A 60731-nucleotide genomic window follows, 5' to 3' on the forward strand; every position below is an offset into this window, starting at 1 on the left:
TGAAGTTTCATATACCAAACGATAATATGCGATTGCGTATATCTATCTCAATTTTCTATGTTTTGTGATATTCTTCTTTTAGTAGGTATACGGATAATTAAACAAGTTTATGAACGGTCGTGGATTCACTAATGACGGATATCGATTTGAAGGTGTTTTACCGGAATCCATATGACATAAGGGACATAAGGCCCAGACACAATGCAAACGGATTTTACAACGTTTCGGACATTTGACAGAAAACCCATAGACAAACTGACAAATTGCCGCAACGTACTTAAATTCGTAGGCATTGTGTCTGGGCCTATCCAGCTTTTTACGAGCCATAATGGCGGACGTGTTCGTGATATTTGAATAGCATTTTTGACATTTCCCTAATACATCGCACGTTTTCTTTCCGCGCGTTCACGGTAAAACTAAAGGAATATACGGAAAGAAAACGTGCGATGTATTAGGGAAATGTCAAAAATGCTGTTCAAATATTACGAACACGTCCGCCATTATGGCTCGTAAAAAGCTGGATATCCGCAGTGCTATATCCGACTTTTGAATCAATTTTCTCATCCCGTCTAATCAATTTTACTTTTTTTATGTTAATCGCTTTCAACAAATGCTTAAATGGAGACTTTTACTCGTTCAAATCAGTTATCCGCATTAGAGTGACTATATACAAAGTGGCGACATGTCATCCCAAATGTATGCAATACGAATTTTCTTTCTCTTTCCCGCATACGCGTTGGATAGGTCGTCTGCTCGATTGGAATGACACTGACAGATATTTGTCATTCCAATTTTGACATTGTCACCACTCTATCCAGCTTTTTACGAGCCATAATGGCGGACGTGATCGTAATATTTGTACAGCATTTTTGACACTTCCCTAATACATCGCACGTTTTCTTTCCGCGCGTTCACGATAAAACAAAAGGAATGTACGAAAAGAAAACGTGCGATGTATTAGGGAAATGTTAAAAATGCTGTTAAAATATTACGAACACGTCCGCCATTATGGCTCGTAAAAAGCTGGATATCCAGCTTTTTATGAGCCATAATGGCGGACGTGTTCGTAATATTTGAACGGCATTTTTGACAATTCCCTAATACATCGCACGTTTTCTTTCCGCGCGTTCACGGTAAAACTAAAGGAATGTACGGAAAGAAAATGTGCGATGTATTAGGGAAATGTCAAAAATGCTGTTCAAATATTACGAACACGTTCACCATTATGGCTCGCAAAAAGCTGGATATAGTCACTCTAATCCGCATGAGCAATACATTTACACAGTTAGGGTACCGCCAGAGTGCAAGCGACATGCGACGCGACGCGACATTTCTTGCTGTAGTTATACGCGCAGCCCTTTTTCGCCCGAAGCAGGACTGTGCATTTAGCAACATGAGAGCGAAGTCGTGTCGCGTTTACTCTGTACGGGGCCTTAGAGAGAAATGTTCAAAACGTTACAAGTTATGTGTTCGTTGTAACGTCGCGCAGTGTTAGTCCTCAGATAACGAAACGAAAAGCATTGTTTTATATGAAGTTGATGGACAGTTAAGAAAGTTGTAGAGAAAATACTACCCCAAATCTGAAAAAAACGTGGCTTAACAACGGTGAATGTGAACTCGTACTGCACTGTACTGTACAGTATCTGTGAAGTGTGCGTGCGTCTGTGCGGTTAGATTTATTTTGAACTTCAAATATTCGATATTGACATAGAAAGTAATCGTTAAAACCGAATATTTAACGTTTTTCTTATGAACAGTATGTCGAGTTGAATCGAGTGGTATATGAGAATTTGTCATTAGCTATACAGTTTACGTTCTTTGTGCACTTTCATATAAAAACAAATCATTTGTAAGTTAAGCAGTAATATTTATTTTCCATTATATTATTTTCAAGAGTATTAGAATTTTCGAATACTCTCTTTACTGTATTCATATATATACTGTTAAAGTAAAAATTAATTATTTCAATTCGCACTTTTCAAAAAACAAACATGTTATGTTTTATCAGATTTTCAAACGATCAAAAAGTAATAAATTCTATCAATGGAATTCTATCGACTAAAGCAGTCAATCATCATACATTTAATTTCTGTATCTATCGTTATCATTATGAATAAAGGAAGAAAAAAGTAGAAAAAAATAGAATAGAAAAAACATTAGTTTCACGTAGTTCACAATAGAAGGACTTTCAGTAAATCAATCAATAATTCAAATTTACTGGAATTTAGTAAATGATTGTCAAGCCCATTGACAAGAAATTTGAGTGCTCAGTAAGACTGACTATGCATGAGTCTGCATAAAGATGTAATTTTTAGCGTTTTTAAGTTAAACTTTTGACTACTACTATATTATGCCTTTAACATTGAGTCTAAACTGAAAACGATATTTTTATATGTAGGTAGAAACAGTGATTAACAAATGTGATTCTAATTTGCTCATTGTGACATAACAGTTGTCAGCAAAAATGTGTAAGCTTATGTTATTTATGTTCATGAAAATATCTATAATAAACCTTAAAATTGAGCATATGGCTTACAAGTATCAAGTTTCATTAAGTAAAAATAAAAGAAAATTGTGTCACCTAAAAGGGAAATTCCGGATGCTTAGTAATACTGGAATGAGTAAAAAAAATAAATAGGGTAATGAGATAGTTGAAAAGAGACGTTCATCATACCCTGGAAAAAATCCGAAATCACAAATCCGAACATTCTGATCAAGTGCATTCAACCGAACCATATCCGAATCTTCGATTTTGAAGTCGAATAAATCGATATTCTCTCTCAAGCGCTTCGGGTTCGTGCTTTTTGGGATCGTAGCAATCTCTCGTTGCAGTAGATGACGCAACAATACTTGTGCGGTTGATTTATTTAGTTTATTGGCTATTTCCTTTACCACCGGATTGTCGAGTAGAACCGGAACCTCACGGCTGAAAAATAATAGGGAATCGTTAGATGCTGTAACTGTTAGATCTTTGCCGGGCATACTTTAACAATGTTTCGATTCCTTTCGACCCAAGTGGTGAATAAGCCGTGACACTGATACCATGGGATTTACAAAACTTCACTAATTCCGGTTGCTGCAAATAAATGTGATTCTCGATCTTCGATAACCCGAGGGAATAAGAGAACGGTAGCAGTAAATAATAAATTGCTTGCGGCTGCGCAAAAGAGATCATCTTACCTGCAGATTAGCTGGCTTTATTTGACAATTATCGATGATTCTTTGTATTTGCCGCTGGTTGAAATTCGATAAGCCTATGTTGCGTGCGAGGCCATCCTCTTGTATTTTCTCCATAACCTAAATAATGGGAACGGAAATGAAGGCATAATGCGATTTTCACACAAATCGTTGATGATGTGGAAAATGTGGGCAAAACAAACAGTTTTTGTATGTTTGAAAGCAAACGATGAAAAAGGAGGATGTGAAATTGATAGGTTAGCCTGAATCAACTGCATTTGAAATGCAATACGATTCGGAACACAAAAAGTAACAGTTTGTTATTGTGCTAATTCAAAGGTTGACTCCGTATCTCGCTCGGAAGAAAGGAACAGGCTCTCTGAAGATGGTTATGGGTTAACCTTACCACTATTTAAATGAAATGTCTATCAAAGTGAGGGAAAACTGCCTGTTGTTTTTGATTTGCCTTTTGAAATTTATTTGTTATTACCCACAACAAAATCAGTAAATTGAAATTATTTACAAAAAAGTTAAAATATTTTAAACGACTTCTCGAGTAATGAACTGTTGAAACTGCAAATTTCATGTGCATGGTTTCTATATACTCCAGTCTTTTTCATGATTTAAACGCGGTTTTTTTGCAGCGATTTTTCAAATCAAGCGATTTTTTCGACGATTTTTGGATTTTAACTAGTTCTTTTTGGTAATTTTTTAATCAACGCGGTTTTTACGACATTTGGAATTAGCATTAGTTTTTATATACGACGATAGATAAATGTTTATGTGGCCTACAAGTCATCCATACATCGCCACATGCGCATATATGGAAAAAATATAATTGCCTTTCAACTATCATACGAACAACGAGATAAAAATACGACAGTTAAAATATCTTTTTTGAAACGGTGGTGGTGGTTCTACAATTGATGAAGGGAGGAAAGTAATGAAGAATTTTTTGAATGGTGGGGAAAGAGTGGAAAAGTGGGGGTGGGGGGGGGGGGTCGCTGGCGCGCATGCCTTGGCGGGTGTTGTGGGTTCGAATCCGGTTATAATCTTAGATTTTAGCTTGGTTCGACCCATGCACCTTCCAGTATTGGGCAAAAGGTAGGAGTCACAACGACAACTTATTAAGCGTAGTTACCAATAAACCCTCCCCCCCCCTCACCTTTCCACTCTTTCCCCTCCATTCAAAAAATTCTTCATTACTTTCCCCTACCGTCCCTTCATCAATGGATCATTTTAGGCAGCTTTTGCTCATACTTACTGCTAGAGGGACACTAAAGCCCAGTGTGGCATGTTTAGAGTAAATTTTAAGGCTGATACAGATTACTCGTCATAGTTTCTAACCTTTCCGTTGTGTTTGACGGTTGATAACGGTTAATTTGAACCGGTCTTTTTAGGTGGACCAATCATATTGCAAGGCAGTTTGACAGTCGTTTACAGACGTTCGTCGAGTGTGTTTGACAGAACATGTCTATGCTGGAGCCATCTGTGAATTTTTTTTAGCTTTTTCAATGATCCATTGTAGAACCACCGTTTCAAAAAAAATATTAATATATGCCTGACCGCATTTCAAGGTCAAGACTAAAACACGAGGTTTGGTCTAGTTAAACATCGTCAATGCGGGTGAAATTAGTCGTTGTCGATTTTGCCAGTTTTAAAAGCAGTTTTTTTGTTTGAAACCAAAATTCTGTTCATGAAAATAAATTCGCTGTGTTCAGATTGGCAAGGAAAATGCAGTCAATATATTTTTTTATTAACAGAATCCTGCTTTTTTGCCCAAAAACTCATAAAACTCGATTTTACCTCTATTAACGCCTGAGCTATCAATCAGTGTTAGTAAGAATCGGTTGCTTGCCAAAAAAACTTTGTTTCATAATTTTGTTTTTTTTTTGTAATTTTAAGATAGGTTTGAAGCTTTGCGTTGCGAAAACGCAACGCTAGGAAGTAACGATATTCAAAATTTGCAACGGGAACGTTTGTTTTCGTTCGTTCGCTGATATCGTTGCTTTTTAGTAAACAAATGAATGTAAATCTTATCTTTTGCTTATTTAAAATATTCCGGAAACATTATAAAAGTTTACATAACATAGAATTCGCAGCTTCAAACACTGATGGCGGATGGAGAAGCCGTTGTGATAAGAGCGTAATAAAATGGTTAAAGTACCTTTGTCTCCGGAATATCTGGAGGAATTGAGTGATGGCAACGACAGTATCATGGACCCAAATTTAATGTTACAACCTTTCCGGAACGTGTTGGTAGGCATTTAATCATCTGCGATGACATGCATTTAGCATTGAAACTGTATACTATGCGTCTAGTGCAAAGATGGTCTCCAACCCAAATGTTTCGATATCTATCATAAAACATAACATGTAATGCTCCAAGTCGTTCATTTAATCTTTATTAATACTCAAAATCACAAAAAATACCAAATTTGATTTAACGGTAAAAAAGTATGCAGCTTATATGCGTAATAATGGAGGTATGCAAAAACGGTATACCCTCAACGCCCAGCGTTGCGTTTTCGCAACGTAGCGTTGCGGGACACAGGATCAAAATTAAAAATACATGTCAGCGTCATTTTCTTAGTTGACCCAAAAGAGAATTATCCTGAAAGTTTCAACTTTCTATCCCTGCTGGGAAAAGTGTGGGGCTTAATGGCTTAAGTACGATTGTATATAACCGTACTGCTTGTAATATGGAAACATCATTATCGCTACAGCAAATCAGCATCCGCCCAATCGCAGAGCATGGATTTTTAGTTAGACAATACCTAACATGATCGAATTATTTAAAAGTTTGTTACGGAAACATGTAATCTACTGTATTGTAATGGATTCTTAGAAAAATTTCTAATCGATTGATACCAATATCTCTAGAATCTATTGAGGGATGACTGTCCAGGTAACCAATAAGCATTACCATAAGCAGTAAATCAATCGCTTATTGGCATATCTGGCGTTTTATACAGCACGCTGCTGTATATTAGCTTTTTGAATGCGTAGTTGTTGTAAATTAGCATGCAAAATTCTATTTTAAATCTTCTTGTCGGTAATCAGCTGGTAACAAGCATTGTCAGCATTATAAGAGGGTTAGCAGTAAAGTAGCTGTATATTTTGCCAAAGTAGCAATTAAGGTGACTTAAATGCTTATTGGCTTGCATGTAAATAGCATTGGTAATGCTTATTGGTTACCTGGGTGAGTTATAAGCGAGCAAACCATAACCACTGTTTGTTCCATGTTCCCTTTTCGTTTTTCTAAAGTGCACCCTAATATAGAAATCAAAGACGTAGTTAGATTTTTAGTTGATATGTTCAGTAAAGATGGTCGGGTCTGAAAACCCGGAACCCGAACCCGGGTTTCGGGTTTTTTATTGACGTAGGACTACGTCTTTGTTTACTATACTGGGACTGAGTAGCACTTTGTGAAAACGAAAATAGAAGTGTAACGTTCGAATGAAAGATTTCAAATGCTAATAACTACTAAACTACTGAACGAAACTGAACAATTTATATGTCGTTGGATAGATAAAATGACCAGCAAGTTTATTGGGGGGTAAGAGAGCAATTTTAAGGTAGGCGTAAGAGGGGGGGGGCTCCCATACAAATGAAACACAAATATAGCAAATGAGACGTTCTATACAATGCACTACTTCCGACACTAGGTGTACTATACGGTACGGAAGAAAAATCGTTTGCCGTTTTTTCGGAAGTTCAATTTAGTGCTGAATACACAATACATATACCAGAAATGCAGTTTACACACAGAGAACAAATTAAAAGGCTCGAAGGAAGTAATCGATATTTTGGGTGCAAAATCTGCCGGTGGCGCCCTCCAGAAATAGTTTGCCAAATGCATAAAAAATATCCATGTACCTTTACCAATATTTCTTTGTGCTGGAGTTACATAGCAGCGATGGCAGCGACATCAAGATTTAGTTTGCCACTTACTGCACGAGGGCTGCTCTATTGAAAAATTGCTCCTAGATTACATAAAAACTTTTTACGCACTTTTTGTCAATTACCTGGTAGTCTGTTCTCTGTGGTTTACATTACCCAGCTAGCATTTTCATATGTATAAAACCCGATTTAATCCACCTAGTGGCGAAAGGAACCTTTGTTATACGGTCTTACTTGCTATTAAAATAGAAATCGACACGTCTTCGGAACATAATTCATCTATTGGTTAACGTTGCGTAGTGCGTTTGTTTTCATAAAATTGTTGGAAATTGAACAGGTTTACACAATTTGAACAAAATAGCAGCACTTGTAAATTTTGATTGATTTTTTGATTTGTTCATGAAATTACTGAGTAAGGGAAAGTTGGTTGTTACTAATTTGAGTAAGTGCACGTAAAAGCAAGTTGTAAGAGGAAATATTATTCTTTAACATATACATTGCGTAGTAAAAGTCTAGTTTATAGGTTTTTGAACTACGCATAAATTTCTGTAGTGCCATTCTTTTTGATTAACATCAATAAAGTTTTCTTGAATAAATTTCATCAATTTTTGTTAACCTTCGGTTACTCACGCTGTTGCAATTTGTACAACACGTGTAGGTTTTTGAATGCCATATTATTATAAAGTTACAAATCGCTGTTTAACTAACGTATATTCTTCAATTATCTTGTTATGAGAAAAATGTCATAATTATTCAATGTATTAACACTTTAAATTGTTGGGAAAATAGATCAGCATAAACAGACATCTTGGAAGCAATCAGCATGTGAGGTGTACCGCAATTGACCCAAATTGGAATTTTCTCTCGTTTCTTCATATGGAAAAATGGTGTCTGTATGCAGCAAAACTATCAGCAAATGTAAAATGTTTTAAATGTATCCGTCTGTCGATAGTCGGGTAATTCGGGATCAAAATTAGGGTATTTTTTATAATCATAGTTCTACAGTACCTAAACAAATAAACGTAGAGGTATACTATATGCAGCAAAGTAGTGTATTTTTACTATTTGTACAATTTTGTAATACATGAAAAAGTTATACAACAATTATAAAAAGAGCTAAAATAGAAAATACTGATTTTACAAATTCATATACAATAAATAAGATTTTTCTATCTTCGCTGAATAGATAGAAGGTTTTGTATTCAACAAAATTTCTTGTAATAATATGTTCTAAAACTTTGCAGGACACATCAATGTGTGATATTGAAACTCAAGAAAAATATTTTTTTTATTTCACTTTTAGGGGGATTAATCAAAATTTAAATTCTACCAGACGATAAAGCTTTCAATTTCAAGAAACTCTTCCGAAGGTTCCATAAACCTAAAACCAAGTTTTCCCAGTCAAAACTCTAGTAGGCATATCGTTTTGGGTTTGGGCCATTGTGCGCGCGAGTGACCGTATTACAAAAGTTGGCGCGAGTGTTGGAGGGTTAATATCTTTTGATCGGCAAAACCAATTCTTCTGAAATTTTGCAGATATATTTTTAGCATTAAAACCTCTAATTTGATGCCAAAATAATTTAAACTAGATAAATTAACTTAGATGAAATCGTTTTAAATTATTGTAAATTTTAATGTGTTGTATTCAATTGCTCATAACTTTCAAATTAAACGTCCAATCAAAAAACAAATCAATAGTGATCTATATGGCTATGTTACCTATCAAATGAGACTAATAGCGTCTAAATCGGTTTAGCCATCTCTAAGAAACAGGCGATAATTATTACCTTGTCAAAACAGGTTTTTTAAGCATAACTTTTAAACTACTTGTTTGTTTTCAATAAAATTTATCCGAAAAATTTAGCCTAAACAATAGCTTTCATTCGATACTAAGATCGTTGAAATCGGTCATTTGGTTCCGGAGAAAATCGTGTCACGTAATTTTCACATTTTTGCTTATAACTTTCAAACGAAAAGTCGGACCACGAAAAAATTCAATAGTGATATACTAGGCACTAATACCTTTCAAACAAAAGTAATAGCGAACAAATCCGTTCAGCCATCTCCGAGAATCCGAGCCATCAGGCGATAGAAAAGTTGCGCCACGCACATACATACACACATACACACACACAAACACACACAGACATTGTTCAGTTCGTCGAACCCTGTCGAATGGTATATGTGGCTCGGCCCTCCGGGCCTCGGATCAATTTCGTGTTTTTCGACCGATTCCTAAACCTTTGTTATAGTATAACAAAGGTAAAACCCGATTTAATCCACCTAGTGGTGAAAGGAACCTTTGTTATACGGTCTTACTTGATATTTGAGATAGAAATCGATACGTTTTCGGAGCATAATTCATCTATTGGTTAACGTTGCGTAGTGCGTTGGTTTAAATAAAAAATTTGAAAATTGAATACGTTTACAAAATTTGAACAAAATAGGAGCACTTATAAATTTTGATAGATCCTTTTTTCACGAAATTGCTGAGTAAGGATAAGTAAGTTGTTAATAATTTGAGTAAGTGCAAGTAAAAGTATGTTGTAAGAGCAAATATTACTCTTTACCATATACATTGCGTAGTAAAGGTCTAGTTTATAGGTTTTGGAACTATGCATAATTTCTTGTAATGCCATTCTATTTGATTCACATCAATAAAGTTTTCTAGAATAAATTTCAACAATTTTTATTAACCTGCGGTTACTCACGCTGTTGTATTTTGTATTTTGAACGCCATATTGTTATAAAGTTACAAATCGTTGTTTATCTAACGTATATTCTTCAATAAACTTGTTATGAGCCAAATGTCATTATTATTCAATGTATTAATACTTTAAATTATTGGGAAAGATCAGCACAAACTGCCATCACAGAAACGAAGCTATCAGCATGTAAGGTGTTACGATACCGCATATACGGCAACACTGCCCAACATCGCAGATGACGTTTATGTTGGCTAGAGGGGAAATGAAGAGTGAAAATAAATAAAAACTCCATCGCAAAGTGTTCTGAAAAGCTAAATAGAAAGTGTTTCGAGGCAAATCATTTCAATCAGTTACCATTTTAACGTGCGAAATAGTACAGGGTTAGCGAAATAGCGCCTGATAAGTGGTAGAAGAAAGTGATTGAAGTGATACAGCAACCGTTGAAATCCACCAGTAGCCCGGGATACTTACCTGTACAGAATAATTACCGTAACCAACCGCAAATCCGTTTATTTACAACCGCGAAAGTAAAGTAGGGTAGCGCACCCCAAGTTGACCCTAAGCAGAAACGCACTTACCAAACCGTAAGTTGTAGTAAATATTAAGGCAAAATAAAATAAACGAAATTAGATATTAATAGGTATACTGCGATCGGCGTAGGATAGGAAGAAGGTGTAAACGATAAACAGTGAAACCACTTCTTGTAAGTCGAATGTATACATTTTCTGTATTTAATCTAACGCAAAAATACATTACAGTTTGAGCATTACCGAAAAATAATCGGTTGCTACAAAAACTGGTTCATATCCGAACATTCTCAAAAAGAAGTGACTAAAACCGGTCATAAGAGATGTCGGACGTACCCCGTGATGCACCTTCCGCTCCTAGAGCTATATCGGAGAGCGAGTTTCTGGACTTAACTATGACCCCGTGCGAGATTTGCGGCCCGTCGACGTGTGACGAGCAAATGATTGGTTGTGACAGTTGTGCGAAATGGTTCCATTCCCGTTGTGTTGGAGTCACGGAAGACTCGGTTCCGGAAAAGTGGTACTGCCAAAGTAAAGCTTGTCAGCAGGAGTACCACAAGCAGCAAAAAGATGCCCAAAGGCAGATTCGCGGTAAAAAGGCCGTCGAAGAGTCTGAGAAACCCAGTGCCGCCGTACGCAAGGGCATCTCCGACATCGAACAGAGGATGAAGGAGCTGGAGGAGAAGCGAAAGCGGCAGGACAAAGAGCTAGAGGCGGAAATGCTGCTGCAGCAGATGGAAAGCAGGATGCAGCGCGACTTCGAGAGAAAAAGGTTGGAAATGGAGATGAGATTGCGGGACGAAGAAGAAGAAGAAAGGAGTGCTCTGCATGAAGAGATACTGCAGAAGAAGAGGATGCAGATCGAGCGAATGAAAGCAAGTCAGCGGTCATTCGAGCAACAGGTGGCCGATCTCGACAGAGAATTGAAGGAGCTTTCTGTCATCAAAAACCCGAAGGTGGCCGCGAAACAGCCACAAAGGGTCTTTCCGAGCGAAAGCAAAAACGAAGCGCTGAAGCAGGATCAGGCGAACGCCAACAAGTTGGCTAGAGAAAAGGACGCAGTAGGGGAGTTCGATGACGATGAGTATGATGAGGATTCGGACTGCAGCCAGCACACCAATCCGTTCAGTGGCAACAATACACCGCAAAATTGCACGAAAGTGGGTGATGCCAGCCGAAACAGGCTTGGTAAACAAGTCGGACCTACACGAGCACAGCTGGTGGCAAGAAGCGGTTTGACGAGCAAGCTTCCGAAGTTTTCGGGCCATCCAAGGCAGTGGCCATTGTTTTATGCTTCCTACAAAGCATCGAACGATGCCTGTGGTTACATGAATCACGAAAATCTGGTTCGGCTGCAGGAGTGTTTGGAAGGTAGAGCATTGGAACTGGTCGCTGGTCAGCTGCTTCTCCCCGAGTCGGTTCCAAGAGTCATCGAAAAGCTACGGCGGCATTATGGGCGTCCGGAGCAACTGCTACAAGAGTTCTTGGACCAAGTCAACGAGCTAGAACCACCAAAACCTGACAACTTGAAAAGTTTCATACCGTTTGGGAACACGGTGGAGCAGCTCTGTGAGCATTTGGAAGCTGCGGGACTTCGGCACCACCTCGTTAATCCGTTGCTAATTAGGCAACTTGTGGCAAAGATACCGGACCGCGAGAAACGGGAGTGGGTACACTACCAAAGGAGAAATGCCGGCGGAGAACCAACACTACGAACACTTACGGATTTCCTAATGGAGATAGTCGACGATGCCTGCGATGCGAACGTCGACGTGCAAGATACACGCTCAGAAGGTGTTCCACAGCCCAGAAGGGAAACGTCGAAAGAGAGAGGTGTGTTGCTCAGCCACAATGAAGCGAGCAGTTCGGGTGATATTTTAACCGAGCAAAGGGAGCTGCAACCGTGCGTAGTATGCCAGAGTACAGGACACCGCCTGCGGCACTGTGATATTTTTAGGAGAATGACGTATGGTGAACGTTCGGGGATAGTTACCCGCAGGAAACTGTGTAATGTGTGCCTGAACGAGCATGGCGGTCAGTGTAAATTTCGGATACGCTGCAACATTGACAATTGTAGAGTGCGTCACAATCCGCTAATGCACCCCGTTGGAAGCGCAGGGGGGATGCACGTGCCGGACAGGCGGATGCCAGGACCTCTGATGACTGCGTACAGAGACGTGGCACAGTGAATTCGGCGGTATTAGAGAATCTGTAAATCTAGAAATTCCAGATGTTACGGGCGGGGGTGTTACGATACCGCATATACGGCAACACTGCCCAACATCGCAGATGACGTTTATGTTGGCTAGAGGGGAAATGAAGAGTGAAAATAAATAAAAACTCCATCGCAAAGTGTTCTGAAAAGCTAAATAGAAAGTGTTTCGAGGCAAATCATTTCAATCAGTTACCATTTTAACGTGCGAAATAGTACAGGGTTAGCGAAATAGCGCCTGATAAGTGGTAGAAGAAAGTGATTGAAGTGATACAGCAACCGTTGAAATCCACCAGTAGCCCGGGATACTTACCTGTACAGAATAATTACCGTAACCAACCGCAAATCCGTTTATTTACAACCGCGAAAGTAAAGTAGGGTAGCGCACCCCAAGTTGACCCTAAGCAGAAACGCACTTACCAAACCGTAAGTTGTAGTAAATATTAAGGCAAAATAAAATAAACGAAATTAGATATTAATAGGTATACTGCGATCGGCGTAGGATAGGAAGAAGGTGTAAACGATAAACAGTGAAACCACTTCTTGTAAGTCGAATGTATACATTTTCTGTATTTAATCTAACGCAAAAATACATTACAGTTTGAGCATTACCGAAAAATAATCGGTTGCTACAAAAACTGGTTCATATCCGAACATAAGGTGTACCGGAATTGGCCCCAACTGGAATTTTCTCTCGTTTCTTCATATGGAAAAATAGTGTCTGTATGCATGTATGTATGCAGCAAAACTATCAGCAAATCTAATTTTTGCTATAAATTTGGGTAATTTTTTATATAAATCTATGTAACAATGAGAGATTCTCTTCATGTCTCCTCTCTTCTGTTTTTTAACACATCAGATTTACATGAATCGGTTGCCGGAGTTACTAGTTAGCTAAATGTGTTGAAAATTTGCTTTTTATACATTTATGTAGCCGTGAAAAGCGGAAGAGAGGAGAAGCAAAGAGAATCTTTCATTGTTATATGGGTCTGTTTGAAAAATTACTCGAGAAATGTAATATGTTTAAAATGTATCCGTCTGTTGGTAGTCGAGTAATTCGGGGTCAAAATTAGGGTATTTTAAATAATCAAAGTTCTACAGTTCCTAAACAAGCAAACATAGAGGTATACTATATTCAGCGAAGTTGTGTATTTTTACTATTTTTACAACTTTGTAGTACATGAAAAAGTCATACAACAATTACAAAACGAGCTAAAATGGAAAAACTGGTATTACATATTCATGTACAATAAATAAGATTTTTCTATCTTCGCTAAAGAGATAGAAGGCTGCTGTCTTCAGCAAAATTTCTTGTAATAATATGCTCTGAAACTTTACGGAACACATCAATGTGTTATATTGTAACTGAAGAAAAATATTTTTTTTTATTTCACTTTTAGGGGGATTAGTCAGAAGTTTAAATTCTACCAGACAATAGTGCATTCAATTTCAAGAAACCCTTCCAAAGGTTCGATAAACGTAAAACCAGGTTTTCCCAGTCAAAACTCTTGTGCGCACGTTTTTTTTTGTTTTGAGCTATTGTGCGCGCGAGTAACCGTGTTACAAAAGTTGGCGCGAGTGTTCGGGGGTTAATATCTTTTGACCGGCAAAACCAATTCTTCTGAAATTTTGCAAATATATTAACAGCATTAAAGCCTCTAATTTGATGCCAAAATAATTTAAACTAGATAAATTATCTTAGATGAAATTGTTTAAAATTATTGTAAATTTTAATGTGTTGTATACGATTGCTCATAACTTTCAAATTAAACGACCAATCCAAAAACAAATCAATAGTGATCTATTAGGCTGTATTACCTTTGAAATCAGATTAATAGCACATACATCGGTTTGGTCATCTCTGAGAAATAGGCGATAATTATTACCTTGTCAAAACAGGTTTTTTAAGCATAACTTTTAAACTACTTATTTGTTTTCAATAAAACTTTGTGAAAATTTTAGCGTTAATAAGAGCTTTCATTTGGTACTAAGATCGTTGAAATCGGTCATGTAGTTCCGGAGAAAATCGTGTTACGTAATTTTTACTTATAACTTTCAAACGAAATGTCGGACCGCGAAACAATTCAATAGTGATAAACTAGGCAATAATACCTTTCAAACAAAAGTAAAAGCGAACAAATGGGATTAGCCATCTCCGAGAAACAGGCGATAGAAAAGTTGCGTCGCGCACATACACACACACACATACACACATACACACACACACAGACATTGCTCAGTTCGTCGAGCCCTGCCGATTGGTATATGTGGCTCGGCCCTCCGGGCCTCGGATCGATTTCGTGTTTTTCGACCAATTTTTAAACCTTTGTTATAGTATAACAAAGGTAAAACCCGATTTAATCCACCTAGTGGTGAAAGGAACCTTTGTTATACGGTCTTACTTGCTATTTGAGATAGAAATCGACACGTCTTCGAAACATAATTCATCTATTGGTTAACGTTGCGTGGTGCGTTGGTTTTCATTAAATTTTTGGAAATTTAATAAGTTTACAAAATTTGAACAAAATAGCAGCACCTATAAATTTTGATAGATCCTTTTTTCATGAAATTACTGAGTAAGGGTAAGCTGGTTGTTTCTAATTTGAGTAAGTGCAAGTAAAAGCAAGTTATAAGAGGAAATATTATTCTTTAACATATACATTGCGTAGTAAAAGTCTAGTTCATAGGTTTTTGAACTACGCATAAATTTCTGTAACGCCATTATTTTTGATTGACATCAATAAAGTTTTCTTGAATAAATTTCATCAATTTCTATTAACCTTCGATTACTCACGCTGTTGCATTTTGTACAACACGTGTAGGTTTTTGAATGCCATATTGTTATAAAGTTACAAATCTCTGCTTAACTAACGTATGCTCTTCAATTACCTTGTTATGAGCAAAATGTCATAATTATGCATTAATACTTTAAATTGTTGGGCAAATAGATCAGCATAAACTGACATCACAGAAACGAAGCAATCAGCATGTGAGTTGTACCGCGATTGACCCTGGAAGTTTCTCTCGTTTCTTCATATGTAAAAATGGTGTCTGTATGCAGCAACACAATTAGCAAATATAAAATGTTTAAAATGTATCTGTTGGTAGTCGAGTCATTCGGGGTCAAAATTAAGGCTTTATTTTAATCAAAGTTCTACAGTACCTAAACAAACAAACATAGAGGTATACTATATTAATCAAAGTTGTGTATTTTTACTATTTATACAATTTTGTAATACATGAAAAAGGAATGCAACAATTACAAAAAGAGCTAAAATAGAAAAAACTGATCTTACAAATTCATATACAATGAATAAGATTTTTCTCTCTTCGCTTAATAGATAGAAGGTTACTGTATTTAACAAAATTTCTTGTAATAATATGTTCTAAAACTTTGCAGAACACATCAATGTGTTATATTGAAACTCAAGAAAAATAATTTTTTTATTTCACTTATAGGGGGATTAATCAAAATTTAAATTGCACCAGACGATAGAACTTTCAATTTCAAGAAATTCTTCCGAAGGTTCCATAAACCTAAATCCAAGTTTTCCCAGTCAAAATTCTAATGCGCATGTCTTTTTGGCTTTGGACCATTGTGCGCACGAGTAACCGAATTACAAAAGTCGGCGCGAGTGTTGGAGGGTTAATATCTTTTGATCGGCAAAACCGATACTTCTGAAATTTTGCAGATATATTTGTAGCATTAAAATATCTAATTTGATGCCAAAATAATTCAAACTAGATAAATCATCTTAGATGAAATCGTTACAAATTATTGTAAATTTTAATGTGTTGTATTCAATTGATCATAACTCTCAAATTAAACGTCCAATCAAAAAACAAATCAATAGTGATCTATTAGGTTATGTTACCTGTCAAATGAGACTAATAGCGTCTAAATCGCTTTAGTCATTTCTAAGAAACAGGCGATAATTATTACCTTGTCAAAACAGGTTTTTTAAGCATAACTTTTAAACTACTTGTTTGTTTTCAATAAAATTTATCCGAAAAATTTAGTGTTAACAAGAGCTTTCATTCGATACCAAGATCGTTGAAATCGGTCATTTGGGTACGGAGAAAATCGTGTCACGTAATTTTTACTTTTTTACTTATAACTTTTAAACGAAATGTCGAACCTCGAAACAATTCAATAGTGATATACTAGGCAATAATACCTTTCAAACAAAAGTAATAGCGAACAAATCGGTTCAGCCATCTCCGAGAAACAGGCGATAGAAAAATTGCGCTCCGCACATACATACACACATACACACACACACACACACAGACATTGCTCAGTTCGTCGAACCCTGTCGATTGGTATATGTGGCTCGGCCCTCCGGGCCTTGGATCAATTTCGTGTTTTTCGACCAATTCCTAAACCTTTGTTATAGTATAACAAAGGTAAAAGGTAAAAATCGCCATTACGTACAGATATACATGCTAAATAAATCGTATTTCATGCGCAAAATTAGCATATCCGTACTATTTTGGAGGCGATATACGTGATTACGAATAATTTTGAGCGTTACGACTATATAAGTATTTATATACGATAATATCCGATTAAGCGCGAGTCGCTCCGTACTACTCTACGATTTTGTGCTGAAAATCGTATGTATGTCAGTCGTTATCATTATATACGACAGAAAATCAACTTGATCCCACTTTATCCAGCTTTAGTTACGATTTCGAGTTTGTTAGGAGATATTTACGATAGTTTTCGTACATTGATATACGAGTTGGTGCTAGCTGGGTAGTCTTTGATCTGATGATCTGATATAGTCCTACGTCACCCTTTCGTACAACCCTTAGGGCTGTATACCTTGTAGTTTTATGTAGTACACGGTTGCTTCTAACTTGAAAATTAAACATCCAGTCATAAAAAATCAATAGTGATCTTTGAGCCAAATGAGACTAATAGCGCATAAATCGGTTTGGCCATCCCTGAGAAACGTTCGGCTAATTGACACCATGAAAAAGCACATTTTTAAGCATAACTTATATATAACACATATCAATATAACACATATTGAAGCTGCAGAAAAATAAATTTTTTATTTCACTTTTAGGGGGATTATTCAAAATTTGAATTTCACCATATGATAGAACTTTTAATTTCAAGAAACTCTCCCAAAGGTTCCATAAACCTAAAATCAAGTTTTCCCACTCAAAACTCTAATGCGCACATATTTTTGGTTTTGGACAACAGTGAAGCCCCACGGGAATATGTTCCGGAATGGCCATGCCGTGGCAAAATCATCAGATAGAATCAAAATAATGAAAAATAACCTTCTGGAGTAATTTCATGAATTTAGACACCCATATTGCCAGTGTTGCAAACCAAACAGTTTTATGGCCACAGGAGGTCCCACGGGAACTTGTCGCAGAATGGCCATTCCGAGGATATATCATTGTATTGTTTTAAAGCAATGAAGAATGACCTTTCGGAGTAATTGGAAGAACTTTGGACACCCATATTACTATAATTACATCCAAAAATATAAAAAGTGCTTTAATTCCGGAACACATCGTCGGACTGCCGGATTTCCGGGAACCAGATGAACCACTTCCGGCTCTGTTATAAGCACACTGGAAGTGGATAAGTTCTTGAATCTTTTGGTGGTAAAAGTGTCCGAATCGGTCAAAAATTGCCAAAGTTACAAGCGTTTCAATTTGTGGGTACCCGGGTACCCTTGTCGAGCACTTAAAGGTGTTTTTTCTGTCGAACACATAACGGTTAAATAATTTTCATCAATTTTTATTAACTCACGCTGTTGTATTTTATACAACACGTGTAGGGTTTTCAACGCCATATTGTTATAAAGTTACAAATCGTAGTTTAACTAACGTATATTCTTCAACAAACTTACTGTGAGCAAAATATCATAATTATTCAATGCATTAATAATTTAAATTGTTGGGAAAATTTATGCAGCAAAACTATCAGCAAATGTAAAATGTTTAAAATGTATCCGTCTGCTGGTAGTCGAGTAATGCGGAGTCAAAATTAGGGTATTTTTTATAATCAAAGTTCCACAGATCCTAAACAAGCAAACATACAGGTATACTATTTTCAGCAAAGTTGTGTATTTTTACTATTTGTACAATTTTGTAGTACATGAAAAAGTCATACAACAATTACAAAAAGAGCAAAAATAGAAAAATTGATTTTACAAATTCATATACAATAAATAAGATATTTCTATCTTCGCTGCAGAGATAGAAGGTTACTGTCTTTAGCAAAATTTCTAGTAATAATATGCTCTATAACTTTGCAGAACACATCAATGTGTTACATTGACACTGAAGAAAAATATTTTTGTTATTTCACTTTTAGGGGGATTAATCAAAATTTAAATTCCACCAGACGATAGAGCTTTCAATTTCAAGAAACTCTTCCAAAGGTTCGATAAACCTAAAACCAAGTTTTCCCAGTCAAAACTCTAGTGCACACGTTTTCTTTGGTTTGGGGCTATTTTGCGCGCGAGTAACTGTGTTACAAAAGTTGGCGCGAGTGTTCGAGGGTTAATATCTTTTAACCGGTGAAACCAATTTTTATGCAATTTTGCATATATATTCGTAGTGTCAAAACCTCTCGGTTGATATTAAAATAATTGAAATTAGGTAAATTATCTTGGTTAAAATCATTATAAATTATTGTTAATTTTGGTGTGGTGTATACGGTTGCTCATAACTTTCAAATTAAACGTCCAATTAAAAAACCATTCAATAGTGATCTATTAGGATATATTATCTTTCAAATCAGACTAATAGCGCATAAATCGGTTTGGCCATCTCTAAGAAACAGGCGATAATTATTACCTTGTCAAAACAGGTTTTTTAAGCATAACTTTTAAACTACTTGTTTGTTTTCAATTAAAAATTCCTGAACAATTTAGTTTTAATAAGGGCTTTCATTTGAAACTAAGATCGTTGAAATCGGTCATGTAGTTCCGAAGAAACCCGTGTCACGTATTTTTCACATTTTTGCTTATAACTTTTAAACGAAACGTCGTATCACGAAACAACTCAATAGTGATCTACTAGACAATAACACCTTTCAAACAAAAGTAATAGCGAACGATTCGGTTCAGCCATCTCTGAGAAACAGGCGATAGAAAAAATCATTACATACATACACACACACACACACACACACACAGACATTGCTCAAATCGTCGAACCCTATCGATTGGTATATGTGACTTGGCCCTCCGGGCCTCGGATCAATTTCGTGTTTTTCGACCAATTTTTAAACCTTTGTTATAGTATAACAAAGGTAAAAAGGTATTTATATATGTATCTATCGTCAAAAAAATTATCAATTTCAGAGATGGCTTATTTAAAAAAAAATATTTTTGGTATTTAAAATATTTTTTTAGTGTAGAAATTTATTTCTATTTTTTCAGCATTTTTTATGAAAATTCGGAATATATTCTGTAATTCACTCATAGATGTTTTGTAGGTTCTACAGTTTTCAAGATATATTTTTTATTAAAAACAAGAACAAAATTGAACCTTTTTTAAAAGCTAGTGTAAATGTCTAATTGTGGAAAAGCAAAGTCTGCGAAGTTTCTCTTTACACAAAAGGTTTCATTGAATTTTGAGAGGGCTATGCCAACCTCTGGTCGAGTTGGCGTGAATTCCATCTAAAGAATTATTAACTGGAACAGTTCCAGTTGCCAGGTCATATTAAAAAGAAAAATGCGATACAGCTATTGTCGTGAACAAAAGATATTGAATATTACGCGGAACCCGTCAAAAGGCGGTGGTGGGTTCTAATATGATAACCAACAATGGTTCAAAAACTCAAACATTTACTTTCAAGCTGACCTATTTCAAAAATGGAACAACCATCCGCAGAGTGGTAGTGCACGTGCAGGTAGATGGATGTTTAAGCGTTATATAAGAAAGTTCGAATACAAAATTAGTCATTCCCTAGCTACGTGTGTATGCATGACCGTAAACCTGTTTGCAGAAAAGAAACTTTGACAACATCCATCCCGGACCGGAAACACGGGCCAATTAAATTAGGAGAAATTTTGAAATGCGCTTCATGTTTTTCGTGTTCCCCGTAGGTTCAAATTTAGACGATCGCAAATAATTCATGTGATTTTAGTTTGTATTTAGGTCTCTATGGTATCTGTAATATATATTGACCTCTAACGGCAACATCGTAAAAACGATGCGATCACTTAAAAGAAGTTTTGATTTTCGTTCAAAAATAATTTACTAGACGGGTGCGTCTCAATTTTTTTTGTTTAAAAACTCTCAAATAATTGTTTTTGCAATTTACCTGATTTTTTTTAAAGATAAAAACTCTTTAACCATTTATAAGGCCGTTGCAACTACGCGTAGAATTAACACAAACTTCAGCAAAACATAATGTTCACAAACGGGAGAATGCATTAATATTCTTTTTTGTTAACAAACAGCTGGAAAACTTTTTAAAAAATTATGGCAATATTGTTGCTGCTGCCCGTTAAGCCCAAAAACATGTTCTGGAATATTCGTGCAGTTTTTGGATAAAGCTACATGATCTATCCTAAGAAATCGTAAATAGAATATTACCATATAAAAGTTTCCAATTTATTGATTTTTCTACGAATTTACTGTTGACACTCAAAAATCGAGGTTTATTTTCATAAAAATGGCTAATTGAAAAGTGGTAATTTGATTTTTACAAATTCAGTGATTTTAAAATATTAGGAATGTTACCAAAGGTTATCAGAACCTATTGAGTACATAATATATTAAAACGATATTGTTGGAGAACACGGTATTTTTTGTTGGTGGCAATATAGTTCCCACTGCCTTACGAAGGCTTAAAGCATGATCTGCATATTGTATCGTGAAGGTACCATATTCTGCGCAGTTAAGGGGGGATCCTACTCTGGAGGGTCGAAAAATAATGTTTTTGTGATTTTGTGTGTTGATCGGAAGTTGAAGTTCAAGTAGCATTTTGTATTTTATTGGATGAATAAATAGTGATTATAATGCTGTTAGCAGCTGAGCGCGTGAATGCTCTCTAGAAAACAGTGTTTTGCTGGCGGTACGTGCCGGAAACAAACGGAGTATCGGAGAACGGATATCAATGACGATTTTTTTTTTAATTTTAGTTTAATACCTAAATGGTTAATATTTTTTGAAATGATGGTTCTACAATTGATGAAGGGACGGTAGGGGAAAGAAATGATAATTTTTGGTGAAGGAGGGGAAGAGCGGAAAGGAAAGGAGGGGGGTATATATTGGTAGCTACGCTTGACAAGTAGTCACTTTGACTCCTACCTTTTGTCCAATGCTGGAAGGTGCATGAGTCGAACCAAGCTATAATCTGAGATTATAACCGGATTCGAACCCACAACACCCGCCAGGGCATGTTGAGATTAGTCTACTTAAATGGTTACAAAGCAGTTTTTTTAAATATGAAAAATTACCACAATGGCGCCTATTTTCTTAAAAATAAGCTGTTTTTCATTAAAAATCGCCAATTGTGGGCCCTTAGAAAATTGAAAAATTGAGATACCGAAAAAAGTGCTAGAGTAAAAATTATTCTGTCTCTCAATTTCGACTTAACTTTTTTGTTTCAACCGGTAAATATTTGCTGTCTGTAGCAAAAAGATACGTAAGTCTTCAATGTTTCAAATTCTTTAAAAAGATTCGAAATTAGATAATCCAACCAAAAGCTATAACCAAAATACAAAACCTGTTTCACAACCGGGGACATGCCCTGCCATTTGATGGCAAAATGAATCAATTTGTTTGAATTAGATAAATTCACGACCAGTACCGTTCAAATCGGTTTAATTTTTTTAAAGTTACAGGTGTTAGACAAAATGATCGGGACAGGCAAAATTTTGAAGAAATTCAAACGGCCATAACTTTTACAAAATTGAACATTTTTAAATGAAACGAATTGCATTCGACGGGGAAATTTTCCTAGTTTTCTAAAAATACTTCAAGTTTTGTAATAGTCAGCGGACACCGCAGATATTCCGGGTTGTCTGGAGGTATGTCAAAAACTGATTTTTTTAATCGCCTGTATCTTTTTTTGTCATGGAAATTTATTAATTTTCATATTTTATCCCAAAACTAGATTTCATTTCCAGTCGATTGGTCGAAAAAGAACGGAAATCCGACGAGAAACAACCGAGATATGGCCATTTTAGTAAAATCAGTTCTGGAAATTTTGCCAGTAATGTCTTATCTTTACGACCGTTTTAAAACATGACCAAAACCATTCCAATATGGTTGTCAAACTTCAAACAATATGTGTCATGATTTGGAATATTCCCTGAAACGACCACTTCCGCCGGGGTACCTAGAACCTGCTACAGGGTTGCCATGGCACGATGCGGACCTGGAAATGCTTCCAGTGTCAATGGCTCATAAAACCGTGACGTGGTTTGCGTCATGTCCTAAACTGGTCAGAGCAATAGATGTTACTAGTGGTGATTTTACGAAAATGGCCGTAACTTGGCTGTTTCTCGTCGGATTTCCGTTCTTTTTCGACCTGGAAATGAAATCTAGTTTTGGGATAAAGTATGAATATAAATAAATTTCCATGACAGAAAAAGATATAAGTGATGAAAAAAATCAGTTTTTGACATACCCCCAGATAACCCGGAACATCTCCGTTGTCCGCTGATTATTGCGAATCTTGAAATATTTTAGAAAAACTAGAACGATTTCCCCATCGAATGCAATTGGTTTCATCTAAAAAAATCAGAGGGGTTGTGCACAAGACACGACCGCATAGGTGACGTAGGACCACGTAAGTCTCTTTGTAGCGATAGTAGGATGTATCAATGTATGTGATAATACGATTCTTCATGTATACAAGCCACATACGTAACGTTTATCAAAGTAGAATCATTGTATAAATTCAATCCTCAACCGATTTTGGTGTTCTATCCATGAATTAATTGAATCTATTTTATTAACGCCAAGTCACACTAAACAGTAAATAATTTTTTATGATTTGTTTCTACGTTGAATAGTGCTTTTCCTCTGGTAATCGGTAGACGATACGCGCGAGTTTTTAAGAAGTTGAAAATTTTGCGTAAGTTTTCTGCGGCTTACAAAAGAACACTGATAAAGCATTTACAACATGCAGACGTTTTGGAAGTCGCAGAAAATGTCACCCGTGACCAGAAAACTTATTTCCGTCATTTGTTGGTCGTCCACAATGGCGAAAAATTCAACTTTTCCCTCGTTGCCTGTGTTATTATGGTATTAACTGGGCAAGAAAATATAATAAACTCTTCAATCGTTATGTGGCCCTTGAAAGGACCAATTGTTTGATTATCATAACTCCATCTTGCAATAAACCTGCACTAACGCACTTAACGTAATTCTCTGTTCGGTAACTTGGAGTACCGATAACCACGAACCAGGTACAGTTTGTTGCAACGGACCAGCCGGAAAGCTTCTGCAGTTATGCGATTAACGAAGCCGTTCGTGTATGGTCCTGAATTACAATGAAATACCACTCCAAGTGGCCAGCTGCAAGTGACGTGGGATGCTTCTGGTCGTTTTGTTGTCGCGTGCAGCATATTTCCTGCCAATTCCAGAGCTTCAGCAGTAGATATTTCATCACGGCAGCGAAACGAGTGCTTCAGCTCCAACACACTGCACTGCACACACACACTGCAAAAGTGCACGATTCGAGCGTGAGTTTCGTTTGCCCTGGCAAACGATGTTGGCAGTAGCTCAGCTAGCGTTTGAATAATGCTGTTCGCCGACTTACCTCGTGTTATGTACCAGAGCAAGCGACAAGAATCAGTCACACCTATTTTTCATGGTCCGTCATTCTATCATCTACGTTAAATAAAATAGAGCATTTTAATTTCAGTCTGAACAAAAGAGCAAAGTGAGCCGTTCGCTTTTTGCTGCCAAAGAAAACTTATTATTACTGTAGCATTGGTGATGGATAAATTTGTGTTGCTAAAGAAAACCGAGTGAATAGCCCTAAGTTCCAAATTTGCTAGGTTTCATCAATTACCGAAAACCGTTCTTTGAAGAACGAACAAATTCTTATATGAAGATGCAAAAGATGTAACTAAAACTATTTCATTTTATTAAACCCATGGTTTTATGCATTTTGACGCTTGACCGAATACATTTACTTGGAGCTGGAATATTTGTTGGCTGCTTTGGTACCTTCCGAGACGACCAACTTCTTAATCACCAGCAACAAGCGAACAAAAGCGCGAGAGGTGATCGGTTAAAATTATTTGATAAGAAGCGAACAATTAGAATCAATCTAAATTAAATAGAATTCAAATCAGTGAGCGAAAATTCCTCAAATCTTCATGAACATTATATTTTGTCAGCAGCAACAGCTTAGATGTTCGGAAAGACACTTCTCTGAGCAGTGGTGGCACCGGACAGCAATTTGTTCAACTCTTCGTTGTTGCGGATGGCCAGCTGCAAGTGACGATAATTCTGATCTTCGTTGCCTTATCCGTGGGAAGCAGCAACAGCTCAACAATTTTTGATCGGATTCTATAGGGCGTAAATTAAATACAATCATAAGGAAGCTAACCCATAGCTTATATCGTATATATTTCTGTCATCCGTGCTAGGGAAGCACTGACGAGGGAAGGCAAAAATATGAAAATATTTCAATTTTTCAATGTCGCGCATTGAAAATCAATAGTTTTCTGTATTTTCAATATTTTCAATCTATTTTCCGATCAATTGGTGCAAATATCTTGGAAATCTATTGAACATTGACTGAATTATAAGTCGAAGCGAGAAAACGCGTTTCTACTTTGATGACGTCATTACCAATCACGAAGCGGGAATTCTGGTAAAACATAGGTTCATTATTTTCAATTTTTCAATAGTTCAACATCAAGAATTCATACTTTTCTTCATTTGGGTCAATTCTTAAAAGATTTTCCGATCAATTGGTGTAAGAATATTGAAGATCGATCGCAAAACCGCTGAGCTATTAGCGCTCAAAACCTATCATTTTTCGTGAGGACGCTCGTATTTTTCGATTTTTTGGAATGACACTCTATCTTAAAACTTGCCGTAAGACGTAGTCCTACGTCAACATGTCCATTTCTATGGAAGTTATGGCCGTTTCAATTTCATCAAAATTTTTCCTGTCCCGAACATTTTGTCTAAGCCCTGTATATGCTATGGCGGCTTTACCGCCACTCCCACTCCCCATGGGAAAAATACTCTATTTATTGGCTGTGTTTCCAAACCGCAATAAAAAATTGAAAGTCATTACAGATATTTATGTTTTTATTTTTTACATGTAGGTAACATGTAGGTAATTGTTTATTTCAAACAGATAAATAATAAATTTAGCTACAACTTTTTTTTTACACAGGCGTTTTTGCCCCGCCTACCCTAACTTTCAATTTTACTTTAAATTATTTTGTCAAATATTTTGGTACTAATGTGAATAATGACGTGATATTCAACAGACATTTATAAATAAAATTAATGTAACAATCATACTCATATCTATGCATAAAGTTAAAAAAAAACACAATAAAAAATGGGCAGATTTGGGTGGTGCGCAGAATAAGCGCGGTCACAGTAATATCAATGGTAAAATATCAAGAAATCTGTTCTGAACACATTTTTCATATAGGCCATTCAAAATGAATTTCGTATGGTCATGATGTGGTATGGTATGAACATGGTAAAGCAAAGACCGTCTATAACTCAGACTAAACATGCTTTTAATATCCTTCTTCTGCAGGTACCGACTTAGGACTCTACGTATTTAAACAGATATAAAATGAATAGCTTTATATAGCCTTACCTTCCATAGGGAAATATGGTCTGTATTTGTCTCTAGCACAATTTGCTGATTATCATCCATTAGAAAGGGACCGTCCACTTCTGGAACGGTGAAGGGTACATGGACAAGATACAAATCTACGTACTTCAATTGTAGATCAATCAGTGACCGCTTGAGAAATTTTTCCACAGAACATGCTCTCGTACCTATGGTCAATAAACAAAAAATATTTTTCAATAATGTGTCGTTTAGTTAACTCTCATTTTGCATTTTTCTGATGACGCGATATTTTTTTCAACTCTGAAAATGTTGCGACTTTTGTTTTAGATAGTAAAATGTAAAAACATGTTTTTCATGAATGCAGTAAATAATACAATTTCGCGTGTTTCAAAATTACATTTGCTTACACGGATTCTCAACAAATGATTTTTTAAAGTACGTAATTCCGTGCAAAAAGAAGGTTTGCTGTACGCTGTTAAATGTAATATCTGTAATGTTGCTACTCGTACCGTGTGGCGGCAGTTTGGTCACGATAAACAATTCCTCTCGAGTCAATTTCCCAGCTTCAAGCCACTCCTTCAACACCTTTCCAATCATCTTCTCATTGAGATACACTGGAGCTGTGTCGATGTGACGGTAACCGGCTTCAAGTGCCTCATTCAGTGCTTTTTCTACCTCTTCGTCAGATGCCTGTCAGTCACAAAAAATATAATACAGCGATGTATGAATATGTGTTCACTTCGCAAAGTAATCATTTAGGTACTTATTTATAATAAAGCAATAATGCCGCGGTTTTCAATTAACTGAAACCAAAAACGTATGTGATTTGGGAAAAAATCAAACTATATATGGCTATATATGGACTAAAAGCAATCAGCAAAAATTGAAAACCGCCTCAATGTTTTAGATTTACTGCTTCCAAACTTACTCTCCATGTTCCAAATCCTAATGCAGGCATTTTAGTACCGTTTTCAAATATTATGTCCATTTCACACGCCATTTCTTAAACACCGGATTAGTTTTCACGCAATTGCAAAAAATATTGAATGTTCAAGCTACTGATATTATGGAACTTGATACAAAATAGTACGGCTGTTTACTTTTGAACTACTTTTGCAGCTGCTTCAACTTTATCTTATCCGTTGTTTACAGCATGACCTGACACTCTTGAGGCTCGCGATCGACTAACACGATCGTTTGCGTCGCTCGCTTATTTAGCTGGTTTGACTGCATAAACATCAGGCTTGCCACATAATAATAAAAGAACTTGTAACGAAGGAAATCGGAAGTCACTTAAATTCCACGTGCTGATCTTAATCGTTATGAAAAAAGACTGTTCTTCTGTAATCTGATCATGCCAGAATGAAATTTTGTCATCGAAAAAATCTCTACATGTGACAACGCTGTCGACTAATACTTTTCATTTATTTGCCATACAGTGTTCTTAAGGAGATATGAACGACTACAATTTTTGTAAAAATCACCTGTTTTATTTTAGATTTCGATACTTCAGACTTTTGCGCTTAATTTGATACTAATTCTGTAATTATCCGACCACGAGAATTCGATGAAAGGTGATTATACATATACGTATTCTAGTGCCGCATTTTTTAAGCTTTATGCACCTTTTTCTCGGAAACTAATTAAGGTATTGGAACAATTTTTTTGACGTAGGACTACGTGTTACGGCAAGGCTTGAGATAGGGTGTTATTCCAAAAAATTAAAAAATGCGAGCCTCACGAAAATATGAAACATTTTGAACACTCATAGCTCTGCTACTTATGAATGGATTTTCATGGTTTAGATACCGACCGACTCATAATAGATGTAGCAATTATGTGGTTTCTAATCTATTATAATTTTCTTTTTTAATCACGAATGAGTGAAAATTAACCTTCCTAGTGCATTGGGGTCGTTTTCGACCCATCGGCATACTTACAAAGCTTGATACTCAGTAACGGTACGAGCTAGAGACTTGAAATTTTCTGACTTTTCCTAACTTTGGAAAACTAGCATTGTGGGGGAGTTTCAGCTTTCAGCGACATCTAGAAGAGCCACAGCAAAAAAAGTTACATATTATGCATTAAGGGTCGAAAACGACCCAAGTTTTGAAATTGCTCTCATTCATCCATTTTCAATCCGAATTTCGTTTTCTTTACCTCGTTTGAAAGACATGGCCAAAAACTAGCACCCAAGGTATGTTGGGGAATATTTGTTGACTGATGGCCACTTCTGCGTCGGTTCCGGAACACCCCCTACCAGGTCCCGGGGAACATTTTTATATTTTGAGATAATTCATTTTGCGGCACATCAAATCACATTGGCTTGATAAAATAAGGCTAGTGGAAGTACAATGGGGACATTTTGGACCCGAATGGCCACTTCCCCATCAGTTACGGAACATCCGGTACCTGGTTTTTGAGGCCATTTTTAAATTTTAGGATGATTTCTATTGCGGCACGTCAAATTTCATCACATTGATAACATAAGACTATTGAAAATATAATAAACACATGTTGAAGGCAAATGGCCACATCAGCATCGGTCCTGGAACATCCGGTACCCGGTTTTTGGGGACATTTTTGTATTTTAGGATAACTCATAATGCGACATATCAAATCACATCGGATTGATAAAATAAGACTGATGGAAGTAAAACAATGTCATTTAGAAGCCAAATGGCCACTTTACCATCGGTACTGGGTCATCCGGTACCAGTTTCAGGGAACATTTTTGGCTTTTGAGATAATTCACCATGCGGCACCTCAAATCACATCGCGTTGATAAAATAACAACAATGGAAGTATAATGGGGCGTCAGTCGCATATAATCCGGTACCCGGTATTTATAATGAACCGTAAAACGGGGTAACTCGAGGCAGATGAATTACCCTGTAATCCAAAAATGTCCCCAAAACCCGGATACCGGATAGTCCGGAATCGATGATGAAATGGTAATTTTGGCTCCAAAATTTTTCCATTGTACTTCCATTAGTGTTATTTCATCAAGCCAATGTGATTTGATGTGGCGCATGATGAATTATCCTATCGGATTCGGAACGGATGATGAAATGGCCATTTGTCTTCAAATGGTCCCCATAGCTCTTGGAACTGTTTTTTCATCAAGGCGTTGTGTTTTGATGTGCCGCAAGATGAATTATTTCATAATCCAAAAATATCCCGCGGAACCAGGTACCGGATGTTCCGGAACCCATGGTAAAATGGCCATTTGGCTTCTAAATGACCTTATTTTATTTTCATCAGTCTTATTTAATCAAGCCGATGTGATTTGATGTGCCGCAAGATGGGTTATCCTAAAATACAAAAATGGCCCCAAAACCCGGGTACCGGATGTTCCGGGACCAATGCTGATGTAGCCATTTGCCTTCAAAATGTCTTTATTATACTTTAAATAGTCTTACGTTATCAAGTTGATGTAATTTGACGTGTCGCAAGATAAATCATCCTAAAATTTAAAATTGTCCTCAAAAACCGGGTACCGTATATTCCAGAACCAATGAGGAAATGGCCGCTTGGATCCAAAATGTTCCCATTGCACTTCCATTCATCTTATTTTGTCAAGCCAATGTGATTTGATGTGCTGCAAAATGAATTATCTCAAAACATAAAAATGTTCCCCGGGACCTGGTAGTGGGTGTTCCGGAACCGACGCAGAAGTGGCCATCAGTCAACAAATATTCCCTAACATACCTTGGGTGCCAGTTTTTGGCCATAGCTTTCAAACGAGGTAAAGAAAACAAAATTCGGATTAAAAATGGATGAATGAGAGCAATTTCAAAACTTGGGTCGTTTTCGACCCTTAATGCATAATATGTAACTTTTTTCTAATGCATTAGGAAGGTTAACGAAAAGTTTCAAGGTCAAATATCTCCATACATTTTCTTTGTGATTGCCTCGCTTCACAGGCAGGGACGACAGTTAAATATACACTTAAATTTTTAAATAAAGTGACAAAGCCCCCTCTTCCCAAAAGGTCGAAAATTCTTTACGACGTTCAGACTTATACTAATTTGCTATCTTTGCTTGGGAAGTACACCAGAAAAAGTGATAAAGCCTTCTCGTTCTAACAAAATTTCTTAGGACCGTTATAAATCTAGACCAATTTGATATCTGTGTTAGGGAAGTGCGCCAGAAAAAATGATGTCTCCTTATCACAACAAGTTTTCTTTTTTTTTTGTCGGAAGGTTTGACCACTCCAATAATAATCCAATAATGGTCGCTATTTTGATATATTGTGGTATACTTCTTCTTTTGTCTAGGTATTAGTTGCCGACAAAACACTATTGATGAAAGTGTTCGTCATTGTCAATTCATCATTGGCGTAACTAGGGGGGGGGGGGCTAGGGGCTAAGCCCCCCCTAGAAGACATTTAGCCCCCCCTAGAAAAATTAAGCTGGATTTTTAAAATTAAGAAAATACTATAGTTAGATAACTTTACATAATAAAAACTTGAGAGTAATTTTTATATGCATCACAACTTTTACATTTAATTTTAATATGCCAAGGAAATAAAATGGTCGAAAAAATGCCGGGGGCTATAGCCCCCCCTAGAAATGAACGCTAGTTCCGCCAATGCAATTCATACCTCTTCTCCCAATCCGGCATTGCACTTTCTATGAATTTTATTACCTGATTGGGATTTGCAGACCAGACTTCGAAAAGCTACATGGTTCCTTGACCGAAGGTTTTAGTCTGCGATTGCACTGGCAGAGCAGATGTTCTGCGGTTTCGCTTTCGAATTCACAGAGTTGGCAAGTATCATTGTCCAGCCTACCAATCGTTTTGAGATGGCGTTTGCTCGGACAGTAACTGGTAAATAGTCCTATTATTATTATACTTAGTTCGGTTTTCTTCAAAATAAGCAATGATAGGCTTTTTTACGGTCTGGCTGTATAAAGCACTTTGACAGTCTTAGTCCTGCAGAGGATTTCCAATTTTCTTCTATTGTTTTGTGTTCCCATGCACGAAGTTCGGATTTAAGTGCGCTTGGTGACACACCACAGAACGATTCTGGGCCGATAAAGTCCGTAGATGAACCTTGCCTCGCTAAGGTATCGCCTTTTTCATTTCCTTCCACTTTGCAATGGCCAGAACCCAGTAAAGGTCTATCTTACGTATTTACGGCGTACTCCCAGCTCACACTGCGTGGTGCACCAAGAGCGCCCTCTGCGCACCACCCAGCGTGAACTGGGAGTGCGTCGTAAATACTTAAGATAGAACAATACTGAGTTCGGCAATCTTGTGGATAATATTTCACTCTATAAATGCTCCATAAACCCATAACATTTTCTTATTTTGCTTGGTTGAGGTGTTACAGTTAAATAAGTGAAATAGGTTCACTGAGTGCAGGACAGCCCTGATTTCAAATCAACCTGTCATAATAAACGACGCTATATATCAACGATTTACAAGAAAATTGACCCAGATAACGCAGATTATTTATTTATTTTTTCCATTCAACCATAAGTAGTGCGTCCAATGACCAATATTTTATGTTTTGTTTATGCAATATCCTTAAACTAATTATCGTTTCAAGCCAATTACCTAAGGCTAACTAGTGCTATCAAGTCACACAAAAATTTTCAAAATGCGATACCGTCGCCAATCACTGAAAGAAGTATGATTGTGGTCTGACTCTTAGTGGAACTGCAAACTCTAAGAAACTGATATACAGAGCACAGGCATTTAGGAAATTTAAACTTGTCTTCTTGTATCAAATTTATAAAAATGTTTCAGAGCTTTTATGACAAGACAGTAAATTAAAAATTTGCGTGACAAACATTTGCAAAATGTCAAGCATAACACGTGTACACGAATTTTCTTTATTGGGTCAAGCTTGACTCACCAACCATCGGCTACAAACCAGGCCAGACAGCAACATGAAACTCCAGGTCAACAGATCGAAAGCAGCAGCAACGTCTAGGTCCAATCGGCTTAATTGAACCCAGGAAACAGCAGGCCAAACAGCAATCGTAGATGCAACACCGACCAAACGGGAAACGGGACGATCAGCCACGACAAAACTCCAGGCGGGTCGATCTTCGAATCGTACTACTAACTCCACCATTGTTTCACTTCACTCTCCTCCCAATTTCAATTTCAAACATTAGGCTTTACAAGTTGTTTAATGCACTGTACAGTATTCAGGCTTTGAATAGAATTATTTAAACGATGCTTGTGGAATCGCTTATATAACCTTTCAATTTTTTTGTTCTTGCCTTTTTATTAATTCTTGCGTAACAATTTCAAATGAAATCATATAATTTCGGTTTTTGTGTGAAATGGAAGTGTTAGTACTAGTGATCTCTATCTACTATTGCCCTCTACGGTTACCATTCGATTTCGCTTGAAGCGGAACGGGTAGCGAATGCTGTCTTCCCCGTCAATGCTGTCACATGTGACGTTCATTGGCCATTTTCGATTTTGTTGGTAGCGGTTTGTTTTGATTGGTTATTAGTGGACTTCAAACGACGACATCAGTGGCATGCTTTCAGGTAAGTAGCTGTTAAATTTCAATTTCTGTATTTCCTCATTCCTAAATTTTATTTTATCCCTTCTTTGCTTTTTATTTAACCCTATTCTTCTAAATACTAATATTGAAATACTAATCTTTTTGTTTCTTGCTATTTTTTAGGTAAAGTGGTTCTGCAGTCCGCGAACACAACGTACATCAGCTTACAGTGTAAAAGCCAATCGGCAATTAGAACTTCTTTCTACGCTGTCTAGAGACTTAACGGTGTCTTAGTGCCTTAAATCACTGTATTATGCACGTGTATTGTTCGACTAATCCTCGAAATCGCTTCATTGGTGTAGCATCCTTATCTTACACTCAAAATAAATTTCACGTTGAAATCATAGGAAAAGTTATGTGAATATTTTCCATCTAGCTTTTCCTGTACTATTTACGAGATTTTCAAGTAGTTCGCACGCATACTAATGCCTTAACGTGAAAATCAGATAGATGTTATTATTTTTTCCAATAACAATCAGCTGAAAGTCATGTAAATCCTTGTAGAGAAATTTACGTGATTTTTCACGTGGAAAGGACGTGTGGATTATTTTGAGTGTAGACTCTACACCTAGAACGTATTCTTCTCGCTGTCAGGAACCTACCATGGAACAACTCTGAACTTCGTAGCAAAATTATTGAACGGAGAACTTGAACTCGTCATTAAATGTCCAAGCACAGCAGAGATCGACGGGGTTAACGGCGTTAACTTTCATGGCATCTCCTATGGGCTAAGTGAGCCGAACACATCCATGATCCGGACTTTTAGCGTGGCTGAAAAATTGTTCGAGTTCAGTGCACCAGTGATAAATACAAAAAATTATAAGCAAAAATGTAAAAATTACGTGACACGTTTTTCTCCGGAACTGCTCGACCGTTTTCAATAATTTTAGTATCAAGAGGAAGGTCTTGCTACTCTAAAAATTTTGGTAGAGTCTCGTTTGAAACAAACAAGCAGTTCAAACGTTATCCTTAAAAATTACAGGGTATACAGTCCTACGTACGAAGGGTGACGTAGGGCTATATCAGAATCATTAGTTCAAAGACTATTGTAAGCTTCATTCTGGCATATGCATGTTTATAAGAATCTGTGAATGTCATTGTTCAAGTGAATGTTTAAAAGAGAAGAACAAAATATTCAGATTCAATTCTTCATTGAATGCAATGGTGGCTTTGAAAATACGTGGATGGGGGTTCATAAGTACAACGCCTGCAACCATTGAGACATAGAGATTCCTTTTAAAAATCACTTATGTGAACCGCTAAGATTGAAATAGTAATGAATATCCAGCCCACAGATTATTGTACATATTAAATATGACTATACGTAGTTTGACATGTTTCAATAATCTTACTTTAACTCGCTTGTGGCCTTTAAAAGGGCCGTTGGTTACAAATAACATTAAAGCCGAAGCACGTTCATCGCAAATATGACGTGCCATTCGAATGTCCTTCTCTTTCGACATGAATGGCAACAGGCACGTAAGTTAGCAGTGTCGTTTTACTGTCTTTTGCTTCTAGAAGGTTTTACTAGTTTACTTTTACTGCATTATTTAAACTAGTTAGGGCCAGAGCTTCCACAGTACAGTAGGAGGTTGTTGATGAGCTAAAACGAAACAAATTATTAAAACAGCTTTACATTTCGCATTTTTGATGCAATTTGCAATACAGTCAACTTTCGCTAATTGCACTAAGCTCTTAGCCCACTTAGTGAAAGACTTTTGTTAATTGGACTGAGCTGTCGAAAGGTTTATAAAAATATATACCGTCATCCGGGGCGAGATTGTGCCAAAACAGCATATATTTTTGTTCTTTAGCTCAGTATACACACAATTTAGGAACTAAGTTGATTCCAAACCTGTCAAGATATACTAAATTGTTCAATTAACAACTACCGTAGAGATGGGTTAGTTACAATGAAACCTAATTTTACTGGAAGTGCTTGAACTTTGGCACAATCTCACCCCTTCTAGGGGGTGACATTGTGCCAAAAACATAAAGTTAGGCTAAAAACCTAAACAATGAACATTAGCATGTTTATAAATAATACACATAAATATAAGTATAAAGTAGTTCACATGGGGCCGTCCATGAACTAAGTGGACTATTAGGGGCAGGGGGTCGGTCAAAAACAACGCATCATACAAAAAGTATGAACGAAAATAACCCGGAGAGGTCTGAAATAACTAAAAATGAGTTCGTAGTCAATGGACAGCCTTTATATAGCCAGTAGCGATTCGAGGGTTAACAAGGGGGAGATATATGAAGGGGTGTATCCTAAGGGGCATACCTATTTGATCATTTAACAAAAGTAACCATTACTTCGTTCGAGAACCCGCGGCCGCAGAACATGTGGCCCATCCCACCCCCTTCCCCTCCTTAAAATTGGCAGTTTATACACGGTATAATATATTCGTCTTATATTAGAGTGTTTATTCAAGGTATCTGAAATTTTCAGAGAAAAAGTAACAATTAGTTTAAATTATTTAGCAGACCTATGACGCTGTTTGCTTCAAAATAAATGATACAATCTAATCTGTCAACATATTGTGCTCAATAGTAAAGAATGTGAATGTTCTGGTGTATACTGACGTATTTTTGTTGTATATGTGAAATCCACAAATTGGATCGATCATTATGGCTTGGCACAATCTCACCCCCGTAAAGCTCGAAAAGTACAAAGTTTCGAAAAATATAATTTTCGTAATCAAAACTTGTCCAACGCATAATAACCTTTCAATACATTGTAAATGATTAGTTTATATACCTTCAAAATAGCAAGTTGATGCGATTTCTTGTTTGGGTTGGTTTATGCGGGACATTTTTTACAAGCGTTATTTCCGCGTATTTTTGATCGCGAACTTTGAAACCCTGTTTAGATTAAATAGTTTGCTAATATTATCTGTGTTCCATTCTAAGTTATGAATAAATATGTTATGTTCATGATCATTTTGAATTTAGGTCACCAGTTTCTATAGATATAATAAATTTCCACAAATAAACATTTTTGGTTTTTGGCACAATCTCACCCCCGTGGCCCAATCTCACCCCGGATGGCGGTACCCTTAACCCTCCGTTACTCGCGCTGTTGTATTTTGTACAACGCGTGTGAACCGTTAACTTTATCTCGGTATTTCTCGGGATTCCAGCAATAAAGAAAATTACTGTTTTCAGCAAAGTTGATCCGCAGACCAAAATCTTTCAAACGGTGGAAAAAGTTTCATAAGTTTTTCATCAATTGGCATTAGTATTCGAGTGAATTCTGTTAGGCTTTAGCCTGCCTTTAAATCGAAGTTGGCGCGAGTAACGAAAGGCTAATAAACACAGAGTCAAAGTGAAACTATATCTTGTCGCTGCTGAAATTTATTTCTAGATTTTTTAATAAGGAAAAAGTAGAATTTCATACGACAATGTTAACATATATTGGCATTTTTAACTGTTTCTCCGTGATGCTAACGAATGGGACGGTCAAACTTAAAAATGATCAGTTAACGATATGATGCAACTCTGTTCCATTTAATTAATTTTAATATTTTCTATATAAATTATTTTCTGCATTTGAAATAATGCATTCAAGAGCCCCACGAAAGAAAACATACACTGTCAGAAATGATGTTTGACTTCGTTTTAGATGGGCTATAGCCCAATTAACGGGAGCCCGATTAAAACGTAGCCCACTTAAAGATAGCCCAACGAACGAAAGTTGACTGTACATACTTTAGGTTGTATTGCGGCGCTTATGAAAAACCCTTCTGCAGCGGTGGTGATAACGCGCTTAGGAGATAACCGCGATATAAACGCATTGTTAAAATTTAGGTTTTATGGTTTGCAGCTCTACAAAATAACAGTATTGTAGCATGGTGTTGATGAAAAACCATCTATTACTTTGATAATAAAGATTGAATTGTTTCGCACAGAATCCATCTGGCAACAATTTCGAAAATCATCGCTGATGGCACACTACTGCGTGGATGCTGATGAACTGGGGATAAAGGGCCGAGTTGGGGCAAAACGGGTCACTTCGATATATTTTCTGTTTTTCGCAGCATTTAATATGGGATTATATGGGTTTGTAATGTAAAATAGAAACGGTTGGTATGTGGTATCTTAACCTACTAGCACAGTTGTTACAAACCAGTTGTGGCAACCGATTTATGACTAATCTATTTTTTCAAATTTTCAATGCGTTTCGCGATTTTATGTAAACCGACTGCAACAACAAATGTTTTAATTGGGTGTCAAATTATTTCATTGAAGAAAAAGCACGTAAAGAACCGTGGTGATGTGTTTTGAGCCGTAACTGACACTTAAAACTGCGAAGAATTATTTTGTGATTAATTAAAAAGAAGAAGGAAACAGAGTGAAAAAAAAATATTGTGTATAAGTACTCAGAAGAAGAAGTAACATACAAATTTCCAGAAAAATACCGAATTGATTTACTTTCCGACATAAATGGTAATACTATCGACGTGTATTGAATTGGTGCATGCAGTAGTGTTACTTTTATGCTGTTTTGTAAGGTATGTAATTAGTAATTTGAGAATTTATGATCATCATCAATTTTCTCGCACATCAACATGGTCACTGGTTCGATCTAACTATGCAATTATCAGGTTTCACTTGCTACTTTATTATATCAATAGGTAATCACGGTGTTCAAAATACCGTTATTAAAAAATAAAATAGGCCATTTAAACGGCAAATGCCACTTGGTTTGTATTGCTATACTACACTTCTGAGCCAATTTTTTAAAAAATCGTTCGACGAATTTTTGAGTTACGCCCTTTTGAAATTTTAAAGGGCAAATTGCTCATAGAAAATAAATAAAAATCTTCAATGCCACTTCCAAAATGAACGTAAATCACAGCCGGTATTGATTTTTTATGCAACCTATGTCCATTGGCGACCATTTAAGGAGTTTTACGCTGTATTGGGACCAACTGGAAATGTTCCGGATTGAGTTATCGCTGTGGGAAATGACCAGTATCGAATATGAACAAAAACTTATCATACGACACCTCAAATTACGCCAGAATTTAAAAACTAGATCAATCGAAGTCAGATTTTAGGGTCAGGTTTGATCGTATCTGGACATGTATGGGGGACTGGACAGAGATGTAGGATAGCAATACAAACCAACTGACATTTGCCGTTTAAATGGCCTATTTTATTTTTTAATAACGGTATTTTGAACACCGTGTAATAATACTATTAAAATGTTTTAAACGCAGACCTTTTAAAATAGACGTAGCTTTCAAGAAATAAAGACTTTACAGTTTTCGCCTGTAGGATGCTATAGGAAAGAAACGTAAGGAGAAATTATAATCCTAAAGCTCGGTAATGTTCAAAAGAGCAGTCTACCATTTATACAACCAAAAATTCTCAGCTGTTATTCGGTGGGACGTTCAATTTAAGGATTTATTGTTCACTGATCTTCGTAGTGCGATCGGTTCCTTGTAGCGAAACATGTTAAAAGAGATTTAATAATTGTAATGACTTATCTCTGCGGGATATCATTTCATTATGCGGTAGCGCAAATTCTTTCTTTTTAGTTCATTCGGCGCAGTTAGGGTTCACTACTAATCTACAAGCGCACACTTGAAAAGGCTAATGAAGAAAATGATGTGAGGCATTCGAACTTCGAAGTGCACGAGAGGCGCTTTTCTTCTGGTTTGCCGGTAAAGAGGATTTAGAGAAACTGTTGTATGTAGATTATTCAGTCTTACGTTCAAAGAGAGTAGAAACATAAAAGATACAACAGATGATCTTAGACGATTAGAAATAAATATTTGCGGTATTAGTGATGTTTGTTTGGATACTTTCCGTCTTTCAATAGCACTTTTGAACAAATGAAGCTGCTATTCGAAACGATCGCATCAGTGTTTTCAAGACTTTGCGACTATCCCCTGTTTTGTGCTATTGTCAAAGTACTTCAAAAAGCTTTTGTACGTGTGAAGCATAAGATTCATGAGAAGGGTTCTGCCGATCGTATTGTAAATAATATAGATCCGTCAATATAAATAATTTTTCTGTCGTCTGTTTACTTCTATTTAAGTTTACGTTCGCCAGTTTTGTCAAGTTCAATGGCATGTGATTGCAACATACTACAATGGAAAAAGGCCGGATGTGTATTCGATCAGTTAAATATAATTAAAGCGCACTTTTTTTGTTGGAACTCTATCAAAGTACGGAAGTTCAAAACATTCACATACTAACACCATTTTTCAGCTCATGTTGTACACATGTATTTCATTCCCCTCATTTGAGTACGTTAATTGGCACCCTAATGTTTCCTAACAGGCCTATTAGAAAATACAGTCATTTTCGGTCAACCAATGAAAATAAAACTCCCCTGTGGTTCTACATTTGATGATGGTTTGTCATGAATAGAAATGGCCGTGCCTGCGTTACAATGGAAGGTACATCTGCAAACAACATCTTTTTAATTAAATTAGAGCTTGCAATGTTCGTTGTCAATAATACATTTTTCGATGTGAATTTAAATTTAAATTGATTTGATATGATTCTTTAATTCAGAGGCTTTCAAACTGCGGCTGGTTGTGCTCTTAGCGCAAACACGTTCAGTATTTAATTTACAGTTAACCAAAAAGTATTCGGACAGCATCGCATAAATTTTTCTTTTAATAATATTGCTCAGTATTTTTGTGAAGAACGGTAACACATGTTTTTTTAAACAAATTTTAACTAAAGCATATTTAGATGCGTGTCAATAATTAGGGGAAAAGCTTTCCAATTTGAAGATTCATACATGCTGCAGCAAAATCTGGACGGTACCAATATCCGGACACCTGTATAATTTTCTTCATATTATTAATTAATATATACAGGGTGTTAGGTAACTTAGTGCAAATATTTTAGGGGCGATTGAGGACCCAATTTGACGAAAGAAAAATCCTACGTCAAACCTCAATCGTTACAGTTATTAGACTTTTTTAATTTTCGGTTCTATTTTCATCAAATTAGCTCTAGTACAAAGAGTATGCTAGTTATTGCGGAGATTCCACTTTCTTAGACACCCACACGAAAATTATAAGCGTGATTTTTTTTGCGTGCCCCACATACGTTTACAATTTAGCAATCTGAATCATCAGTTTTTCGTCATTGCCTCACTTCTGTACTCCATCATGTTTGGACAACCATGATTTCAACATATTGGTTAGCACAGGACAGGGGCGGACTGGGAGCCAAAGGGCCCACCGAGCGTTTGAGATTAGGGGCCCCAGTTTGTAATGTTCTCATGATAGTAAATTAACACAACAAACGACATCTACTCAAAAGACATCAGCGTTACAAGGACAGTAAATCGAATGAATATGGGCTCTATTTTGTAAGTCATGTCGTGCAACTCGACTCGACTCAGGCACTGTCGAGTGCGAGTATGGGGAGAACGGGCATAGCGGCTCGATGCTCGAAACAAAACAAACTCAGTCGTTATTAGGCCCGAGTTACCAGCTTTTAGCGTGTGCGTCATATTATCGGTTCACGGTACTTTAGTTTGGACGCATTTTTCTTCAACCCAATCTTCGCTACTTTGAGTTTTAGTTTGTTCAGCCACCACCACAGATGCTGTTCTATCGACAATATTCATTTCTTTGAGAAAGCAGACGAATTAACTAGATTTGCTGAAGATTGTGCCTGTGTGTTGCTCCTTTCATAACATCCTGTAACGGCATGTTGAACAGCCCACATGAGGGATCATCACGTTGATAAAGTCCCCTGCGAGGTAAAAATGGCCATGATTTTACGGTCGATGGTATCATACGCAACTTTGAAATCAATGAAATAATTGTGCGTTGAATTCTGTATTCATGGACTTTTTGGAGGATCTGCCGCAGTGTGAATATTTGATTTGATTTGCGTGATAAATGATAGGATGCCAATAGCACAGAGAACAGACATCCATTCAGGAGCAAATTTTTTTTTTTTTTTGAGTGGTTTTAACCCAAAGGGTCATTCACCAAGGAACAAATTTTTTCGGGGATTCTTGGATAAAATTTCAAATTAAAATCACCTAATATGCTAGCGCCACCACCACTATAGTTTCCCAACTAAATGATTCTTTTGATTTGCACACTGACAACCTTTGGCTCCTCTGGCGCTAGTATATATGGACTGTAACCGTTATGCTAGCACCAGAAGCTAACTGTTGTGAGTTTAGTGTAGAATTTTATGCGCCTTTAGCGACATCATCATCACTATAGTTTCCCAACTAATTTGACATAAGTTTTATCCAAGTGGGAACCTTTCGCTTGGATGTCTGTTCTCTGTGCCAATAGTTCAATATATATGAGTAGCTTACTGCGTCTACACGTCAGAACAGAACAGTTCATAGTGCAGGCGATTCCAGTGCCGAGTTATAGTTATCCCTGAGATTAAACTCTTGGATTCTCCTATAAGAATCCTGCTTCTATAAGCAAGGTATTCTGTGCGAATCCTCTGTAGAATTCCTTCACACGATTTCAATGTGAGGAATGCCCGAGACTCTGCGCGAATCTGTTTGGTTGGTCGTGGTAGAGTTGCGGAAAAAAGAACCCATCGTCTAAAAACGCCAGTACGAAGAGCACGTGCTCGCCAGTCCAGAGGAGAGGTTCGTCAACAACGACACACGGAGTTTCTACAAAACGGTTAGGTGCAAGAATTTCGCCATGCCTGTGATGTGCAATGATAGTGCTGGCAACCTGCTTACTGACAAAACGACGGTAGCAGCCAGGTGGAAGAGTATTTCCAGACGCTGTTGAATAGAGAAGTAGACAAGAAGATCAGTAGGTCCAGGATAAGAATTTTGAGCGACGGTCAAACTGTGGAGCCACCAACACATAAGGAGGCCAAAAGAGCAATGAGTGAGCTGAAAAACGGTAAGGTTGCTGTAAAGGATGATATCCTGGCTGAACTACTAAAAACGGGGAGCGAGCAGCTGTACGAAACAATTCGCCACCCTACAGCGATTCCCCACTGTGCATTGTCAGGAACAGAATATGGGAGGAAAATAAATATTGGAGGAGTGGTTGATTGGCCTCATTTCCCATAATTTTAAAAACGGACATCGACTTGAGAGTAAAAACTATCGAGGCATTACGTTGCTCAATTTTGCCTATAAGGTGCTCTCCCTATCCTGTGTTTTAGACTGAGTCCGTTAGCTGAGTTCTTCGTCGGCGAGTGTCAAGCTGGTTTTCATGAGAGTCACTTCACGATGGATCAGATATTTACCCTGCGTCTAGTAACTGACGAGTTCCGGGAGTACAACTTGCAGACTCATCATATTTTTATGCATTTCAAGGCGGCATACGATTCAGTCAAACGAAATGAGCTGTAACAGTTAATGCTAGGACATGGTTTTCCCACATGACTAGTTACGTTGATTCGTGTCACGCTGGATGAGTAAAAATTATTAGTCAGAATAGCGGATAAGACCTCACGTGCTTTTTGATTTTGCGGATGACGTCGATATCACCCAAATCAAAAGTAGAGCAGCGAAAGAAGCTTTTAGGTTATTTATTGAGAAATTGGGACTTACCATTAACACCGCCAAAACGAAGTACATGGCATGGAAATCCAAATGGTGTTGGTGTCGAAAAGGAACTGAATATATTTTGGTATACTCGTGAGGACATGTGACAATGATGTAGGGGGACTGGGGGTATAATGCCCACGTTAAGAAGAATATCATATTATTCATCAATGCGGAATGCATTTCCAGAAACTAGACTATAAACCCTAAAGTAGAACAGTTTTCTACCTAACATGCTCGTCCTGAAGCATAAAAATCAATAAAACACGTTTAAATCGTGAAATTATATAAGGCATTTGAAAATTTGTTTTCAGATTCAATAGGGGCAAAATGCGCATAGGTGTGTACAAAACGAACCACAACAAAGGGTCAAAATGCACCACAACAAATTGGCAAAATGCGCTGTCTGTTTTATTTGAATGTAAACCCGGCACGACTCAGAATAGCGTGAGGACCTACCTACTACTTAAATCTGTTATTCCGGATCGCGGTTTTGCAATCGCCAGGTCCATCTTCGCTGGAGCGGTCGATGCTAAGATATCACACAAGGGTTTTTCTTGGTACCTTGCCGGCAACGCGTCTTTCACTGTTTTTCACTACCGCCGCAAGTGGCAGGCTCCGGCCAAGACCGGCGGTGGGTTTTTTATGTAGCTTCGCGACATCTTAACCGGGTTTTTCGGAGCGAATCAGAATTAAAACAAAACTTTGCATTTTGCTTTTACCAACATTTTGACGTTTGCCTAAAAGTGTATGGGCTACTAAATCGATTAACGTTTGGTTGCACTGCAAGTATATTCATGCTTCTCACGGCGCATTATGCCCCGCTAGAACTTGTTTAAAAAAATCGTTTAAATCACATAAATAATAATTCAATTAAGCAATTTTACATTGGATGCTGGATACCGAGACCATTGTTCAAAACAAGAGCCATTTACAGATACGTAATATTGTTTATTGGTGGCGTAATGTCTTACGAAAAAAGTTGCGAAAATTGTAAGAAATAAGACGGCAAATTATTTTTTTGTTTTTTCAAAGGATTTATGTAATTTAGAAAGCTTATATGCTCAACACAAGTTTGTAATGTAAAATAGAAGCGATTGGCACCTTAATTACAGTTTGAAAGTGAGTACAGGCCGGACTCGATTATCCGGGGATTCGATTAACCGGGGATTCGATTATCCGGGGATTCGATTATCCGGGTTTTTAGACTCGATTATCCGGGTGAAAAATAAAATTTTTTTTTTCACTGATTTATTTTAAACCCAAATGTTATAATTTTCATGCTACATGATGATTCCAACTAGACAAACATTGATTAACCTCCCTAAAGCTACAAAATTCCTTTCTTACATCCCTTTTATCGGCGAAAAAAAAAACAAAAATAAATCCTGCGATGATGAAATCAATTTTTTTACTTAAAAATCATCATCGCCATCATCATTATCATCATCATCATCATCATCATCATCATCATCATCATCGTAATCATCAGTAAAAAAATTGCAAAAAAGGAATTTTATGACTTTAGGGGAGATTCATCAATAATAAAAAAACATTTATAATACCTAAATATTGAAAAACATAACATACAAAAAATAATATTGTACCAAAAAAATCATCAGTGGAAAAAATCGTAAGAAAGGATTTTTCTGACTTTTGGGAAGATAGATCAATAATAAATAAAACATTTCTGATGCCTAAAAGTCAAAAAAATTGACCTACCAAAAAAATTTTTGTACCAAAAATGATGATTCGATTATCCGGGCTGAAAATAAAAATGAGCACCCGGATAATCGAGTCCGGGCTGTAATTCGTGAAATATGACAGCGGTGCATTTTGCCCCGACTGGGCATTTTACCACCAGTTACCCTAAGTCGCAAAATAAAACGACTAATTGCAGCTGCGAATTGGCCTTTATGCAGGCATTACATTTTGTAGCTGAAGTTCCGTAGCTTGCAAATTCGCATATAACTGACGCTCTAGAGAATACTAATCCTCTCGGTGGCCCTTTACGGACATGAATCATGGACGCTAAAAGAAGCTGATCGACGAATGTTTGGGGTTTTAGCGTAAAATTTGGCAAAATCCAGAATGGAATGTTGCGCAGACGCATGAACCACGAGCTATATTAAGAATGCAAATATGCTGTTATAATGAAGATAGTACAGTGTGGCAGTCTGCGCTGGGCTGGTCACGTGTCTCGAATGCCCGACGAAAGAGTAGCCAAAATTATTTTAAGCAGAGAATCAAGAAGAAGCCGTAGACTTCGGAGTAGACATCGCACTGATAGATGTGCGCTATCGAGGATGATGCACGTTCAGCTGGTGTTCGAGGGGTTCGAAGAAAAGTAGCCCATGATTGAGTATTGTAGGGCCATAATTCATTCGGCGCAGGATCGATAACGGACCGTCGCCACTGAAGTAAACTGAGTATGGAGCTTAAGCCGACAGTCCAATATTTATAAGTAGTCAAATAACAGTGGCTGAAATACTAATTCTACTTTTAAATACTCAGAATTGAAGCTGGTAATATTTTCGGAACTTGGACCCCAACAGCTCAACTTAAATGATATCATGAATCATGGGGCCCAGCAATTGAACATTCGTGAGTCGTAGAAAGCTTTTAACTGAAATAAAAATTTTGGAAAATCTCATTTTGTGTAACAACGAAATTTTTACTGGGGCCCACCGGGCATTTGCCCGGTTGCCCGGTGAGCCAGTTCGCCCTTGGCACAGGATAGTTATTATTAAAATATGAATTTGTCAGTAGTGAAAAGCTTTGAAATAAGTGTTTTTTCAAGTCGTTTTCATCAAATTTCCCCTAAAAAGTATAATAAAACTGGTCGCTTTTGTCTACCCATTTGAAGCTATGGTTACTGTTAAACAATTCGTTCTTTAGCGTGAAACTCTTATCTCTTTTAGTTTTGCTGCAATTTAATTTTAAATATAATGTGTTGAGTGTTGAATTAGTATCTGAAAACTGCACAAATTCGTACATAGCATGTAGCACACTAAATCTTCGCGTGCGAAGGACACGGTCTGACACGTATGAAGTATAACAACAACAGCAACAACCATGTTTTCCATAAATTTAGGGTTTGTCTTAACTTTTGCTAGCATAATCCTGCAAAACTCAAGCAGCTTAGGTTTATCCGCAAGCAGCAGCTATTGAATCTGTAGTTTGAAAAAAGGATGCATTTTAACCCAGTTTAACACACTCCACTGTTTCCATTATGACACGGGACTGTGCCGCATCTTGGCTTGTGCGTGTCATTTTCACGATTCGCAAAATTTCACGGTGGATCGGTAACGCAACTCGCTGATGCTGCTCTCCTCAAAGCCTCATCGAAAACAACGCTCCTTCTCGGACGGACGGACGGACGGACGGTGCGTAGTCGTAAATGTCCCTGAATTAAAATCATTATGTAATAAAACGAATACTTCTTGATGTGTGTTTACTTACTTGCATTAGGTAGTCAACGACCGGAAAATCTACAACCATACTCCTGTTTGGCTGTTGTTGCTACAGAATCTGCGAAGCAATAGTCCGCAAATTCTTCCAGAAAATACATTTTGATGCTGCAATCGTTTTCTGAAACATCCTTAAAAGACCCGAGAACCCTGTTTTGTTGTTTTCCATACGCGCCAGACCGTGTCCGTCGCACGTGGTGATCTAGTGTGTTAAGCGTGATTCATACATCGTGCAGTTTTTAGATACTAATTTAGCACTTAACACGTTCCGTTTAAAATTAAATTGCAACGAAACTAAAAGACTAAGAGATAGACATTTCACATTAAAGAACGAATTGTACAACGGCACTAGAGTTTCAAATTGGTAAATAAAAGCAATCAACGCTTTTTTAGGAGAAATGTGATGAAAACGACTTGAAAAACGCTTATTTCAAAGCATTTTACTTCTGAAAAGTTTCTAAGGTTCATAAAGTAGGAGGTTTAAAGGGGCAATGTTCATTGTAAAAATTTCATAACTTTGGAATGAAAGCAGCAGAATCGAGCTAGTTAGCATATAATCAAATTCAAATATAGAAGCTGTTAAATACAACTACAATTGTAGTTCAACATTTTAACAGACTGAAGCAGCGCAAAAAAAATCGCTAAATTTTCAGAAGGTCACTAAAGAATGATAGTAAAGAGTAATGCGAAAAAACGAAAGCGAAATTGACAGGCAGTAAGAAATCTGACAGTTTTATATATCGAGATGTAGATTTGTGCAGTGTTGCGGAAAATTGAGTTTATTTTAGACATATCCAGTTAAAAACCAGAATGAAAATAATTATTTGCAACATTGATCAAAACACACAAGCTAATTTAAAACTATAATAAAACTGAAAATACAGCATATTTATTGTATCTCGATCAGCAGGGAAAGAAATTTTTTTATCTATACCTATAAAAATGGATTTCTGGTTTTTGGTGCCAGAGAAGGTTCTTATGATGGTTAGAGATCCCTCACCCCACTAAGAGGGGGGGGGGGGCTCCCATTCAAATCTATAGCTATAAAAATGGATTTCTATCTACCCGTATGTTCCTTATAGAATCGAAAACTACAGAACCGATCGGCGTGAAAATTTGCATATAGGGTTTTTGGGACCAGGGAAGGTTCTTGTGATGGTTAGAGACCCCTCCCCCTACTAAGAGGGGGGCTCCCATACAAATGAAACACAAATTTCTGCATAACTCGAGAACTAATCAAGCAAATGGAACAAAATTGGACAAGTGGGAGTTTGTGAAGGTTTTTGGAGGCAAGAATTTTTTCTATAGTGAATTAGGACCCCTCTCCACTTTAGGAGGGGGGGCTCCTACACAAATAAAATACAAGTTTCCTCATAACTCGAGAACTAATTAATCAAATGGAACCAAATTTGGCATGTGGGTGTTTTGGAGGCAATTTTTTTTCTATGGTCAATTGAGACCCCTCCCCTCTTTAGGAGGGGAATAATGAGCCCTCCCGCTTTTAAGAGGGGGGGCTTCCATACAAATGAAATAGAATTTCCTCATAACTCGAGAACTAATTAATCAAATGGAACCATATTTGGCATATGGGTGTTTTTGCAGGCAATTTTTTTTCTATGGTGAATTGAGACCCCTTCCCTCTTTAGGAGGGAAATAATGACCCCTCTCCCTTTTCAGAGGGGGGGGGGGCTTCCATACAAATGAAATACAAATTTCCTCATAACTCGAGAGCTAATCAAGCAAATGGAACCAAATTTGACATATGGGTATTTTTGGAGACAAGAATTTTTTCTATGGTGAATTGAAACCTCTTCCTACTTTAGAAGGGGGGCTCCTATACAAATGAAATACAAATTTCTTCATAACTCGAGAACTAAATAATCAAATGGAACTATAGTTGGCATGTGGGTGTTTTTGGAGACATGAATTTTTTCTATGATCAATTAGGACCCCTCCTCCTTTTTAGAAGGGGGGCTCCCATGCAAAAGAAATAGAAATATATTCATAACTACAGAACTAATCAAGCAAATGGAATCAAATTTGGCATGTGGGGGTTTTGAAGGCAGGAATTTTTTTATGATGGTTTGAGACCCCTCACCCCTGTGGTAGGAGGATAAGGACTCTCATACAAATAAAACAGAAATTTTTGCGTAACTCAAAAACTAATCGAACTCGAGAAATTTTAGACTCTTTCATAAAACATTAGTCAATAACAAGACCACCAGAAACTATCAATAGTAACATTAGATGATTCAGGGCGAGACGGACACAGGCCGCGAGTGTTGCCGGCGACCTGCCGTCGGAAGCGCCGGCCACTGGGGGGGGGGGGGCTGCCCCCCGTAGAGATCACCTCTATCTAGGTTTATTTATTTTCCTAGATCTACTGACCTCTATTAATTTCCTTCAGTTGGGTCACCCCTGCGAAATGGTACTTTCTACGAAAGGATTTTCCGTGAATTGGTACATCCCGCGTAAGATTTTCGTGAAATGGTATTTTGTGAAACTCTATATTCTGCGGTATGGTCAACCGAGAATTGGTGTTCCGCAAAATGGTATTCGGCGAAATGCTTTGTAATGATGGCGAATATTTAAATGCTATCCGCTTTATTTTATCAGGCTAAGCAATGGTGGGAGTTGTTTTCTATTTTACTGTGAGAAAAATTTGTATATTAAACACCCATGAACTCCTCAGAAACTTGCAAAACTCGAGATTGTGACAAAGGTCATCCGAGATTCAGGATTTATGTACAACACAGTTTAATTTGTGGCAATACGAAGTTTGTCGGATCAGTTAGTACATATATATATGACACATTCCGCGGGCCGGTATACCAATCAGACATTTTATAAAACATGCTATTAGCCTTGTTGATTATTTTTCCATGATTTGGCAATGTTTGAACCTTTCAAACCTGCCATAACTGGTATTCTAGCGTTTTCGGAAGTTATACAAAACGTGTATCGAAAATAAATTAAATTTACAAGAAATAAATGATTTTTCGTGATATTTTTGAAAATGCTGCTACAGTGCGCTAAAACTTTTCATAATATCACTTGTTTTCGACCAACTTACATAAGAATATATGCTGAATCCATTCCAAAAATAGTTTGGATGTAATTTTGCAGTTATTTTGTATTTCAAGTGGATGAAATAGGGCCATTTTCTTGCGTTGTAACGTCACGAAAAAGGCGTACTTTTTCGCTTTGGCAGAAAAGTACAAATTCGAACAATCTAATAATCCGTATTCTCTTTGTACTCAAAAATACCTTTAAAACGGTGCCTAAAGAATGATGATAAGTAAAGTAGAACCTAAGTTACAACTGATTGAAGCTCGCGTTGTAACGTCACGGCGGTCAGCCGGACGGATTCAAAACAAATGAGACATAAGTAATAGCATCGAAACCTTAAGACATTGCATACAAGTTGCTTCAGATAAGTTTCTTCATTTATAAAGCACTTTCTAGTGGTGAAAAAATATTCGGACATTAGGGTGTCCTCAAGCAGATACAAAAAATATTTTTTCTATTTTAAGTCAGAAATGATAGCTGTCTACAGAAAATTTGAAGAAAAACTAATTTCAAGAAACTTCGTTGAAAGCTGGAAATTTCTATTTCTTACATGAAAAAAGTTATAGAGCCAAACTCTTAGGGATACCCTCAAAAACAGGTTTTTTGATCTAGCTCTTTAATAACGCTTCGTATGGCTTGAAAATGTTTGAAAATAAATTGGTAATCGAATTAAATTGTACATTTTCGTCGAAGATACTAGAGCTCTATCTTTTTTCCCTTTAGGAGCTATCCCTTGTTTCCTTTATTTCGACATGTTCACCTACGGTTGCCTTCATAATACCTTTTTTTAGATATTCCACAGTGTTCAACCCTATGTTGTACATAGTGGAATACAGCATAAATTGACTCACAAAAAACAAGTGAGATCAGCTGCTTATAGCTGCTTTTCCCCGAGATACAGTACATTAAAGAGTACATGTAAAAATAAAAAAAGCCAGTAATAGCTTCTAAAAGGAAAAAGATAGAGCCTACTATTTTCGACAAAAATATGCAATTGAATTAGATTACCAATTTATTAGAACATTTTCAAGCCATACGAAGCGTTATTAAAGAGCTATATCGAAAAAAAAAACTATTTTTAAGGGTGTCCCTAAGAGTTTGGCTCTATAACTTTTTTCATGTCTTCAGTATTCAACAATCTTTAGTATTCAACAAAGTTTCTTAAAATTAGTTTTTATACAAATGTTTTGTAGACAATAATCATTTCTGACTTAAAATATAGAAAGCATTTTTTGTATCTGCTTGAGGACACCCTAATGTCCGAACATTTTTTCACCATTAGAAAGTGCTTTTTAAATGAAGAAACTTTTCTGAAGCAACTATTATGCTATGTCTTAAGGTTTCGATGATATTACTTATGTCTCACTTTCTTAGCATTCCTCCCACTGCGCGACGTAATTTGTGAAAACCCCACAATTACGTAAGTAAAATAGTGAAAAACAAATTAACAATACATTTTTGGATTATCCCTTATGTACAGAGGGCAGCAACAGCGATAATTAACGAATATTACATGAACAGATTTTTCGTGACGTTACAACGGAGCTACGACCCTCTCTGTGCAAAGCAGAGCATTGTAACGTCACGAAAAGTAAAAGCTGTTTAAAAATTAACTTCACTAACTATCGGAATTCTGAAAACGGCAAGTTGTTCAGTATTCATCTCTTATCAAATCATAGAAGAAAATCTTTAGATAAAATTTGAAAGAGAGCAGAATTTTCATGTTTTTTAACAGAAGAACCAAAAGACGTATTTCTGGCGCGTTGTAACGTCACGCTACATATTTGCTTTCCAAAACAATCTGGGCAAAGCAAATGCTATTAATTTGTTCCCTTTTAATAAGAAATTTTATGCTCTTTCCAAATATATAATAATATTTAGGGGCTTCTCAACGATTTTCTCAGCTAAAACATAAATACTGTGCAAAGAAAAGTCAAAACGTTGTAACGTCACGGCGGAATGTGTCATATATATATATATATACTAGCTGACCCGACAAACTTCGTATTGCCACAAATTATCCTGTGTTGTACATAAATCATGAATCTCGGATGATCTTTGTCACAATCTCGAGTTTTGCAAGCCCCCCAGTGGGCGGCGCTTCCGACGGCGGGTCACCGGCAACACTCGCGACCGTCTCGTCCTGAATGATCTACTGAATGAATGAAATAGATAGTTTTTGTGGTCTTGTATTGACTAATGTTTTATGGAAGAGTCTCGAATTTCTCGAGTTCGATTAGTTTTTGAGTTTCGCAAAAATTTCTGTTTTATTTGTATGAGAGTCCATATCCCCCTACCACAGGGGTGAGAGGTCTCTAACTATCGTAAAATAAATTCAAGACTCCAAAATCTCCCACATGCCAAATTTGGTTCCATTTGCTTGATTAGTTCTCAAGTTATAAGGAAATTTGAATTTCATTTGTATGGGAGCTCCCCTCTTAAAAGGGAAAGGGGTCGTAATTCACCATAGAAAAAATTTCTGCCATCTAAAACTCCCACATGCCAAATTTGGTTCCATTTGATTGATTAGTTCTCGAGATAAGAAGAAATTTGCATTTCATTTGTATGGAAGCCCACCCTCTTAAAGAGGAGATGGGCCATAACTCGCTTTCTAAAGAAGAGAGAGGTCTCAATTCACCATAGAAAAAAATCTTGCGTCTAAAACCACTTACATGTCAAATTTGGTTCCATTTGCTTGATAAGTTCTCGAGTTATGAGGAAATTTGTTTTTCATTTGTATAGGAGCCCCCCCCCGTCTTAAAGTGGGGAAATCCATAGAAAATATACCATAGAAAATATTCTTGCCTACAAAAACACCCACATGATAAATTTGGTTCCATTTGCTTGATTAGTTCTAGAGTTATGAGAAAATTTGTATTTCGTTTGTATGAGAGCCCCCCCTCTTAAAAAGGTAAGGGGTCCTAATTCATCATAGAAAAAATGGTTGCCTCTAAAAACACCCACATGCCAAATATGGTTCCATTTGCTTGATTAGTTCTCGAATTATGAGGAAATTTGTATTTCATTTGTGTAGAAGCACTCCTCTTAAAGTTGGGAGGGGTCCTAATTCACCATAGAACATATTCTTGACCTCGAAAACTTTCACATGCCAAATTTGGTTCCATTTGCTTGATTAGCTCTCGAGTTATGAGGAAATTTGTATTTCGTTTGTATAGGAGCCCCCCCTCTTAAAGTGGGGAGGGGTCCTTATTTACCAAAGAAAATATTCTTGCCCTCGAAAACTTTCAAATGCCAAATTTGGTTCCATTTGCTTGATTAGTTCTTTAGTTATGAGGAAATTTGTATTTCATGTGTATAGGTTCCCCCCTCCTAAAACGGGGAGGGGTCCCAATTCATCATAGAAAAAATTTTTGTCTCCAAAAGCACCCACATGCCAAATTTGGCAACGAGTTATGAGGAAAATTGTGTTTCTTTGGTACAGGAGCCCCCCCTCTTAAAGTGGGGAGGGGTCCTAATTTACTATAGAAAATATTCTTGCCCTCGAAAACCTTCACATGCCAAATTTGGTTCCATTTGCTTGATTAGTTCTCGAGTTACGAGGAAATTTGTATGGAAGCCCCCCCCCCCTTTTAAAGAAGAGAGGAGTTATAATTCCCCTTATAAAGAGGGGAGAGGTCTCAATTTACCATAGAATAAATTTATATATATATATATATATATATATATATATATATATATATATATATATATATATATATATATATATATGAAAGCAATGAACGGCTCGTCGCTAATAAAAGCAGTGGCAGGAAAGAGAGACTTGCTACTAAGAGTGGTAGCGGCGTCTCATCAGCTCGATGCCATTATCGAGTTCCTGGCAGTGGCAGTCGCAGCACCCTGGCGAAAGACCTGAAACAAAGTCTGCTATTGCTTCGGAACACCATGCGTGCTACGACGAAGGAAGCAAGTAAAAGTGACAGAGAAAGACACCGAGAAGGCGTTTGAATGGATGCCTGCCTGTCAATGACTCACCACACCGTGGCCCTCGCGACTACGAAGCGGTCCAACGACAACAAGGCATCCACCAAACGTGCAAGACAGTCCTCAGGGGAAGAAACCCCCCGGACCCGAAGAAGCGCCTGATAGCAGAGGGTCGTAAGCCAACCGAAGAACCCACTGAGGGTAACAAGACGCTGTTAGCGTCCGACAACCAGTGAGAGTTGGCCAAATAGAAGAAGGCCAGGAAGAAAGAGGAGGATCGTAAGCAGTGTAAGAGTTGTTGCAAGAATATGCCGATTAGTACGAAGCAAAATAGGTTGCGGATAGGAACGCGAACTTACTGAATAGGGGTAAAAGTTGGAGGGATTTTTTATGGGGCGTTAAAAATTCAGATTTCAGGACTGCTTAAAAAAGCACCTTGGGGGTGAAAATATCTTCGCTTTGATCGAAATTCGTTCCATCGCTCCAACTTTTAAAGCAAAAAATCAAAAGTTTAGCTCAATAACAGTGTCTTCCAGTGGTAACAGCTTGAAGAACTAAAGGTAGCAAGAAGATTGGTATGCTGATATCACTTAGTCAGCCCATCGCTTGTAATAAGGTAAAACAATCAGTAACCCGCTTAGACTATTTAAGTAGACTACAACAAAATGATTGATCTCAAAATTTTACTATTAGATTGCTTGGCTTCAATTTTGCAACATATCTGAATTAGATATGAAAAAGAGAAATTGAACTTTTTCTTAGTTGGCGCTCCTTCATTATTTTAGCATGAAAATCAAGCTTCTTTTGAATGTATTTTCATAAAAAGATAGTCATTGGCTTGATCGCATTGTTTTTACAATGTAGCCCGTTAGAGGGTTTAGGAAACTAGATGAGATAAAAAAATAGTGCAAAAGCTGCGCCATAAACATACTTGAGAATGGGAAATATGATCGATATGATTTCCAGTGCTTGTCAATTCGATTTATTTATTAAAATATGATACATCTATTAATGCGCAAAAATTGTTTGAAATTTATATAAATTTATTTGGAAAAATCAACTTACTAGTATTTTTAATCCTATACACCACTATACCTACATGCTTGAATTAACTGCTTTTCTTCGCTTTTCGCTTTTCTTCTACAATTGTGAGTAACAGCAAGTGAAGAAAATGACAATTGAAATCTGAAATCAAAGAAAAGAAAAAACTTTCCGATTGAATCTCACTATTTAAAATTAATTTGTGACAGGCTTCATCAGTGGCTTATTTCGAAGCGTATACGTATCTGTCGCGAATAAATATTAAATACTGGAATTTAGTCGGAAAAAGTGTTTTCTTTTCTTTAATTTCAGAGCTCGTATTCCACTAAGAGGTTTCAAAAACTTCAGACAATTGATATGTTTCTCACTTTTCTTGAATTTCAATGCAAATTTCAAAATTGTAAATTGTCATCACATGCACACATATACATACATACATACATACATACATACACACATACATCACACACATTGAATACAATCAATATTTGATTGATATGTTTTGATTTTACACGTTTTAACGGTTTAATATACGGTGCTTAAGTGTTAAAGTTTGAATAACTTTTGAAAGAACCATCCGATTTTAAATAATTCGGTTTCGTTTGATAGATCTCAACAGTAATTTTCAACTAATAATAAATTGTGTGATGTTTTTCATTGAATTAATTCTTAAATGTTACAAAAATAGGTTTTAAATACTATTTTTTCACATTTCTTTATGTAACTTTCAAACTACAAGCCCAATCGTCATGAAAGTTGGAAGTTAAGGGTTTGCAAGGCTCCTCTTTCATATGCAATCAATTTTGTTCAAATCAGTTAAGGTACCCATAAGATAATAAAGTCGTATTTTTCGTATTTTTATACATAACTTTTGAACTAAAAGTCCGATCAGTATGAAATTCAATAGCGACCTATGGGACACCTATACCTTTCATTTAACACTAAGAACATTAAAATCGGTCCAGCCATCTTCGAGAAAAATGAGTGAGTTTGAAAGCGCTACATACACACACACACACACACACACACACACACACACACACACAGCGAATGTTATAAGCGGAAGGATACCACAGAAATTCGAAAAGCTATGAGAGCGGAGTCAATGACAAAATGGCAGCTAGAGTGGAACTCCGCGACTAACGGAAGATGGACGCATAGGCTAATACCGGTACTCTCAGCCTGGGTGAACAGGAAGCACGGAGAAGTGAACTTCTATTTGACGCAATTTCTTTCGGGACACGGTTGCATCAGACAGTATTGGCATCGATTCGTGCATGCAAGGTCACCCTTCTGTCCGGAGTGCGGCGATGTTGAAGAAACACCCTAGCCTGTGGTCTTTGTATGCCCCAGATTTGAAGCGGTGCGCGAGGATATGTTCGCTCTAAACGTAGACAACATTGTTGAGAAAATGTGTCTAGATGAGGGCACTTGAAACGTCGTCAATAGATCGATTTCAAGAATTCTGGTTGAGCTGCAGCGAAAATGGAGGACAGATCAGCAAGTCGGTAACGCCTAGCTTCGAAAGAGGGGTGATGAGCGTATAGAGGACAAGGTGGCCCATTGAATGGACGTCTCTAGGCCGCATATGACACACAGATCAAAAGCATCGCGATTCTGGGCGTGGTAAAACCCTAGACGGACTCATATGTGTGGGGGATGGGATCTTCCCCAAAATAGTCCCTGTACCTAGATGAACTATATTCAGTGTGAAAATGGAAGAAATCCTGCGATGGTGACTGTGCGGGATGCACGTTATGTTGGAGGGCACTTCCTTATCAGGTCACATCTCGATAGGTGGAGAAATACCGCTACGGAGGCCATGTGCGTGCTGTTGGAAGGCACCCGATTTGGCTCACGGCTCGACGGGTAAAGTTCCTGTGAATGCGGTCGCGATGCTAGCTACACTTCCGTAAAGAAATCCTGCGAGGGTGGCCGTGAAGAGATGGACGTTAAGTAGGTCGCCATTTCAGCATCGGTGCACGTCCCGACAGGGAGCGGAGTAGTGCATAGGCACGCCCTCCTCCCGAAGTAATACCTAGCGGTGGTCCCGGGAGGATTTGGGGCCAGGAGCAGAGAGGTTTTTAGTGGGTTAGAATCCCACACCGTGCCACGTGATGCAGTGCATCATCAGTGTGCCAGGCATTGAGCTTTTCCTCACGGTAAAAAAAATACATACAAACACACACAGACAGGGATGGTTCGATCACTTTGACTCAATTTTGATTCATTTGACAATACCGTCTCAGCCGAGCCAAATATGACAATGTTATATATGGGACATTTGTAGAACTAGTTCTAATCTACAAGTTTTCTGAACAAAGTTTTGCTGTAACGTTTGTAGTTGCGGTGCTACAACGCTAGTAACTCATCAGTGACTAAATGAACGTTCATTTAGTTACTAACAAGATACTAGCATTGTAGCGCCGTAACTACAAAAGATTCAGCAAAGCTTTATTAAGAAAAATTATAGATAATAACCTGTTCTACAAATGTCTCATATATAACTTTGTCATATTTGGCCCCGTTAAGTCGGTACTGTGAAATGAATCAAAATTGAGTCAAAGTGATCGAACCATCCCTGCACACAGAAAATGCTCAGTTTTCGAAACTGAGTCGAATGGTATATGACATTCGGCCCGCAGGACCTTCTTTCCATTTCCGGTTTTCCAAGTGATTTCTATACCTTTATACTATATATTTATACCATACGACATTGAACGTTTTATAGAGCCAAATGCTCTTCAATCACAAAAAGTATTAAACCTTTCAAAATCCGACTTGAGCACATACACCGGTTTGATAACAGGACATTGTCCTTGTTAGTACCACCTGAAACTCATCGGCAAACTTGATGAAGCTAACTGTCGCTTTTGTAATCATGAGATTGAAAGCTCCGAACATTTGTTGTGCAACTGTGTTGCACTATATACTAAACTACGTAGATATCTTGATAAGGGGCTGACTCAGCCCTGCGATATTTGGAATGCTGCTCCTAATCAGGTGATAAATTTCATACGAAATGCATCACCTGGTTGGGATAAATGCCGACAGTAGTTGAGGTGGCTCATCAAACTTTGATAGCTCACTGATACGACATGGCATAAATTAAAAGAGGACGCACCACAATAGATCAAAATAATGGTCGCGGTGGTAAGTCCCCAACACGGAAAAAAATATATTTATATAGTAGAAAGGCAAAAAGATAGCGAATAATATGGTAGTTGACAATCGAGTGCTTGACTTTTAGAATGGTTGTAATCAGTGCAGAAAAATGTGATGGATTGGTTAGTAGTGAGGTGGCGATTGTCTTCAGCAGCTGAAAAATGTACGTTTTCGGATTTTTAATTCATCATATTTCTTGTCGGAAACCCAGTAAATTGTGTTTGTGTGAATTAAATGTATGGTTAAGTGATTTGTGAAGATGATCCTATCAAAAGATTTTGAAAATATGAATAAAAAAGTGCATTTTCGGCTCATTTATTTTCAACTGATTAAAATAGGTGACACTGCTTAACTCGTTCCTTACCTTAGTATCAAAATATGCGGAAAAGACTGCAGAATTAAAATCTGAAATGAAAAAATAAAGAATTTTTCAGAATTTTTAGTCGTTTATGTCCCCTTAATTATATTTAGCTTATTATTGTTAAATTTTTCCGTATCAAAAAGGGTCTCAATTTTGGCAACATAGGCGACATGCATTTGTTGCCAAATTCGAAATCCTACTGTACCTATACAGCTTCAAGTAAATGTGTCCAGCCAGGCTTTCTATAACCATCCAACAATCGGCCCTTTTCGAGGCAAAATATGTAAATGAAGATGTAATTGAATTTTCTCACCAACCCATTTGGTCTTAAATTATAGAGATATGTAATTATGTGAAATGACAGCACAACTTGCTTTATCAAACCATAGTAAATCCGCAGTACGTAAATATAGCTGTCACCATTTTACAATTTAGCTTTAGTTAACATAATTGTAAATGCTTTTATCGTAACTACTATGTTGGCGTGAAAGCATATTTTTTTGACGTATGACTACGTCTTTGTTTACTATCTGGAACAGGGTAGCACCTTGTGAAAACAAAAATAGAAGTGTAACGTTGGAATGAAAGATTTCAAACTAATAACTACTAAACTACTGAACAAAACTGAACAATTTATATGTCGTTGGAAAGATAAAATGATCAGCAATTTTATGGAGGGACGAGAGAGCAATTTTATGGACGACGTAAGAGGGGGGGGCTCCTATACAAATGAAACACAAATTTCCTTAAAACTCGAGGAACTAATCAAGCAAATGGAACCAAATTTGGCATGTGGGGGTTTTAGAAGGTAGGATTTTTTTCGATGGTGTACTAAGACCCCTCCCTCTTCTAAAAGGGGGGGGGGGAGCTCCCATACAAATGAAATACAAATTTCTTCATAAATCTCGAACTAATTAAGCAAATGGAACTAAATTTGGCATGTGGGGGTTTCAAAAATGAAGAATTTTTGTATGGTGAATTGAGACCCCTTCTCTTTAGGAGGGGGGGGGGGGCTCCCATTCAAATAGTATACAAAATTCCTTATAACTCGATAACTAATCAATCAAAAGGAACCAAATTTGGCATGTGGGGGCTTTTGGAGGTAAGAATTTTTTCTATGGTGTACTGAGACCTCTTCCTCTTCTAAGAGGGGGAGATCCCATACAAATGAAATACAAATTTCCTCATAATTCGAGAGCTAATCAAGCAAATGGATCCAAATTTGGCATGTGGCATTTGGTTTATGGAGGCATGAATTTATTTTATGATGGTTTGAGACCCCTGGTGGAGGATAAGGACTCTCATACAAAAAAAAACAGAAATTTTTGCGTATGTGCCATATTTTCATGCTATGTAACAAGTGGTAAGATGCGAAAGTAAACTAGTAAAACCTTCTCGAAGCAAAAGACAGTGAATCGACGCCGTTAACTTACGTGCCTGTTGCTATTCATGCCAAAAGAGGACATTCGAATGGTACGTCATATTTGCGATGAACGTGCTTTGGCTTTAATGTTATTTGTAACCAATGGCCCTTTTAAAGGTCACAAGGGAGTAAAAGTTATATTATTGAAACATGTTAAGCTACGCATAATCATATTTTATACAATAATCTGGAGGTTGGTCATTCATTACTATTTCAACCTTTATGACGCACACAAGTGTTTTTTTATAGAAATCTGCAATGCCTCAATGGTTGCAGGTGTTGTACCTATGAATCCACGTCCACGTATTTTCTAAGCCATCATTGCATTCAATGAAGAATTGAATCTGAATATTACGCTCTCTTTTAAAAATGCACTCAAACAATGGGACTCACAGATTCTTATAAACATACATATGCCCGAAATGCAGTCTTTTATCTAATGATTTGATATAGGCCTACGACACCCATTCGTACAAACCTTAGAGCTGTATACCTTGTAGTTTTTATATCTGATAAATTTTCATGAATAGTCGCTATGCCATGCTGAATTCTCGCACCAGCACGATTGTGCAAGACAGTTGCTCATTCAATCGGCAGTGTTAGACAGCGACATATCTGGGTTTCACTTTTGAAACAATCGGTCCTTTTCAGAGGCAATAAGAAGACAGAATTAGATTTTCTCTCCAAAACAATTCACATGAATTTCTGAAGCTGCAGAGCATTTACTATTTTATTTCGCAGGCTTCAAGTTTTCTCAAGTTGTTTACTATTATTAAATTTTAACTGCATTCGAGTGGCAATGTAATGATTAAACAATAATTTGGAGGGGATGAATTGCATTTGTTATGGATTTTAATAAATAACTAATAAATTTCTAACTGATTCCTACATCGTCTGGCAGTATGACATGTTTCGATAACTTTCCTGTCACCGGCTTTGGTTTTGTGTACCAAAGTATGTCCATATACAAAAATTATGCAACAACCAAGCCAACGTAGTCCTACGTCAACCATGCGGCCGGTTCTTTTACACAACCCTTCTTATTTTCATTTTTAGTAGGAATATGAAATGAAGAAGGCAATTTAGTAAGTGTCCAGCATAGTTCTGACCATGCCAAGCCCCTACCTAATGCACCCGCGTTGGCACATCTGGTAATGCTTTATCCTTAACCCTCAAAAGGGCAACATCGTAAAAACGATGGCGACCAAACCAATGGCTATTTTGCCATGGAAGTACACACAAAAGAAGCAGGTATATTAGAATTAGAAGGTATAGTACAAAATTGAAAAAAGCATGTTATTATCTCATAACAAAATATTGAGGTAATTAATTTTATTCTACATGTTCTTATCCTAACTTCCTACCTCAGCGCCAAGCTTGAGAAAGAATTGCTTTTCAGAAAAGTTCAGGGAAATTGGTGGTTTGCCTCTGCGGAGATAGATAACAAGAAAAACTAACGCAGTTTTCCACAATGTTTCGGAAGCGCACGAAGATTTTCCGGACCGATGTCACTAGTACTAGTAGTTGCTTAGAAAGTTGAATGTTTGGATTTTATAAGTCCATGCCATAACAAATTCTGAATTAATTCTATGCTTAGATATAATTTACATGTTATAATTGATTATAACGATCTTAGTTTAGACTTGCTGTAAAATAACAAACAGATCAGTACATTCTGTTGAATTCCATTATTTAAACTGAGGATAAGAAAATCACATCGAGATCTTTTGATTGCACGTAATATTTTGATTTAGTTTTTCGCTTTAAATACAATAAGCGACAGCTGTTTCAGTCGAATAACCACTAAACCATACCGCAACTTTGATGACAAAATGTTCCTGTACCCCAATCATCCAGTAGATAATTCAGCACTTCAAAATAATTATCATCCGTATTGCCGC

The 60731-nt window shown here is 37.1% G+C and overlaps 1 protein-coding gene across 1 annotated transcript; it reads right to left on the minus strand.

Annotated features, from left to right (window-relative positions):
* Positions 1-1906: 1906 nt before the first annotated feature.
* Positions 1907-27470, minus strand: LOC128745596 (1,5-anhydro-D-fructose reductase). Its single transcript, XM_053842677.1, has 8 exons — positions 27230-27470; positions 26811-26991; positions 26323-26507; positions 3181-3297; positions 2985-3100; positions 2675-2926; positions 2582-2612; positions 1907-2095 (listed from the first exon to the last, which is right to left on the minus strand). The coding sequence occupies exons 1-7, from the start codon at positions 27299-27301 to the stop codon at positions 2582-2584; spliced, it is 954 nt and encodes a 317-aa protein (XP_053698652.1). The 5' UTR covers positions 27302-27470; the 3' UTR covers positions 1907-2095.
* Positions 27471-60731: the final 33261 nt, after the last annotated feature.

The sequence above is a fragment of the Sabethes cyaneus genome, chromosome 1 (assembly GCF_943734655.1).
Source record: "Sabethes cyaneus chromosome 1, idSabCyanKW18_F2, whole genome shotgun sequence".
NCBI classification, from domain to species: Eukaryota; Metazoa; Arthropoda; class Insecta; order Diptera; family Culicidae; genus Sabethes; species Sabethes cyaneus.

Bases quoted from the DNA above. Each gene is read 5' to 3' on its own strand.
- LOC128745596 (XM_053842677.1), bottom strand. From the start codon at position 27,301: ATGGCGTGTGAAATGGACATAATATTTGAAAACGGTACTAAAATGCCT. The intron at 3,101-3,180 runs GTAAGATGATCT...GGGTTATCGAAG, and splicing joins TAAAGCCAGCTAATCTGCAG to ATCGAGAATCACATTTATTT. The intron at 2,613-2,674 runs GTATGATGAACG...TACTCATTCCAG, and splicing joins GATTTCGGATTTTTTCCAGG to TATTACTAAGCATCCGGAAT.